The sequence below is a fragment of the Phalacrocorax carbo genome, chromosome 26 (genome assembly GCF_963921805.1).
Source record: "Phalacrocorax carbo chromosome 26, bPhaCar2.1, whole genome shotgun sequence".
NCBI classification, from domain to species: Eukaryota; Metazoa; Chordata; class Aves; order Suliformes; family Phalacrocoracidae; genus Phalacrocorax; species Phalacrocorax carbo.
Genome location: NC_087538.1, coordinates 2,629,202 through 2,700,176, shown reverse-complemented (window position 1 = coordinate 2,700,176; position 70,975 = coordinate 2,629,202).

The window sequence follows — 70,975 nt, the reverse complement described above, 5'->3', positions numbered from 1 at the left end:
AGGGTGTGAGAGAGCTGCTTTCCATAAGGCAGTTTGTTCCACCAGCAGTATTCAGTGACAGCAGGAGTTGTGTGTGTTTCAATGAAAGAGATTGTAGACATTATTTCTCAGAAGCAGCTCCTGCAATGAGGGCACCCATTGAAAGGCTGAAGTATGTTAATGATGGGATTGTGGTGATCATATTCTTTAAAGCGTCCCGGTTGAAAGGAGTGAGACATGAAGGATCAAGAGCTGATCTGTGGCTGAAAAGACATTCTCTCCCACATTTCAGCCTCGACCAAAAGAGGGGACTGACCCATGCCAAGGCAGCGATGCATGGGAATGAAAGTCTGCTTGGAACACTTGGAGGGGGAATAAGGGTCATGTCAAGGGATAAGCAACAGAGAAATTAGGGAGGTGATTTCAGCTCTGCCAAAGAGCAATCCCCCCTGGAATATCTGACCCAATTCAGATCGGGATTCACTTAAGCAAATCTGCAGTGACTCACCGGGAAGTATTGGCGGCATGAATAGAGAGTGGAGGGACAGTGAGGTGGCAAGAATAGATTGTGAAGGTGCAAAGAAGGTTCAGAAGTCTGGAGGAGAAACGCTTTAGATAGTCCAAGTAAAGAAACAAGACACTACTGGTGTTTGGCGCTGTTTTCAGCTTGTGCAGAAGAGAGGCTGCATTTTCAGTTCAATATTGAAGCAGGCGACAAGAGTAGGAAGAATCTTTTGCCTGGCAGCTGAAGGAATCTTTCATGTTCCTGCTCCGCAGGCAGAGGAGGAGATAAAGCCAGGTTATTGCCCGTGCTGGACAGTAATTTCCTCACCTCGTGGCTGTTGCATCAAAAGCAGTCGCTCCCGTGACTCCCTTGTTTGAGATGGGAGTGTGACCTTCTGTGCCTTGAGGAGAAGCACGTCAGGGGCTCTTTGCTCAGAAGATGCTTCTCCCCTTCTACAAACAGGCAGGGCCACCAGGCTCACCTGCTTTCTGTTTTTGTTAACCCTGCAGGCACCACTGTCAGCTTGAAGGAGGAAGGATTCCTGTCTGCGCCGTTACTTTTCAAGAGCCTGAGCACGATCCTCGCAACTGCTGCTACTTGTGGGCTGTTCAGTCGACGCAAGAAAGGTGAATAAAAGCTTACTATCGGCCACTGATTTTTTTTTTTTTTTGAGTATTTGTTCACCTAGAGTTGACCCACGTGTATTTGTTTTGTTGAATTAGCCGTGCAGGAGATTCTCTCCGGTATGGAAGGGGCTGACGGTGCTATTTGTACAGGATGTAACAGGGATGGAGAGGGACCTACTAGTTCCTCCCTGCTGAAAGGCAGCAAAGCGACAGTGGCTCTATTTCTGTGCTGGCATTCTTCAATGGCTTCCTTTGTTTCCTGATGACTGCTTCATGATTTGCCTGATATTCACACCGTGGTATGAAAATACCATGGAGCGCAGTGGAGGCTGCAGCTCCAGAGCACTAACGGTGCGGATCCACCAGCCTGCTGCCCCTAAAGGAGGAGGTGACAGCATGGCCGGTTCCCTGGTGCCAGCCTGAGCCTTGGTGAGCCAGCTCAGCTCGGCTGGCAGGGAAGGTGCTCAGCAGCCAAGTCGGTGGTTTCCTGCTGGGCTAATGACTGAAAGGAGGGTGTGGAAGGTGCCGTGTGTGCAGGGGAGGGACTGGAGCTTTGGTGGGAAGGGAAGGGGAGAAAGATCTGCCCCTTTCAGCATCAGCAAGCTATTTACTCAGCTCGGCTGCTCATGGAGTGGCAATCTTTTTCAGTTTGACTGTAAAGCAGTTTTGATTGCGAGCTCTTCAATGCCAAGAACTGTTCCCAACCATTTTTAGTCCATAGAACATCTTGAAGCTTCCAGATTGTATGGGTAGCCTTTGCCCCAGAAGCTGTTAGTGTCCAAATTTCCTCCTTTGTGGTTTAGTGGCTAAATGTGACCAATTCTTGGGTTTTGGGAAGGGCTGTTTTTCTTTTCAGTGAGACAGTGCTATTCAGGAAACCTCAGCCTAGACCTAAGGAAAGGGTAACGAGGACTATAAAGCAGCTTTGTAACCAAATGTCATCATTTGTACCTTTTCCAGTGAAGGCGATGCTGTGAGTTTACATCTGTTGCAGTTAGCGTTCGCAGACAGGAGGCGCTCGGCTTCAGGACAAGCCATGTACGAGGTAAGACGTGCACGTCCGTGAAAGGATGGAAAGAGTCCTTTTCCCTAAGGGAGTATCAGTGAAGTTGGCAGGGGGAATATTGACCATGACAATTCAGAGATGACTTAAAAAGAAAGAATCTTTTGCTGAGTCTTCCCGGGCACGGCCTTTGTCCATACTTTTTGAAAAGAAGTCGTACAATTTCATACCGCCGTGTCGTGTGTTCCAGCCAGGGCCGTCTGCAAAGAGCCCGTATAAATTCAGTTCCTGAAGAGGCAGCAGCTTTTACAAAGAAAATGATTCTTCATTTAAACACCAAGTGAATGGCCTGTAGGAAGAGAAGACAGGGCTTTGAGTAGCTCTGTTTAACCAAACTGCAGAGTTGAATAAGGTTCTGTCTGTCTCCCTTCCTTAAAACACGGGCGTACAGCTTTATTCTGTTCCGGTCTTCAGGTTTAAATTCTTGTTTTCCCTTTGAGCTCTGTCAGCAGGACTTCACATGACGCTCACCTGCAGGGTCTCTTCGGTGCTGGTCCTGAAACTTCGTAGCTCTAAAGAGAACTCTTTCTACTTTTTGGCTGCGTTACCTACAAACTCTGCTCTTGAAGCCAGCAAAATACGCAAATACAGTAAAGAGTGGTCTGATTTGGTCAAAAAAGTATATGTAAATTTTGAGAAGTGGCTCCAAAGAGGTTGTGTTTAAAATAGAGATGAACTAGCCTTACCTCTCTGTTATCTAACAGATAGAAGACGCGTTTTTAGAACGTATAATTTTATTCAGTGTTACACCTGAAACCCTTGCAAAATCTTTTTGATGGGAAAGTAATCTTAATTCAGAGCATGTCTTTCCTGTTGAGGTGCGGTAGGAGAGGATCTGTGCTCTACAGCCTTGATATTTATTAGTAGTATTTCCTAGAATGGTTAAGAGAAAGCTTGCCTGTTCTCAGAGTAGGTGAGTTAAATGTAACATATCAGGTCATACGAGAATGGATTGTCTCATGCCAGTTCCTTCTAGAGCTGTGAAACTTTAGGAAACTTGGGTAGAATGAGGTACAAGCAATTTTTTTATTTTCTGGTAGGTTTTTGGAGATTTTTAGCTGCTTAGCTTTCGGTTTTGTTTGGTTGGTTTTTAATTGTAGAGCTGCTCTTTGTCCACAATCCACACACCCATGTGTTGTAGGGTAGAGCATTTGACCAAGTGCTGTATTTGGAAAGACAGTATTTCAGCCAATGCTTGCTTAGCAAATGGTGGTCTCAGAGGTTCCACACAATCCTGCTGGAGTTTCTGTAGGTCTCAAAGTAGTTGGCTGACTCTGTAGGAATTCGTGCCCCTAAACGCCTTGCCCACGTGCATGCCATGTCTGCCGTGTTGTTTTGCTGTTGGCTGCACTTGGTGAAGGCAGGGAGGCATATTTCACCCTTTAGTCCCTGAGGAGGTGAGAGGAGGAGCTGGCAGGAGCTGACGTGGTTTGAGAGAAGAGTGTGACTCAGTAAGACGTTCTCATGGCTACTCCCGAGGGATGGGCTTTCACTCTAGCGGTGTGTGCCTATAGATAATGCCTTGCAAGAGAGCTTTGGCTGCTGGAAGGCCGTGACTCCTCTAACTTCATCAGTTCTGTGATCAAGTCATGGAGCAAAGCGCTTTGCATGCCTATGTATGGCATTATTTCAGATCTCTCTTTCTAGATAAATACGTAGGTTTGTGAAGAAACCGGGATGGTGCAAGGAATTCTGCAAAACACATTTAGAACCAGTAATGCGAGGGAAATGCTCAGTTCTGAAAATGTGCAAAGCTTTTACGGCCAAACTTACCCGTTACGGTTTGACACTCAGTTCTCTTGCTTGTCAGCTGTAGTTTCTCTTTGCCATCAGATTAAGCGCCTGGGAGAGATACAGTACAATATGCAGGTTCTATTAGACATAGACATTCTTTCCTACTGAGGTATAATGTCTGCTTTTCTCTCAGAATGACCTTTCTCTCGCCTGTGATTTTTTCCGCAGGGTTTGGCATCCTGTGTTGAAAAGTACAGTTTGGATCTGACGGGTGGAGCCTTTCCCTTGAGAGGGCAGGGCAGCAAGGCCAAACTACTCAGCTGTCAGGCTGTAGAAGTCTTTCCCAACTGCATTGACAGAGAAGGCAGCGTTGATGAAGGTTTGTTCCTGATGCCCGTGTTTGGTTGTTCTAAACTAAATGGCTTTGGCATCCAAGCAGTGAATGCTGTTCCATACCCACAGCCTGAAAGTCTTCAGTATCTGTATAGACTAACTTCTTGGGCTTATTTCAAAGGAAAAACTGGGTGCTTAGGTTCTGTGGGACTTGTTAAAATAAACCCTATTTTTCCCTTCAATGCTTGCTGACATGCTGTAGCGATGTCTGGTGGGGTCACCTCTATAACGCCTGTCAGTCATTTTATTCCTCCAGCTCTCGTCTTTGAACAGTAGGATCATCCCCTCCATTGCTTAGGAATGTTCCCTCAACTTTCTTTTTTCCCCTCTTCCAACCTATGCCTGCACCTGCATCCAGCTGGCGGCCGGTCACGAGTGCTGTTCCCCAGGGCTCGGTCCTGGGGCCAGGTCTGTTTGATACCTTCCCCAAGCACCTGGATGAGCCGGCAGTGTGCCCGCGTGGCCAGGAAGGCCACCAGCATCCTGGCTTGTATGAGAGATAGTGTGGCCAGCAGGAGTAGGGCAGTGATCGTCCCCCCCTACTCGGCGGTGGTGAGGCTGCACCTCGAATCCTGTGTTCAGTTTTGGGCCCCTCACTACGAGAAAGATACTGAGGTGCTGAGTGTGTCCAAAGAAGGGCAGCGAAGCTGGTGAAGGGTCTAGAGCACAAGGTTTAGTTGGGATCTTAGGGAAAATTTCTTCACAGAAAGGGTTGCGAAGCAGTGGAACAGGCTGCCCAGGGAAGTGGTGGCGTCACCATCCCTGGAGGGAGTTAAAAGACGTGCAGACGTGGCGCTGTGGGACAGGGTTTAGTGGTAGGCTTGGCAGTATGAGGTCTACAGTTGGGCTCGATGATCTTAAGGGCCTTTTCCAACCTAAATGATTCTACGAGTCTATGATCTGCCTGTGCACTTTGCCCTCTCTGTGTCTAATAGGTTCCTACACCTACAAGCTCTTAAAGCAATAGCTTCTGGCTTCCCTTGTCCGGATCGACAGTTAAAACTCCTCTGGTGTCTTTCATTACCTTGCAATAATGAGATGTGCATCTCTGGGTTTGCACATCCAGTGATGCTCTGAGCACATCTCTGAGCCGGCTGCAGTGATAACTTTCACAGCCTTTTGTTTGGGTGTGTGAATGCCCTTCCCTCTCTTCTTACTGGCCTTAACTTATGTCTGCTGTTACAAAGACGACACTGGCATGACTTTCTAGGCTATTTGTGTTTATTAGCTTTGTCTTAGTCCTGAAGAGGCAGCTTCCACCTCTTTTGGGGTGCCATCCTCTAACAACAGCGTGTCAAAATCTAATGAAAACCCCTTTGGATTTTCTCCACCTGTGGCATGATTCTGAGGAGAGGGCCTTCTAAAACCTTGTCAAAAACAACCAACAGGCGCACCCACCAAAAAACCCAAACCAAAACCAACAAAAAAAGCCCTTTCGGTCCCCTTTTCATGAAGTCTGAGGCATGGAAAAATGCTTGTCATTTTTCTGATGGCTCCTCATTAGCTTTTATCCAGAAACTATTCAAGTTGTAGGCCCACATGAGCTTCTGTTGGATGTGGGTTGAGGTTAGAAAGGAAGCTGGCTTCTGATTTATGAAACTACTTGACATCTTCAAAGGCAGTTTCAGCGGCTCACACAAGTGAAAGGGCACAGAAGTTCACGATGACACACAGTAAAGCGTGGGAGGCTCCCTGAGCAGCCCTGATGAAGTCAGCAGAGAACAGAGACCCATTTTGCCAAACGACCTGTCTCCTGGTTCCCTGCTCTGTCAGGGTAAAGGATGCACCCCCCACTTTGCTCACATCTGGAGAATGCCTTCTCCCCAGAGACGACAGACCATGCCACTTCTGGAGAGAACCCGAGTGTAACATGGTCAATGTTTGATGTTAAACTCTTTGTTCCAACCTCCTGTTTGTTGGGGTTGGGTTTTGGTGTTTGTTTTGTGTGATAATTGTGTTCTTTCATTCTGACTGTGCTGGAAAGGAGCTATTCGTAACACCCGTAATCGAGTCGAATCTGGAAATTAATAATGCCAGCTGAGTGATCAAGTGTATACGACAAGAATTTGTATGCTTTCTAAAAGCAGCAATGTATGTTTTCCTAGGGTGGTGGGTTGTTTTTTGGTTTTTGTTTTTTTCTAACCATCTTGATGCACTCTTACTGTATGGGAAACTTGATTACCTGACAATTGTGTATTGGATTTGTCTTAGGATGGATACAGGTTGAACTCGCAAAGGGGGGCAGCATGACTGAAACCTATCACAGAGGTGATGCTATGGTGTACATTTTTAAAATTCTTCTTAGTCAAGTGTTGTGTTTCATGAGTGACGTAACAGAATGAAGCCAAACTAGAAAGTGATGTTTTGAAAATGTCAGATAGATTGTATTTTCTCCCAATAAGAAACAATGTCTTGTCTTTTACAGTCATATCTCCTGACACCAGTGTCTCCGTCTTCAGCTGGCAAGTGAACACACGCGGCCAGGGAAAACCATCTACTTATTTGGGTGTATTTGACTTTGACTGCTGGTATCAGGCTCAAAAGCCAGGCTCACTAAGGTAGGTTTTTATGAAGCTGGTTTCAGTATCCCTCCCCATAATTCACTGGAAAGTCGGCGTTTAGCTTCTGCGCTTGTTTTCTTTCAGGCCAGAAGAATCCCTTCAGGACTGCCCCTATTTTGCACTGTGGTCACTGGACGCTGTGACAAGCACGACTGCTCCAAACCTCCTTCTGGATGTTGTGGTGCAGGAGCGCAGCCTAAGCTGGAGAGTTCCTCCTTCTTACCCACAACCTGAGCTGTGTTTTCATCCAAGCACCTATAATTTTGGTAGGTATTACACGGCTTTGAGTAGTGATAAGCTTAAACCGAGCTCAAATGCCATTTATTGGTTCTCCTGTTCACTGTTTGTCACGCAAAAACCCAACCAAACCGAAACACCCCAACCCCGCACCCACCCAACTGTGATGACGTTGTACTGACCAAGTGTGTGCTGTTGTGACACCTGCCTGACAGGCGGCTGGGTCTGGGGGTTGGGTGCTTCTGTAACGCAGCCCGTGAGGTGGTGCTGGTGATCAGATGAAATGACTCTGGGCTGAAGCTCAAAGCGCAGCACCTCGATAGCCCCGGAGGTAAAATTTCTACACTCAGCCATTATTTTTCTAAAAAAGGCTGTAAGTGATGTCATGAGGAAAACGGGTACTCAGTTGTACCTTTCCAGAGGTTGCTGTGACAAAAATGTAAACTGGTGCTACCATCATGGTGAGAGTATGGAATGTTGTCCAACGTTCGTTGTCTCTGCAGATGGCACGTGCCTGCTGAGCTCTGGAGTTGTTCATGTGACGTGCAGCGGCTTCCAGAAGAAGGTGAGCTTTTACTGTATCTTTATGGAGAATGTCAAGGGATGGAGCTTTCCTAAGCTTTCCATGGCGCTGCTTTCGGTGTCAGGGACCATGTAATGCTCCTCCTGCCCATCCACACGCGTAACTGCAATTGTACCCTGCCAGTTTTATCAAATGTAATGTTTGAGGTCCCCTCTTGGGAGTGTAAACCCACCGTTGCCTCCCGTTGAAGCACGATCAGGGACTGAATGTCTAGAAAGGAAGAGAGCGCTGCTCTAGGAGCAGGAAGAGAAAGTCGGGGAAAGGTGTTCCTTCTCTCTCATCAATGAGTGCAACTGCCTGCGTGGTCCTGAGTTCGGGTTTTGATCCCTGATGAGCTGGGAAAAGAGGACAGAATGGAGAAAAGGAAGCATCGTTCCCTCAGAACAACCTTCAGGCAGAGGAGCACTTGGTAGGAAGGGGAGAGCAGTCTTTCCCTGCCCTCATCTTCCTCTCTACTGGATTCCTCTCCAGATCTGTGGGGGTGCGTTGGGGCAAAGAGCCCTTGTGCACAGTGTGGTAGCTAACATGAACGTCTTGGCAGGTTGGCCTGGCCCATAGGCTGTTTCTTTTGCAAGCCTGATGTAGGCTCTTCCATTCAGATTGGGTGATCTGATGTCAGCTCCACGTTGGGAATAATTGGGAAATGCAGAAATTTGTCATACCCTTTGCTGAATTGAGACTAGATCATTCAGAGGCTTGTTAGGGATTTGAGCAGGAATTGCTTGTGAATGTGAGTAAGACAAATCTCAGAATTAGGGGCAAGAAGCTTGGTTTGGGGTTTTGTTTGCCACCGTAAGTCGTACTCGGTGTGTTTCCTTGTCTGAGACTGGTTTTCAGAAAAAGATGGAAATCTGATGTGTGTATTCGAACGTGTAGAAATGGCTTTGAATGTGATGATTTTATTTAGAAGGGAAAGATACTTGTGAATGTGCTTAAAAAGCCAAAGAAAGAAGCAAACAAAAAGCAAAAGCCCTAAAAAGGACAATTTGATGAGGGCTCAGTCTTGGGCCCCTCGGGACAAGAAGGACATAGAGTTGCCGGTGCGTGTCCAAAGAAGGGCAACAAAGCTGGGGAAGGGTCTGGAGAACAGGTCTCATGAGGAGAGGTTGAGGGACCTGGGGTTGTTTGGCCTGGAGGAGAGGAGGCTGAGGGGAGACCTTATCGCTCCCTGCAGCTGCCTGACAGGAGGCTGTTGTGAGGTGGGGGTTGGTCTCTTCTCCCAGGTCACTAGCGATAGAACGAGAGGAAACGGCTTCAAGCTGCATCAGGGGAGGTTTAGGTTGGATATTAGGGAAAATGCCTTCACTGCAAGAGTGGTCAGGCCTTGGAAGAGGCTGCCCAGAGAGGTGGGGGACTCACCATCCCTGGAGGTATTGAAAAGACATGTAGACATGGCATTTGAGGCCTGATTTAGGAGACATGGTAGTGTTGGGTTGACAGTTGCACTCATTGATCCTAGAGGGCTTTTCCAACCTTAAGGATTCTATGATTCTATGTTTCTATGATCATTTCACCTGGAAGAAGTACCACAACACCAGCTGCACTAAGCTACTCCTTAACAGTGCACGTCTGTGCCTGCCTGTGCTTTGCCCTTCTGAAGGATCGCCACGGCATTAGAACACAGTGTTTGAAGCGCCTAAACCTGAAACCTATTAGAACATCAATGTTTCACTTCTTTTCTGTCATTTTGGGAAATGACAACTTAATGTTTGGGGTGTCGTAACTGCTTCATGTCTTCATAGCCTGGAAAGCTGCTTGATCTTGGCTTCACTGCTTCCATGCAAACGTTGCAGAGTTCTGTTTGTTCTGTCCCCTTCGCGCATTCCTGATGGCAAACTTCTCTGCACCCCATGTGCCATGGGTACAAGCAGGGCACGTTGCTGGGAATAGTTAATTGGAACGCAGTAAATTGAGAGGATAATGCAGAGGCATGCAAATAAAGATTAGAATTAGCCTTTGGGAAGTTGATGTGTCAGGGGAAAAATTCCATGTGCTCCTCACAGCAACAAGCAGCCCAGCCTGTGATGCCTGAGTGAGTGTAGGGTTAGAAACAAGCACTTACTGTTGGTGGTTCGGATGTTGACAGCAGGTGGGATTCTCCTTTTCTTTCGCCTGTTACTTTTAGGAGGAGCAGTTAGACGCGGTCTTGTCAGCTGCTGCCCAGACAGGTTCTGTAGGGCTTCTGACTGGCTGCATTAAGCTTTGGACATCTAAAGGTAAGACTTGTTATGTTTTTTTTATGTTGCATGGTTTCTTCGTTTGGAATTCTTGATTCATTTCTTTTTTGTTCTCTCTTTTTAAAGAGCAGCCAAGTTCTGCTGCTAATTTACAGTTTGCCCTTGACTGGACATGGAGCAGGGTGATCTATACACAACACGAATTTGATGACATATGTGAGTACTAGTGCAGCCATGCTGCAAACCTAGAATCAGTCTTTCCAGTTGAGCTCATTCAGTGATCTGCTGGTAGATGGTCTTGCCCGCAGATCTGGAAGTGCACTTTGAAACTCTGCAATGGCTCTGTAGGCTAACGATTTCATACCTGTTCTTGAAAAGGTGTTGCGCTGTTTGACGGCTCCTGCAGCTCCACTGACCCGCAGAGGTTACAGGCTCTGCAGCACCGCCAGTTGCTTTTGAGCAACCTTAGCACAGTCTTGAACTGTTTTCTAACAGAGGCACAAGAGCTCGCCGGAGAAGGTTTGTCACAGTATTTCTAACTCTCTGGTATGTCTTATGAAGATTTGGAACGATGCTGGGGCTGTAATTGTGGAAAGAGGAGCTTCTGTTGGTTTTGCTGATTGGCAGAAAGTCAAATGTAGCGGGGAGAAGGGGCTTAAATGGAGGGGTTGGGGCTGCCACTTACCGCGCGTTGAGTTCAGGGCAAGAGTTTGTTGGGGAGCTGGTGCGAGTGGGTGGGGAGGCTGCGGTCAGCAAGGAGCTGTGCAAGCACCCGGCTTGAAATTACAGCAACGGGATGTGGCACTGTGACAAATACTCCCTTTGATTGTCAGCCAGCAGTGCGTGATTGCATGCAAATATTGGATTGGAAATGACTAAAATCAGAGAGGAAGCCTAAATGAGTAACATGTAAAGTGAGTTGCATGAGTTTCTGTAGCTGTTTCTATTAGAACTTGTTCCTGGCATATTGAGGAGAAAAGAGAAAATCCCTTTGCTAGAGTAAACGTCTCTGCTACGTGAAGAACAGGTGCCTTATCCATGAGTGGATTTAGTAGTTCCAACTTCACTTTTTTTTATTAAACCTTCAGTGAATCTTCTTCTTTGTAAGGGTTGCTTGTGATTGTGGGCTTTTACTTCAGAGAAGGACGTGATACAGAGTGCAAAATGCACAGGCAAAGATTTCTACCGTGTTATTTTTCTACTTTCTCTTTAGTGCAATGAGGGGAGCTTTATAAAAAACAAAAGAAATTGCACACCAACAGTCCTCTTAAGCTTCTTTTCATGTTTTGCAGACTTGACAAATAAGCTGGCGGTGACCAGCCTCGCAGCTTTGTATGCACGAGTGGTCCTCTGGTTCTGTGGGTCCCGCCTCCTGCCCGAGGGCTCAGGTAAGCCTAAACTGTCACGCGGCTGTAGCAGTCAGTGCTTCCTATGAACACGTGCTTCCCCATGGTTTTGTCAAGGCTTCATCAATACCAAGTCGTGCCCGTTCAGTGACAGCAGATGCTGAAGTTCTGCTGCTGAAATTGAGATTTCACTGTTTTTTCAACTGCGTCGTGTAGAATGATGGAAGCAGTTTCTTTCCGGGGTGTTTCTCAGAACCAGCACTAAGCCTCTGAGGGAGGGAGTTGCTCGTGCCCACAGCTTGAAATCTTTGGGATTGTAAACAAGTAACTCCTAAAGCACCAACACGGGAATGCTTGATTTTACAGTAAAAGCCTGACGTGCGTGTTTTGAACTTTTTACGGATTGTTTGAGGAAAAAATACACCTTGGAAATAGTTCATCATTTGGATGGGTTATAAATCCTATTGTCAGCCTTAACTGTCTTACGCATGTTCACATGACATGTTTAAAAACCCATTCCCTTTGAGAACTGGGGGTTTTTTTTTTAGAGTGAACTTCAGCTGACACTACATGTTCTGGATGCTACATCACCTGTAAGCTTGAAATGGCACTTAGGACAAGGAGGAATTGAGTCCTGTGTCGTAGGTCTCTTTTAGCAAAGGCAGAAGGAGGCTGGGCTTCTTTCAAAGTCGGAGGCTTGCCTGTGCTTTTGATGCTTAGCTTGTGTGTTCTTCTGTCTTTTTAGTCAAAAACTGTAGGTTGAAAATGGGATATGACTTCTTTAACTTACTTCTTATTTATTGCCTGTAGGTGATGAGATGCGTTTCTCTAGACCTTTCTACAATTATCCTCTGATTCGGAGCTACTACGCTGGTCATCGACAGCAGCTGGAGCGTTTATCAAGGTAGGATGTGCAGGAAAGCTCTAGAGCAGTTCCACTGCAAATTCAGAAGCGGCAGCAAGTGGCTTTTCCATCAGCAGCTGTATTTGCTACGCTTCATGCATTTGCTGGCAACACTCTTGACTGGAGTGATGCGTGTGTCCTGCTGAACAGAGAGGTTCCTTTCCCGTGTTGAAATGTTGATATATACCTCTGCTTAGTGCCCTTTGTTGGTATCATCATTGTTTTGAGGCGCACGTAATTCATTGGCAATTCTGTGTCATTTGTTACCACTGGAAAAGGTCGTGTGGTGAGGACAGGATCCGTCACGGCCAGGTCAGCAAGGCACGGCCTTTGCAGAACAATTGTTCTGGGCACAGAAGAAAGCGTGTTTTAGGAAAAAAAAAAAACAAAAAAAAACAAAACCAAAAAACAAAGCAAAAATAATCTCTCTCAATGACCAGTGATAGATGGCGATAAGGGGATTGGCCCAAATCTCCCACTCCCAAGCACCGCGGTGTCGTTGAAGGAGATGGGCAGAGTCACATGCAGCTGGCACGGCCAGCGCTCTCCTGGCGACTGGATAAAAGCCCCTTCCTCACGGGAACTCCCTTTCCTGGGCTGGCTCACGAGCATAATGGTGATGCGCCTTGGGTTAGGTGAGAACAGATTTTTCTTTGGCAACTGTTCTGTAACCTAAAGAAAGTCCTCAAGTAGCCGTGGCTGTGGCACCGTGAGCAAGGTGCAGCAGGAGGAGTCCAGGTGGAAGCTGCTCTATGTCAGGCGCTGGCTTTCAAGCTCCTCTTCCTGCGCGTCCTTCTCAGGTAACTCTCGTACAGGCTCACGGGCTCCTTAGAAGCACCACCTCCAGCGTGCTGCTTCTGCTCGTCCTCCTCGGGAAATGAAAGGCTGGCGTCGCAGCCCGCAGGAGCCTGCGATGGGCTTCTGAGGAATGCAGTGTTTCACAGGCCAGCCCTCCGTCACTGTGATGGCACGTGCAGAGGCGCAAACGTGCTGCTTCAGGGGATACCAGAATTCAGCTGCGGGCTCAGCTTTCTGACCGTGACTGTTTTTCAGTAACAGAAGCGAGGTGCTGAGACCAAAGCCTGACATTGCCGTGCTGTGGTCTCACCGCTGTGCGTGGGAACACTCCCGCTGGGGGCGTGAGGTTTGGGGTAGCTTTGCTCACACTGCCCTTGTATTACAAGTAATGCGGCACAAAAGAAAAACTGAAAACTAAAACGTCGCTGCAACTTTCCCCTTAATAAGGGAGCTTTTTGGATTCCTATTTGGAGCTCCTTTAATAATTCACTAGGATCTAATGAGCACCTTTCACCTGACTCCGAAATTTCTTTCCAGTCTACTTCAAGTCATGATCATGCCTTTGTCTGTTTGTTCCTTTCCTGGAGTCGTGGGAGCTTTAGCTGGGTTTGTTCTGGCTGGAGGAAATCTGTGACACCGAGAGGCTGCAATTAGTGTTTTCCTCTGTCAAATCCTCGCTACGTTTTGTTCCAGAGGCAAATGGGACTCTGACTGCCTGATGATCGATGGGATGGTTTCCCAGTTGGGAGACCAAGTTGAGGAGATGTGGCAGAGAGAGGAAGGAGGAACTGGGAAATACCCACCTCCTAGTTTACAGGTGAGTGTTGTGTTCCCTGAAAACAACCACCACCACCACCACAAACCCCAGCCCCAGCCCAGCCCTCCCCCAAAGCCAATGATTTCTCAAAGAGAGGAGTTTTAAAAAGCTTCTACCTTTTCATTCCAGGCACTGCTGGAGCTCTATTTGCTAGAAGGCGTTGAAGAAAGCCACAAACATGCAATCGTATCCCTTGGAGTTATTTCTGTCACACCTCCAGTATACGCACATCAGGGGTCTGAAATGTCTGTCACCTACGCGTTCGATGCATTTTCTAATTTGTGCTTCAAACACACTGCGGATGAACACGTGTAGTTAAGAATTAAGTCGCAGACAGAAGCATTGTTTGATTTCTTTGTACTGTGGATTGTTTAGGAATTTTTAAAATGTTTTGTTGCAAAGTCTTTTCTGATGTGAGAAAACAGGTTTACTAAGCAATGTTAAAGGTAGAAAGCTCCCCTAGATTGTCTCAAAATGTAAACTGTTTTTCATTTTTGAAGCACCCACAGCTGTAGCAAACAGCTGCTTCCTCGAGCGATGCACTAGAATGTGCTGCTTCAGAGCAAAAGGATTTCTGACAGCGGTGTACCAGGACCTGATGTTGCTGAAATCATCCATTTTCCAGCACAGCTAAGAGGGCTTGCTTTTGTGCTGTTACAAGTGCGGGCACACAGAATAATAGAGAGAGAGAAGGGAAAAGTCATTGGGCAGAAACTGAACTTTTAAGCTGCCGAAATACACTGTGTTGCTTTGGTTGTGTGTTGTCTGACCCGAGAGGGGAGCCTAGAGAGCAGGGGCTTTAAAGCTGTTGCACCCCGGAGCTCTCTGATGAGAACAGACCCCCCAAAACAGCTGTCAGAAAGAGAGAGTGACACTGCCGATGAGTGATCCACATACTGGTTTAAATCCAGTTTTAATCATGCAGAGCTAAGCTGTGCTGTAAGGACATCCTAATTTCAGTTGTTTTATATACGCTGGAAAGGAGGGAAGAAACCAGCTGTAGAATTTGTTTGCTTTAATAATCAAGCATTGGCCGTTCTCGTGTTTTGAATGTCCAGCTGGTGGCTCCAGTGACTAAAGAGGGAGCCTGTGTTTCCAACGGAACTGTTTAAATATCGAAAGGCAACCTTTCTGAATGCCTTAGAGAAATCAGAGAGTCTGTCTTTCTGGTTATTTATTCAGAATGCAATTTTGTTGTTAGGGCCTGACTATCTTCAGGTTGCAACAGCATAAAATGGCAAGACTAATACATGAGTATTTTCTGCGTCCTACCACTATGATATTCTTATTTCCTTTTATTATCTATTAATATTCTATTAACAATAGTAATAATGTTATTTCCTGTGATAAATTGTTGGTCTTGCAAATCTATTAGCCTTAATTAGATACTTGATATCAGACAATTTACTTGCTGCTAGACATCACGCATCCCTTTCCGAAGAAAACAGAACCTTCCGTCAACTCCTTCGCAGCTGCCTTTGCCATCCCTTCGGGCCTTGTTAAGCTTATTCGAGGTTTTTGGCTTCTAGACCACAAGGACTATGAAGTAAGCATGTGACAGTTTAGTTGGGCACACATTGCAATACAATGCTATGATCTATCAAATGATGTAAAAACCCTGGTGCTTAGCTGATACCAGGTGATAAAACATGGGAAGCTTCTTTTTTGTAATGCTGCTTCAGCAGCACCTTCAGCAATACGTGATGATCTGCAGTTTGGTTTTAATTACGTTGAGAGGAAATGGATTAAGACAATGAAGAAGTCAGCGTTAATGCTTGACGTGTGACTTGCCAAAGCCGTCTGTTCAGGTTGTTCTCAGCAGAGCAGTCGAGCACTTTCTCAACAGCAGTGGTTTGGGGACTTTAACTATTCAAACTGCCATCCTGGCAGCAAGACTTGAGACAGAAGACCGCAAAAGTGACTTTTCAATCTAATTCATGTTCCCTCTGATGCTGAAGGTTGTTCTTTGCCCGTCACAATGTTAATATAACCTGTTTGCCTGGGAGAATGACTTGTCTTTATGAGAGGTGATGTTTGCCTACGGAGATTTGGTTATCCTGGCCAGGTGTGAATCCCTCCTGTCAAAGGACTCCCTTTGTTCTGTACGGCTCACGGAATATCTTTTTTCTGCAGACACTTCAGCATTTATATTTACCTGTCCGGTACCAAGCCCTTCATTAGTCACCATCTAAGTTTATTCAACAGAGATTCACCCTCACTGAAGACACTTTTGAATCGTTTTGTTGTGCGCGTGTGTGTCTCTATATCTTAAGAAACCTGATCTCTACCTTCTGCAGAGCTCCCTGGCCCTGCTGCTTGAGCCAACTGCAACCAAACCTGTGTCGTGGCAAGACGTGCGAATTCTTCAGTCCCTCATGTGCCAAGGAGAGCATAGGCGAGCCCTCAGATACATGCAGGTGATGAAGCTCTCGGCCTCCAGCTGTAGCGAAGTGCGGCTTTTCCTCACTGTGCTGTTGTCCAATAGGTAAAGAAATATCTGCCACCATTTTGGCACTCAAATACTGTGAGAGGTGGAGAACAAACACTAGAAATCACAATCCCCTACACTTCCTTTGAACTTTGAGCACAATATCTGGGGGGCATCTTTTTGGTGATACCATTAATATGCCTTTACGTCTCACAAAATTAACTACAGGTGCATGGTGGAGGCTTGGGCTCTGCTGCAGGAGCACACCACTCAGTTAAAGGAGGAAGAGCTATTAAAAGACATGTATGACATCTGTCGGGAGATGGGACTAGTGGAAGACTTCCTGAGGCTGCCTTTCACAGACTCTGAACAAGTAAGTGTGGGCAAGAGGAAAATCTGAACCCCCTCTTTGCCAAGAGAAGAGGCAGGGTCATCATATATGTTTTCAAATGTGTTATTTCTCATAGAAGTGTTTGGAGAAATTTTTACGGACTCATGAGATTCTTTTAGTCCGGCACCTGCAGCGTGCCAACTGTACGGCAGCCCCACAGCTGAACCGGGCGATGAACGTTCATCTCATGGTAAGCGTAAAAGTTCTGCCAAGTGTGCAAGGTTCTCTTAGGGGTTACTAACTAGATTTAACAGTGCTCAATAAGAATCCTGCTTTCTTTATCACACCCTTCTTTGAAATACTTGCAATAAGCATCTGCACCTTTCGTTACAGCTGAACCTAAAAGTTGAACAAAAGATTTCACTTCTCCAAAGCGACCCTGTGAAGTTGGAAATTCTGTGTTCCAGGCTGTTGTTGGCTCCACGTCAAATAGTTTGTTTGTGTCTGAGGATTAAATAAGTGTCGTGGTTTAGCCGGCAGCTCAGCCCCACACAGTCGCTCGCTCACTGCCCCACTGTTAGATGGGGGAGAGAATCAGAAGGGTAACGCTCGTGGGGTGGGATAAGAACAGTTTAATAATTAAAATTAAAAGAAACAACAGTAGAAATGCAATGTAAAGGAGAACAACGAGAGGCGCAAAGCCCCGCGGGAGGGGGGAAGGGAGGGGAGAGGGGGAACGAACCGCCGAAACAAACCACACGCGCCGCAGCCGCCCACCGACCCGACGCCGCGCAGCCTCTGCGCTGCCACTGCCCACCCTCAATATACTGGTCATGGTGTCACATGGTATGGAATGAACCTGCCATTGGCCAGTCAGGGTCAGCCGCCCCACCATGGCCCCGCCCCACCCAGCCCCGCCCCCCCGCCACGCGGCAGAGCGCGGGAAGCCGGAAAGGCAGCCGCCCCCCACGGTGAGGAGAATTAACCCCTTCTCATCCAAAACCAGCACAATAAGTATCTTTCCTGTCAGCCACTCTTACCATTCAGATATTCAGGCACGTACGTTATGTAGGAACGTTCGGATGATTGGAGGTTGTTTGGGTCACTGTGGAAGGAAGAGTGTGTTGTATGTCATCTTCTGTATCTCACACGCAGCTCTGGGTGCCAACCCACAGGCAACATTTGCATCATGGGTTGTTCTTTTTATTATTTCCTCAAGCTATAGCGTGAGGTCTGCAATTCCACAGCTTTCGTTTTACCACTTTTTGGACAGAAATTCTTACCTAACTTCTGAGTCTCAAAATAGGCAGGTCAAATTCTGTGTTATGGGAACTTCTGTTGTGGTTCTGTGATCCATCTGCTGCTTTCCAGAACCATAGTTTCCCAGGGAAGCAAACTTGTGGGGTGGTTCTGGAAGGTTGAGGTCCTGCGTTTGAAAGCTTTCATCCCGGGGGAAGGGGTGTGTAGGCAGCTTTCTCTTCCTCATTTTAATCCTCACTTCCTCTTGTCCAACATAACCCGCCGCTGCCCTGGAGATTCAGTCACCTGGGGCAGTGGCGTTTCAGGAAAAACAAGGGAAAGGCACTATTTTGTCAGCCATGTGAAGCTTGTGGGTGCTGACAAGCGTGTCAGAATGAGGTTCTGCAGGGTGCCGGCATGGTTTTAACTTAAAGTTGTAGGTTCTGCTATTATTCTAGTCTTCCTTCCGCTTGGCTAAAAATTCCGGGTGAAGCTGGTGTGCGCTGATGGGCAGAACTGGCTGCCGCTCTGTGCAGGGGGTGTATTTTACTGCACCTGAAGAGGAAACATATTCCCTAATTCGAAATAGCACCGACAGCTCCGTGCTATGAACTTCTTGTAACATTTAACTTCTTGCTTTACGCTTCTCGTTCATCAGAACGACTGTGCTCCTCGCTGGAGACAGAGAGCAGTTGCCAGAAATTCTCTCTCAGCCCAGCACGGCAAGACCCTTCCTAGAGGTCAGAGGCAGCTGGCTGTAGAGAGAGCCAAGCCTTACCATCTGCCTTCGTCCGGACCAAGAGAAGGTAGTTTTTAGGGGGGGAATATAACGCACAACTAACCATCGCTTTGATTGCACAAGGCTGATCGTTTTTCCCTCGTGCTTTACAGCTGCAAGACCAAAGCCAATCTCGACAGTAACAAAACCAGCTAATGCAGGAAATGTGGATCCAAGGGCACCTTTCAGCAGTCGTGTGTTGGCCAAAGTTAGAGAGTTATGGGTAGGAAACGAGCAGAAACCCAGTTGAGAGAGAGTTTTTCTGTTATGATAATGTTTGCTATGCAAAATACATGTGTTTATATTATGGTAAATGTGTTCAGAGAATTTAAGATGGCTAAAACTAAAACCCTGATTACCATCAAGCTATTGGTGTACACATCTTGCTAGACTTGATTGTGTGATCAAATAGTGATCTCTTCCCACTTGCTGACACATTTCTGCTTTGTTTCTGCCTCTTTTACTTAAAAATAGGCAGAACGATAAAGAGCAGGAAAGAGGCCAGTAGCTGTCAGATGAGTTTCCTACAGGTGGTGTGGCCAAATCAACCCCAGTTCTGGTATATTTGGCCGTGAGGGCAATGAAGGTCAATTACTGCCCTTCTCTGCTGTCCTTTTGCCATGAGAAAAGACCAAGACCTTGGGCAGATCGTACTATAAGGACATGCCCGGCGTGCAAATAAGGCCGCAGATAACTAAGTAGTTTAATCCCCCATCAGAACCCCTTCTCATGGAAGATGACTCTCAGGGTTGTCAGCGCACTCCATTTATTTGCTGCAATTCATCCCTTCCCATGTAACCAACCATAAATAGCTTCTGGTGGGGAAGAAGCAAGCTCCAGGCAGAAGCCAACCCATAGCCTCTTGTGAGTTGTTAGGCAATGCTTGTAACGTCTTAGCCTAGGCCAGTCGGAAAATGCAATGAAAGAATAGAATTTCATGTAGTAAGATTGCATTTGTTTCTTATGTTGTTGGTACTTTTGTCTTCTGTGCAAAACTTGCAGGTTTCCATCGCAGGAATGCTGTTCTCACCAAAGCAGTCACGATAATGAGTGCCTTTGAGATGCTCGGAGAGAAATGTTCTGCGGTTCCTTCTGAATTACAGCTGTTCCTCAAATAAAAAGCGTTTTCCAATGCACTGAGCTGTGTGGGTGACCCATACGTGAGGCAGAGGGAAAAATGCAGGTGACGGTGCCTGATGTGCCTGTTGGTTCAGGTCACTCACTCCTGGGCCGTGCATCACCCGGCATGGCTCAAGAGCAGGCTTATCCCACAGCAGCCATCGGTGTGGTGTGCCTTGAGTTGAACTTGGTTTAAACCCAGACTAGACCACGACTTATTAGTGAAAGCCCGATCGCTGGTAGTTTGATACTACAATTGTAATGTTAATACACACAGAGAGAGGGATGCAGGAAGTAGGTGTGTGATTTCTGTGAACACCGACAGCACAAGCGTAGATGACCCTAGGAATCCAGGGCACAGGAAAAGCTTTGCTTCTGATCTAGCCTATTGGTCTCATAGCAGCTTCCTGAAGGACGAGAACGGCACGCTCATCTCCGCAGGATCCAACAGTGATGTGGGCCAGGTAAGCCTTGAGTCAAAGAACCAACTGGAAGCAGCTGTCAGTAATACACAGTTGTGGGTCAGTCAGTTAGTTTATCTCCCATTATTAACATTCATGTAAATGTAACGAACAGGGGATGATTCCTCCAAGCGTGCACACCTGCCATAGTTCCTTTCTGACATTCATACATGGAAGTTAACACACCGCACCTCTCTAATACATAATCATTGACCTGGCTGGGCACCCCCTTCTTCCATGGGTCTCTATCTCCGCCGCTTAAGTTTAAAGGTACAGTGTGATTTTAATTCACTGCGCATGCTCAAGAGGAGTGGGATGGGGGTCAGCCCTTTCATCCCTCAGTTGAGTCGGGGGTCACTATCTCCCGCTGTTGGAATTACCTTTCCCCCAGTGACTCTGCGTGGGCAAATGTGCAGTTTTTCAGGGCCTTCTGGGGCCAGAAGTTCCCTTTGATCACTGCTGACTGAGTTGGGGCCTTCCCTTCACACCCTTCTTTGTAGCAGGATGTTCCCACTGTCAGTCCTTGAAGTTCTACTGATTTGTATTCTTTTAGGAGGTTCCTGTCAATGGGGCAGTCATTGCTAATAGCCTCCTCTCTGGCCCAAGCATTGTTTATTATCTTGTTAAAATTCTCAGGTGTTACCTTCTCCTCCTGACTCACTCGCTCTCACTGCTATTCTCACTTGCATAGCAAAGGCTATTAAAGACCAAGGGAACAAGCTCAGCCAAGACCTGCTGAGCAGACGCCCAAGCTGCCCACTTCTCGGAGGTCTCCTCTTGTGCCCGCAGTGGTTGTGTCTGCTGGCGCTCGCAAGGTTCCTGCCAAGACAATGCTGCCTGTAAAACCTTCAGGCTTTACCTGTTGCTCCTCTGATCTGGAAGACTGACTCAGCAAACAACACAACCATCCAGGACATCAGTATATGCAGCGCCTGGTCCCTCCTGCCTCTCTTTCTGCAAAAAACAGTCACAGGAGAAAGTGCTGGAAAGCAGGCTCACATTCAACCTGTGCAGCAGCAAATCCCCCGCGGGCTAGAGGGGAACTTCTTCCTCGACGTACCCGTTTTCTTTTGGCTAAGTCTGAAAAGCAAGTCTCTTGTGACTGGCCAGACTAAGCCTTTCCTGCTGCCTTAGCACGCCCTGATCTCCAAACACAGTAACAACGGATAATAAAAGCTTGCCTTTTCTCCTTACTGCCGGTTGGGACCATCCACTGCCTGCTTGGAAATCAGGGGTGCACGTGTGCTACTGCTTCGGTTATAAGGTAGGAAGATGCTTGTTTGTATTTCAGAGCCTTGCAAGTATTCATTTAGGGAGTTATCACCATGAGCATGGCTAAGCTGGCTGCTTGGCTTACAGCTGTACGGGGCACAGACAAAAATTGCTCTCAGGCTTGTCCTCTTGCTCAGACATCTAATGAGGCAAAGTCACCGCAGCATGACTGCTTCTAGGGCAGCAGTCTTCTGCCTTGCTTTTTCCTCAGAAACTGGCTGCAGATAGGGGTGGGGTTGTTTTGCCACAGGGTTTGTGAGCCCAGCTTTGCCTCATCCCCCTCCTTCTTCAGCTTGCCTGGCTGTGGCTCCTCCTCCCCCTGCCAGGCTGGAGAGCAACGAGGGTGGTAACATCTGAAATGCGGGCACTTGTTCTCAATTGTACCTGTCTCCTACGGGAGAGCTGAGAGACCTTGCTCACAGAAGACGGGCTAGGGAGAACACAAGGCAATCTACATTAGTCAGGTGGTAAGGGGCCAAAATTTCCACCACAGACCACCTCCTCCTGGGTGAAATGCTATTGCCAATGGCGAAAAGCCTCAGGTTTTTTTAAAGGCAAAACCAACAAGGAGACCAACAAAAAAAAAGCTGGATGATTTTTTTCCCCCTCAGCTGGGCTTGTTTTCCCCAGCCCTGGCCACTCTGCGAGGCGATGCTTGTCACCAATATTAGGGTGCAGGAGAGGGCCCAGAACAGGGATGTTGCAGGCAGCACATTTCTTGAGGCTCCCAGTAATGCAGTCGCTGGGGATTGATCAAGAAATCGGGCAGTCGCCCAGAATTTCTATTTTTGCTCTCTCCCCAATTCCCATGACTCTTTTTTCCCTTTCTCTTTCTCCTCTGCCTGACTCCCCGCCTGTATTTCCTGACTCCTGTCTGTCTGTCCTGCAGCCTGTTGCTATGTTTTCCTTTCCCCACACCTCTCTCCCCCGCTCCCTGGCCTTCTCCTTCCTCTGTCACCGCGTCCTGGCCGCCTGGTTCCCCTCTGTGCTGCCGCCTGTCCCCTCTCTCCCGCCTGTATCCCCCGCTCGGCCGGCCCTGCTGCTCTCGGGGCTTGCGGGGGGGCGGTTCCCGCCCAGGGTCGGGCGGCGGGAAGGCGCGCCCCGGGGCATGCTGGGAGCTGTAGGCCTGGGGCAGGGGCTGGGGCCGGGGCAACATGGCCGCCCGGCAAGCTCACAAGCTGTGAGGCACCCGTGGATTCCCTGAGGTGGAAGGCAGTCGAGTGAGCGGGGCTGCAGCAGAGGGAGGGAGGCAGCGAGGGAGGGAGGGATGGACAGACCGAGAGAGACAGAAGTGCCTGAGCTGTGCCATGTGCGTGGCAGTGCAGAGAGCAGGAACTGCGGTGAGTCCTGGGCCCCTGGGATCATGTCACCCCTCTCCCGCACCCCAGTCCCTCCTGACACCCCTCTTCCCTTTCCCTCTGTGGATTCTGTGGTGGGATATGTAGGTACATATGTATTTATGTGTATGTACGTAATTTATATTATACATAGACATAATACAAATCTTATAACATGAAATACTTGTTTATACATACTTTAATATTTATAAGTATAGAATAGTAGTATTTTACAGAAAAAATACACTGTTCTGTATGTAAGCTATGCCCGGCCCAGCTCAGCCACCCACAGGGTGGGCAGGGGCTGCATTAACAACCCCACACTCCCTCCCGCTGAGCAAATGCCCGCAGGCAGAGAGAGGTGCTGCAAAGGCAACACCCAACTCTTTTAATGAATTTTAATTAGTATTTTCTCCCCCGGAGTGCCCCAGGTCCTCTGCACAAGCTTCTAACAGGGTCACTTGGTCCTGCAGTCTGTGTCTTCCCAGTCAGTGTGAAAACTGTCAGCGTGGCACGGAAGCAGAGTGGAAAAGGTGCCTGCAGAGGTCCAGGGCGTGAGGTCGCGGGGGCCCTTAGGGAGCACAAGAACCTGAGGAGCAGGGAACGCTCCTGGGACAGTTCAATTTCTGGGCAGTGCTGAATCACAGTCAGACCTTCCAGGTGTAGGTACATGGATATAGAGGGAGGGGAATTGTAGGAGAGGAGAAGAAATGTGCTTAGCTGGGGAGCAGCTTCCCTGCCAAAGGGCTATAGGCAGCCCTGTCCTTGAGCGCGTGCCACGCCGGCCTTTCTTCTGCTTTAACTTCCAAACAGCATATGCCTGGGCAGCTGTTCTTTTTCTCCTTCCTTTTGGATTTAAGTTTCAGCGGCTACAACCGCCGCAGTTGAAGCTAAAACCAGCTTGAGTGTCTGGACTGCAAGTGCATACAATGGCCACATCCTGTAGTAGGCACTACTCCTGGCCTGCTGGTGAAAGACTCGAAATCCTGGTCCGTCTGAGGACTCTGTTGTTGCTGGTAGCGAGTAGTGACAGGGAGGCCGTTCTGTTTCAGTGGCTTTCTAGAGAAGGCAACAAGACGTAATACCAACACAGTTGGGTCTTGTGACTGTGGAAGCAGGCTAGAAGACCTGGCCCAACTCTTTGCTGAAGCTTCTGGTAGCTGATTCTTCCTTTCCTTTACTTGCAGCCAAATGAGGTAGAGCAGGGTAAGACTGTCTTGACCACGATAGGTCTAAAGACCTCGCAGGGCAGCCAGAAGGAAGCTGTTGAATGAGGCCTTCGTTGTGGCACTACTCTGTCAGTAGTCAAATGCTAGAGAGGAGAAGGCAGCTCACAAGCAGGGGATGGTGCTGGGCCGGTGGGTCATGGGCAGCCGTAGTCGTTGGCTATGTCCATGTTGGCCTCCCTCTGCACAAAAACCTGCAGCTGGCCCAGTGACCCCTGCAGGGCCGCCCACTCCCGCTCCTCCTGGGCCCCACCCAGGGGCCCCCCAAAAAAGCAAAAATCCTGTAGTGGGAGGGAAGACTTAGTTTTAGTTAGAAGGAATTAAAGTCAATGAAAGGCAAAGCAAACGCATCCCCTTCTCGTTTGCTCTGCGTGTACCTGCTTTGGGCTGTGGGTAGGCGTAGGGAGGGTGGAAGCCTTGCCTCTCTCTTGACAAGCCCCTCTCTCCCCCTGGAAAAGCACTGCAGCCTCAGGTGCTTCTGGTGTTGGAGGCACCATTAGCTTTCTTCTGAAAGCCAACTCAGCTCTTGGTCTTAAGTGTGGGGTTTGTGTTTTGGCTTTTGTTTTGTTTTTGAAGACAGATATTTCTGTATGCTTTTCAAAGCAGAACGTGGGTCATGGTGTGGTAGGAATAAATCACTGGAAAGCTTGCCAATTATTGTTGAGCCGTAAAGCAGCAAAACCAAATTTAATTAAGGGTTTTTGTAAAAAGGATGCACAAAAGCTTCCCTTTGAATATTTCTTCATTGTCTTGCTCTCATGTTAGCTGTCAAGTTAGACTCTTGCCTGCAGGCCATATAATAACTGCTTCCTGAGAAAATACAAGAAGTAATTAATAGTTCATGAACGGTTGTGCCTCAGTACTGGTCGATGCTAGACTGTATAATGCCAGACTCCAAGAGGGAGCTTCCCTAGTTTCTTGATTGCTTCTGAAAAACCACAAAATGAGAGTGGCTGTGCCTGCCGTGAGAGAACATAGGCCTGTTTTGCCATGTGCCAGAAAGGGTGGCATATGGAGCATGAAGCTTCCAAATACTTGATCGGGCTTCCTTTTTAACAGAACTAGGTACAAAAAGTACCTAGGGAAGGGAAGCTGAATCTTCTGGTAAGACTTGCAATGGAACGAAGGTGTCTTTCTCAGCTCTGGGTGTTCCTCTCCAAAGGCACATTTTCAAGAGCTTTTGAGTCAGTAATGCGGTCATGTTGTATGTGCTTTCCTAAACATATAGAGCAGGAACGATTCACTGGCGTGAGGAATCAGCTTCTGCATGTAGATGGTTTTTCCTCAGCATCTGATACAACTGCGCCTTTGAATTCTTCGACTACGTTAGGGCCTAAAGCACAAGAGCATTTTGCAAGGAAGAGTTTTAATCTCCCTTCTGAGCAATTTAGTGACGTCTTGCGGAGAGCTGTTCCGCTGACATTGTGAAATTTGGTTCTACGCTTTTGAACAACTGAAGACATAATAGGCAGTGAGTCGCGTGTCTCTCTGAGAATGTTTTCCTAGTGTAAGCTTAACTGGGGCTTGGGGCATAATATCATTCAATCGGCTGGAAAAGGAACAAGGTGAGAGTTACCCTTTCTCCTTGTGGAACAACTGCCCTTGAGTCTGCATCCTCAATAAACACTGCTGAGTGTATTTCAGTACATCTGAAATCGAGAGTGTATTTTAGTACATCTGAAATCGAGAGTGTATTTTAGTACATCTGAAATCGAGAGGTTTTAAGGCAATGTTGCAAAGCCCTTCAAAATTCAAGGGACACCTGGAATAATAAATGGGAAATGTTCTTTTTTTCCAGGTCATAGACATTAAATATGTTCATCAATCTTTCTCTGTGAACTTGCATGCATATTTTTATATATTTCAATACTACTGGAAATTTTTCCATTTTCAACTCTTTTTAATGGCAGTTCACAGTTATTTTGTATAAAACCAAGATGTTTCTGTTGACCCCACCTATTGAATATTTGCGTGATGTAATTATCACAGAATCACAGAATCACAGCTTGGAAGGGACCTCAGGGATCACCTAGTCCAGCCTTTCTAGGAAGAGCGTTACACAAGCCTCTGGTTGACTATTCATGCCATTTAACGTCACTCGTTGAAAGTGTGTGCGTGAGGTCTGAATTCAACCTTCGTACACAGGTGGTGAATAGAAGTTTCCCCAGTGACTGATTCAGAGCACGGAATTAAGCTCTCACTCTGCACTGCGCTTTGGAGGAGGAGCGGGTTTGTGCCCCTTCTCTGAGTGGAAGGTGCGCTGAGGGATATTTCGCCCTTAGGGAACCTGAAGTTAAGCCAAAGAATGTCGAGCGAGTCCAAAACACTGCTTAAGCCTTTGGAACATCCCGGCTATAGTCACTGAGGCAAATGAGTACTTTAGTTGAGAAACACTTATGCTGGGTAAAATGAGAGGGTGAGAGGCTTTTGCTGCTTCAAATAATCATGGAAATGTAATTTTAAATGTGGTTCTTAAGATGAGCTAAGTCTGCATTTCTTTTCTTAACAGGACCAAAATTTTGAGCCTGTTCCCAGAGTGAAAAAGAGCACAGGAATTCCATGGAGTTTCATGGTGGAGGTGAAAGATCCCAGCACAAAGGGTGCTGTGCTGACAAGCAGTGGGAAATACGCAATGCCAACTCTTGCTGCGTGAGTATGGAATGAATTGGACCGATCAAGAAGTGAACAAGAGAAACCATGCGCAGAAGCGTGAGTGGCAATGCAACCGAACTGGCCAGCGTCTGTAGTTACAGGGGAGGAAGCATTGTCATTGCGGCTTAACCTGAAAATCTGTGATGCTTTCTAATGCTACAGTAGGGTGGTCCTCCTGTTCGTGCCCCTGGAAGTTGGTGAAACTTGTGCTGTGCTAAGAAGCTGTATTTCTGCAAAAGATTTCAGTGGTGTTTGCAGTGGAGTTGTTCTCTTGGAAAGGCTGTTTTGGTTCTGTTTGATGTTGCAAAGGCTCCTTGCAAAATTTAACAGATTGCCACTGGACTGAGATTTCCTCCCTCTGACTTTTATGAAATCCCATGTGTGGAACACACAGAAGTTTTCCCGTGGCTGTAAATTAAGAAAATACTACTGTGTGCTGAGAGGAGTGGCTGTTTTAAAATGCACTTGGTAGCACTTCTGTTGTGCTGCCATGGATCCCCTTTTGTAGAAGGTGTAACATAGACTTCTTCCATTTCTAAAATGTAATTACTCAGCGACTAACTTGATTGGAGACTAACTTGGTGCTGAGCCTGCCATTTACATTTACCGTCTGGTGAAGGAGAGGTGGGATTAATTTCACCTCATTTCTAGCTGTCAAAAAATTATTTTTCTAGTTTGAGCTGGTTTCTTGGTTGATCGAACGAATGCAGAAGGAAAATTCTTCCCCCCTCCCTCTTCTAGGGTTGTGGCTGTAGACAAGTAGTTTAAACCAAAGGCTTACGTTGCAGAAGGCTAATGTGGAGTGAGAGAATTCCATCTGTTCTCTTCCTTTGATAAAATCCAAAGCTTGGAAAAGTTTTCTTTGAGCCATCTTTAAACTTTTCTCTCCCACCAGGCCCTCTCCCCCTCCAGGGAAGCTCCTGTGCGAGGAAAGAAGGAAAAGCCTCCCTTTTTGCCAGAGGAGCCATCGCCCTCTTCTTCCTCCTCATCCTGCTCTGGTGATCCTAGTCCAGATGAGTTGTTGTGTCTCATTTGTGAAGATGCAATGTCCGATGCCGCTGTTAGTGCCTGCTGTGGAAACAGTTCCTGTGACGGATGTAAGTGCAGCTCCCACGGTTGTTACTTCAAAACATCACACCTGATCTTCTGAAAGCAGAAAGAGGAGATCAGGGAATTACTTTGTCACCAGTTCTATTTAAGACTGAAGCAGAGCCTGAACAGGAAAGGACTCTTCTCACTTAAAGGGAAAAAAGGCAGGAAGCTTTTTTCCCTTTTTACTTATGTAGTTAAATCCTCTTGACAGGCGGAAGGAGGAGTTTGAGAAGAGAGCCTAACTGCGCAGGTGATTACAGTATTAGATATCGAACGCGTTTGGTTTGTCCGCAGCCCTTTCCCTCACACAAAATTATAGAGCCATCTCTGGTGCCTTCCTGTGGTCTGCAGCCAACGGGGAGCTGGGCATTTAATCCACACTCCTCTCCACGGGAGAGGTGGTTAAAAACTTCAGAGCTGTGCCGGTTGTAGCTGGGATAGAGTTAATGTCCTTCAGCGTCGCTGGCAGAGTGCTGAGGGCACACTGATGTTTCAGCTGCTGTTAAGTAGCGGCTCCGTGTCGCTAAGTAGCGCCTCTGCTAGTCAGGGGCCTCTCCAGCTTCCCGAGCTCTGCCCGACAGGTATGAGTGGCCGCGCCAGGGACCCCTCTGCCCGCCCAGCTCCATCAGGGGTGATGCCCAGGTGCGAGGGCAGAAGGAGGCCCCGAGCTGTGCGTCAGTCGGCCAGAGTGAGTCGGCCAGCGTCAGTCGGCCAGCATCGCCTGCCCGCACTCAGCTGGCTGGTGTCAGTCAGCGTCAGCGTCTGTTGTCGGGAGTCAGTCAGGACTTAATCCTGTCGGCACCGCTGACCCCCCGTCTGGGGTGTGGGGCTGAGCGCGGTGGTTCAAGTGCCGCCTTAGGCCCGTCAGTCAGGGTGGCTGTGTCAGCCTTGGCTGGCAGCTGTCACCTGCGTTTGGGCACACGGTGCCGTGTCCTGCTCTGCTGAGGGCGGCTCCTCATTCCCTGCCTGCTTCAGCTCGTTTTCCTGCTTCCAAATGCCTGGGGTTTGCTGGTTTAAGGCAGTGAAACGAACTTAATCAGGCTTCCCTTAACTTTGTGTCTTCTGCCTAGTGAGCCGTCGGACAGAGCTTTGGAGGAAGAATGGTGACAAGCCCCTGCTGGTGGGGTGGTGTTTTACTGGTGTGGAGGAGAGGATACTTCAGTTGGTGGGAGCGAGTCCCCAAACCCCGGGGCCTGTCGCGTGGGCTGCCAATGTTTCCGCAGCTCCCCTCGTCGGGCGGCTGTTTGCAAGGGGTGTGTTTGAGCACTGGGGGTTCAGCAGCCGCCGGGCCCTGGCCCTGGGCAGCCTGCTCTGGGGGACCCTGCCTGCGCAGGGGCTGGACCAGCTGCCCCCAGGGATTCCGGAAGGCCTTTCTCTCCCTTGTGACTCCGTGATTCTGGAACTGGTGCTGCGAGGGGCCAGCGCTGTGGGAGCGCTGGGAACGTTGTCTTCCCTGGGCTCTGCCTCTGTCGGGACGGCTGCGTGTGCGCTCTGCCCTGAGACACTCGGCGCCTGCGCCCGCCTGTCCAGGTACGCCAAGCAGTGTGCAACAGAGCACACTTTCAGGAGTGACCTGAGGAGCTTTTGCTAGCTTGGCCGCGTTGGAGAGGGACTGCAGCTCCTGCATGCAGGAATAGTCGTGTTGGAGAATAACCCTAGGAGGCAGCTGGGTAAAGGGGCTCTAGTGTCAAACGCTGATGTGCCTCGGGTTTGGGTCTTTTCATGTAAAGGGAAATGAAATCTGTGGTCTGCATCAGATACGGGATCGGGGCTGTTGGGGGCTGTATTTCTGGGGAAAATGTCACTGAGCCAGTCATTAATAGTAATTCAAAAAGCTCTATAATTGTGATCTTTCCCTGCTGTTGAACAAAGCGGATGCTGTTTTTCTCAACAGAGCATAGTTTTTCTTCCATTTCTTCTTCTTTGGCTTCTTCCCACTCTTTGTCCTCTTTCCTTAGACAATGTGACCCGAGCAGTGTCAGGCAATGGTGTCCCTTCTCTGACCACCAAGTAACGCTTCCCTGAGATCACTTTAGCTTCCACATCTGGCTGAGTGAAAGAGTGACACCCGTCAGCCTCAGCCTCCCTCCGTGCGAGAGTGAGCCTCTACGTGCACGAGGGAGTCCAGAGCTGACTGAGAGTGCCTTGGGTGCTGCCCTTTCTAAAAGCGAAGGGGTTTCTTGCAGCTCTCCTTGCAAAGTGAGTGTGTGGTTTGACACGTGCATGAGCTAGCAGGATGGCTTACGGCCACAGAATGGAGATGGGCAAATCCCCTCTCCTTCTCCCCGGTGCAGTGTCCTGCCTCCTTCCTTGTGCCGGCTTTTATGCTTGCTGGCTCTCTCTGCAACCCCGTTTCACTCTCTAAGCTGGTGGAAAACTCTCTGCTCTTGTGGGTGCGTTCCCTGTCTGCTTGGGGAGTTAATGTGGCTCCTAAGGAGCTCTAAAACGTGTGCAGGTCAGGGCAAGCGAAGGCACAGGGATACAGGAGCAGAAGGAAGGAGCAGATGGAGAGATGGGGGCAGCAGCAAGGCCTCTCTTTTGGTGGCACTGAAGTGAACCTGGTTTGTGACATCACGTCTGCAGCTGCGACTGACCGTATCTGTAGCTTTTCCTTCAGTAAGCCCGTAACATTGTTGGCCTTTGAATCTGACTTTCATGTACTACATGTCAGTCAACGGTGACATCCCAGAACACTGACTTGGCTGGATGTGATTCTGCTCAAACATGTAATTTCTCAACTTGTTCTTTCTTATTTATTTTCTGGAGCTTTTTAATGCAAAACTCACTCTCTGACTCGTGCCGCCTTGCTTGACTTGACTCCAGTGTCTTGGGCTTTTTCCCGTGTTGTTTATCCTGTCAGTACCCCTGCGTGCCTTTTTGTTGGTGATCTCGTAGGCATCAGAAAAGCAAAGGATTCTGCTTTTGCTCTGCTGTGAGATCCAAACCTGTCCTGAGTGCCCTTTTGTTAAGGAAAAGAGCCGCAGGAGGTGGACGGGAGATTATTCACGGCAAAGGGATGAAAGTTCTGTCAATCTGAAAAATGTCGATGGCTGTCAGGAGCCTCTTTTTGCATTTTCTTCTCTATTCACAGTGAAGAATGCGAGACCTCGCGGCTCAGGTAACGAGCAGCCTGCTGCAGTTTCCCGAGGTGACCATTCAGGCTCTTGGGGAAGATGAGCTCACCCGAGGGTCTGTGCTGCGTGGGCGGTTTTCCAGAGGTGAGCCTTTTCCTTGAAATTGGGTCTTGCTGTGAAGTTGTTACTGCCTGGAGGTGACCTGAGGCACGGGGTCACAGCATCAGCTGTGTCAGGTTGGTGCTGCTCAGGTGCGTCAGGTTTTGAGAGAACAGAAAGGATGAACTATGACAAAATGATGAAAAATGTTAACATTAAAACATTAGTAGAGTTAAACTTTGAAAGGACAACAGCCTGCGCCAGTCTTGAGCTATTAAAATAACACGGGCAAGTCAGTGAGCCCTCCTCAACTTCTAATGGAATGAAAGGCAGTTTTCAAAAAAGTCCTGGTGTGGTTTTGGGCTGTATTTATTGGTACCATCATAACATCCCGTGCAGAACTAGTTCTCCCACAGTGTTAGAGAGGCAGCCTCCCCTGCTTTTTCTTTCCTAGCCTGACTGAAAACAGAAGGAAGAGGAAAGCCCTGTTAGGCGCTGCAGCCAGGTTTGCAGAGCATTTAATGGGACGCAGAGGAGTGTCCCGGGAGAGCTGCTGAGAGCGGCTGAGCAGATGAGGTAGCTGACTTTGTCGGTGATCTGAAGGTAGAGCCGGGGGCCTGGCTGGGTGTCCGGGCTTCTGCTGAGACCATGTAGAATCTCTCTGTGTGACTGTAAGTGCAGTAGTTGAGTTAATACTCCCTTTGTGTTGGAAGTAGTTCAGTGAAACTAAATGTGCTAACTTCTCTCTGTGATCAGCGCGTGTAAAAGTTGAAATTGGCTCCCGCAGTGCCCATTTTGAGGTAATTCCTTGTTGAAGTCCAAATCCCTGCCCAAAGTAGGCGTGTGTCGAGCAAAGTTAGTCAACTAGAAAAGAATTGGCTGAGATTTTGCCATATTTGAAGTATGCTTTAGGAGTTGTATTCTCATATGTATTTAGATGATTTCTAGCAAAACCAAGCTGAATATGGTATAAAGACTAGAGACCAATCTATTGTAATCTTTATCCCAAACAAGCAGAATTCTTCAGTGCAGGAATGACAAGTCCAAATGCAAAATAATAAGGTGGTTCATTTTACGATGCATTGGTTGAGGATTCAGTGGGTGATTTTCAATAATCGACCCGAATTCGGTAAGCCTCTCTTGCTCTGTGAGCTACTTCTGTTGAAGCAAAGGGGCAGTGATTGTGATTTTCCCGTTGTTTTCAACCCTCTCCTGGGAGTTTGCTTTAGCCAGCCTTTTCTCTTCTTCCAGGGAGAGATGGGCTGGCCTGGCTGGCGTGTGGCCCTCAGCTGGAGGTCGTGAGCGCTGTGACGGGAGAGCGGCTCTCTGCACACCGTTTCAGTGGAGCCCGTGAGCAGCCTCCCACCATCCGCGTGGTGAAGGAGGTTTCCTGGCAGACGGGAACGGGGCTGCTGGTTGGCTTGAGAGAAGCAGAGGGAAGTGTTCTCTGCCTGTACGACCTTGGAACATCGAGCGTGGTTACAGCAGTAGTTCTGCCAGGAAGGGTAGGTGCTTTTTAATGGGGGAAACGTTGTCAGGTGCTGCATAACGCTGTTTCAGGAGCAGCTTTGGAGCGTCTCTTTGCTAGGACGTCCATTTCCTCTATTGTGTCATCATCCTGTCACTGCAGAGTGTCCAGTCGAGAGCACCTTGATGTGAAATCGTGGGGTTAACGGTACCGTTATCCTTTGAGTTTGCTGAGAGAGTCAAACAAGTTTTCTGGTTTTACAGTAGAGCACGTAGTTACCTCATTCTCCACTTTGACAAAAAGGCCTGGAAAACTACCTTTTTTTTTAGCCAGAGTGACAAAGAACTCGTCCTCACCCTGCCTTTCAAGTGTTGGTAACATACATGTCCTGAATGGTTCATTATGTCAGAAATACTGTCTTTAAAACATCTCAGACTTCCATGGCTGTGCTGTAGCTGACTTCGGCGCATTCCCAGGAGTCTTGGACTAGCAAGCAGGTGACTTTAGAGCAAAGCACATTTTTCTGTTGACTGAGGATGGGAAAAAACAGGCTTCACTGCGTTACCTGGCAGGTGGTTACAGACTGACTTTCAGCCTGAAGCCCTTGAACCTCTGCTTATTGCATATGGTGCTTGTGCCGGTGGGATACTCTGGTGTAATGTTGCTAATTTTCCCTGCCTTCTCTAACCCATAAACTCAAATGACGTCCTTTCCCCTCGGCTCCTTATCTGAGTGTAGACAAGAGTCACCTTAAGGTAATGGAACATCAAGGTTCCCTCTGTCTTTACCACCTTAGAATCTGCGACAGATAAATACTTCCGTATTACTCAGCTTTCCAGAGCGTGGTTTGGTTTGACTTGCTAGAATCCAGGCGGGGTTTGTTTGTCTGTAGCGCTACAGTGTGACTGCTGGCAGTGAGCGTTTGTGTGGTGGTGATTTCTAACGAGCTGAGCTGGGTTGGTGCTCCGCTGTGTGGGTTTGCCGATCATCCTGATAAATCTCAGCGTTTGAGATGGAAAGGCAAGCTGTGTGCTGACATAGACGTGCAGTCATTCAGACTTGTAAAAGCAAATCTGAATTGACAACATTAACGGTATTAAATTGGTTTATAAGGGTTGCATGTTTCAGAGCTCTGGAATGGTATTTTCCCCACTCTTGCTGGTTTGTGTGAGGCAGAAGGGCAGCATGCAGAGTCAGGGAGCTGAGACAGGATTTCTGCGTTCCTTCCCAGAAGGAGCTGGCAGCAGTGTAGGAGAGTGTGCAAAGCCCAGCAACAGCCTAAGCATCTGTGTGTTATCTCAACAGGTTTTTTTCCATGCTAATTTCAAAGCACAGCACTATACCAGCTAGAGTGAAGAACATTAACTCTATCCCAGCTGAAACCATGACAGAAACAATATAAAGTTGTCTCAAATACTGCGGGCACTTCTAGGAGTAGAATTCTTGTGGCCCAGGGGAAAGGTAAATTCTGTAGCAGATTGCCAGGCAGCGCAGTCACAGCAAGTGCTTGACACGGGAGAGGAGAGAACTTTGGGGCTTCGAGGTTTGGTCAATTTTTCCCCACCTCTGGGGAGAAAAACCAATATATTAAAAAAAAGGACTCCTTGTGGTGCTCACTGCTCTGTTCCGTTGTCGTGTAACAGGTTGCTGTTGATGTAAAGCTCCCTGGTGTCACTGTGTGACATTATGCAAGGAGGCTGAAGGGCAGCCCGTGTTCTTTTGTTGTGGAGCCTTAGTGCAGGAGCCCTCACGTGCTGGTGTCTCTGCTGGAGCAGTCAGGGCTGTCCCGGGAGGGGCTGCAGGTGCGGAAAGGTCTGTCTCCATCAGGGCCTTGTACTAAAGCTGCTGGCAGGCGGCTCCGCGTGTTACAGAGCAGCGTGCGCGTCTCCTCAGCCGGAGCTGGCTTTTGGCGAACCAGCTGCTGGGCTTTTTGCCGCTGTTTCGGCACTGAAAACTTTTCTGCTTTCCCTGGTTGCTCTGTTGATTCTAAATGAGGACTGGTGTAGCTTTCCCTAAGCTGGTATCTCCCTTCCGCTCTCTGTAACAATACTCCCTTGCCGTGGCAGCGGTGTGTCTCCCCTGCAACTTGGCCGCTGCCGCGTCTGACTGAGAGCCGAGATTTGCCCTAGTACCTGTTTGGCAAAGAAGGCGTGGGCTGTATCCCAGTGCTGACGGGCTGGGGGCCGTGGGAGAGCGAGAGTGAGTTTGGCCTTTCTTACTCCAGTCCCTTAAATACGGTCAAGTTTCTTGCATTTAACGCATTTTCTGTATTGTCTTTGAGTTAATGGTTTCTAAGTAGAAAATGGAACTTGGTAAGCTGTGATAATAGACTGCACCATTGCAGTTGGAGTGAGCTCAGCGAAATCCCTGCAGGAAACCCCGTAAACGGAAGGCAGTAACGGATTTTTGTACAGGACATTTTTGGGGGTTGGTTGGTTTGTTTGTTTTGTCTGGATATAATTGGGATCAATGCTGTGTTTTTAAGTCTGAGAACCCTGTATTTACTTTCTTGCTTCTGATGGGCTGATTCTGGCTTCACTTTTGAGTGATTTCTATCAAAGCTCGTCAAAGAGCTTAAATACTAACTTGTCGTTTTCCTGTAGGTAACTGCTGTAGAGCCCATAACTAACCCCGGAGGAGCCAGCGCGAGGCCTTGGCACCTGCACCGGGCTCTGCAAGGGTTTTGTGGCGTGGCAGCGGTGGCGACAGATGTTGGTCATCTGCTTGTGGTGGACCTTGGTTTGGATGATCTCTCTTGCAGTCAGAGGGAGAATGAACCATCGGGTGAGCTTGCGGTTTCTAAACTTGAACGGAAAAGTAAGAAAACTTGTGTCTTTTAAATCAACAACACGCATCCCACTTTGAAGCTACTGCTGTGCAGACGTTTATGGCTGCTGATGACAGGTGGCGGTTTGACATCGTCTGGCCCTGAAAGGATTAAAAATGGGAGTGGCTTCATACTCCTCCTAAGGTTACAAATACCCCCTCCCACCAGGGTCCCTCTGTCACGGTGATTCTCACCAGTGAGGGGTAGGAATCTGACCATCTGAGTCGGTGCAGCTGCCTGACAGGAAGGTGTGTCGGACGTGCCCTGTTTCCTGGGAATGTTCTTCTGCTTCTGTTCATTGACTTGGGGCAAAGTTGAGGCTTGTTTTTTAAAGTAAATATGCCTTACCAAAATCCCTGCATTTGACCAAACGGAACCTGTACTTGGTGTACTCGGATTGCATACGCTGTTTTTGCTCTTACAAGAGTGGCCTCGGGAGCTGGTGTCACTTCAAGTAGCTTCACCATGAGGCCCAAACTGCTGATGTGCAGAGCCCAGGAAGAATTTGTCTATGGAGGTTACGCTTTCACCTGGTTTTGAAATAGGAGCGAGGATACCTGTCCAGTCAGAGAGTTCCTATGTGCTCTGAATGCGTACAAAATGGGAAGAGCAGACAAAGTATTGCATCAATGGGTATTTTGCCGGGGACGGTAGCATTAGTTTATACATGTTGTCACGTCAGTGTTTCAAATGCAACCTGAATGGCATAACGCATTCCTTTATTGTGTGGTTTTGTGCGTGTAGCTCTAGTAGTTGTCACCAGAATTGCTGCTGGAGTTCCACTAAGAAGAGAAATGGTGACCGGGGAAGGGAGACATCTCTGCCTTCAGTTACAGTGTCCTTCAGGAACAGCAATATCGACCCTGTGCTACATCAGCAGAAGCAACCAGCTCGCCGTGGGTTTTTCCGACGGCTCCCTGTCACTGTGGAATATGAAAACTCTGCAGTGGGAGTAAGTCGGCCTTTGCACTTGGTCACGCCTGGAGGTGCAGGGCTCTCAAGGCTCTGCTTGAGGAGGAAGTCTGTTAATTTAAAGAGCCCTTTTTCAGGGAGGGAAATGTGGAGTGTAATCTTGGCCTGTTTAGGAATCCCCTTCTGAAGTAACCATTGAGCCATACCTGGATTCAGTGGGCCGCCTTCTGCCCAGCGGGCTGGGATTGTTCTCCTTATTGTGCCCGTGGGCTGAGGAACTGCGGAAAGCTCCCTTCTCTGGGTTCTGTCAAGCAGTTAGGGTGTGAGAGAGCTGCTTTCCATAAGGCAGTTTGTTCCACCAGCAGTATTCAGTGACAGCAGGAGTTGTGTGTGTTTCAATGAAAGAGATTGTAGACATTATTTCTCAGAACCAGCTCCTGCAATGAGGGCACCCATTGAAAGGCTGAAGTATGTTAATGATGGGATTGTGGTGATCATATTCTTCAAAGCGTCCCGGTTGAAAGGAGTGAGACATGAAGGATCAAGAGCTGATCTGTGGCTGAAAAGACATTCTCTCCCACATTTCAGCCTCGACCAAAAGAGGGGACTGACCCATGCCAAGGCAGCGATGCATGGGAATGAAAGTCTGCTTGGAACACTTGGAGGGGGAATAAGGGTCATGTCAAGGGATAAGCAACAGAGAAATGAGGGAGATGATTTCAGCTCTGCCAAAGAGCAATCCCCCCTGGAATATCTGACCCAATTCAGATCGGGATTCACTTAAGCAAATCTGCAGTGACTCACCGGGAACTATTGGCGGCATGAATAGAGAGTGGAGGGATAGTGAGGTGGCAAGAATAGATTGTGAAGGTGCAAAGAAGGTTGAGAAGTCTGGAGGAGAAAGGCTTTAGATAGTCCAAGTAAAGAAACAAGACACTACTGGTGTTTGGCGCTGTTTTCAGCTTGTGCAGAAGAGAGGCTGCATTTTCAGTTCAATATTGAAGCAGGCGACAAGAGTAGGAAGAATCTTTTGCCTGGCAGCTGAAGGAATCTTTCATGTTCCTGCTCCGCAGGCAGAGGAGGAGATAAAGCCAGGTTATTGCCCGTGATGGACAGTAATTTCCTCACCTCGTGGCTGTTGCATCAAAAGCAGTCGCTCCCGTGACGCCCTTGTTTGAGACGGGAGTGTGACCTTCTGTGCCTTGAGGAGAAGCACGTCAGGGGCTCTTTGCTCAGAAGATGCTTCTCCCCTTCTACAAACAGGCAGGGCCACCAGGCTCACCTGCTTTCTGTTTTTGTTAACCCTGCAGGCACCACTGTCAGCTTGAAGGAGGAAGGATTCCTGTCTGCGCCGTTACTTTTCAAGAGCCTGAGCACGATCCTCGCAACTGCTGCTACTTGTGGGCTGTTCAGTCGACGCAAGAAAGGTGAATAAAAGCTTACTATCGGCCACTGATTTTTTTTTTTTTTGAGTATTTGTTCACCTAGAGTTGACCCACGTGTATTTGTTTTGTTGAATTAGCCGTGCAGGAGATTCTCTCCGGTATGGAAGGGGCTGACTGTGCGATTTGTACAGGATGTAACAGGGATGGAGAGGGACCTACTAGTTCCTCCCTGCTGAAAGGCAGCAAAGCGACAGTGGCTCTATTTCTGTGCTGGCATTATTCAATGGCTTCCTTTGTTTCCTGATGACTGCTTCATGATTTGCCTGATATTCACACCGTGGTATGAAAATACCATGGAGCGCAGTGGAGGCTGCAGCTCCAGAGCACTAACGGTGCGGATCCACCAGCCTGCTGCCCCTAAAGGAGGAGGTGACAGCATGGCTGGTTCCCTGGTGCCAGCCTGAGCCTTGGTGAGCCAGCTCAGCTCGGCTGGCAGGGAAGGTGCTCAGCAGCCAAGTCGGTGGTTTCCTGCTGGGCTAATGACTGAAAGGAGGGTGTGGAAGGTGCCGTGTGTGCAGGGGAGGGACTGGAGCTTTGGTGGGAAGGGAAGGGGAGAAAGATCTGCCCCTCTCGGCATCAGCAAGCTATTTACTCAGCTCGGCTGCTCATGGAGTGGCAATCTTTTTCAGTTTGACTGTAAAGCAGTTTTGATTGCGAGCTCTTCAATGCCAAGAACTGTTCCCAACCATTTTTAGTCCATAGAACATCTTGAAGCTTCCAGATTGTATGGGTAGCCTTTGCCCCAGAAGCTGTTAGTGTCCAAATTTCCTCCTTTGTGGTTTAGCGGCTAAATGTGACCAATTCGTAGGTTTTGGGAAGGGCTGTTTTTCTTTTCAGCAAGACAGTGCTATTCAGGAAACCTCAGCCTAGACCTAAGGAAAGGGTAACGAGGACTATAAAGCAGCTTTGTAACCAAATGTCACCATTTGTACCTTTTCCAGTGAAGGCGATGCCGTGAGTTTACATCTGTTGCAGTTAGCGTTCGCAGACAGGAGGCGCTCGGCTTCAGGACAAGCCATGTACGAGGTAAGACGTGCACATCCGTGAAAGGATGGAAAGAGTCCTTTTCCCTAAGGGAGTATCAGTGAAGTTGGCAGGGGGAATATTGACCATGACAATTCAGAGATGACTTAAAAAGAAAGAATCTTTTGCTGAGTCTTCCTGGGCACGGCCTTTGTCCATACTTTTTGAAAAGAAGTCGTACAATTTCATACCGCCGTGTCGTGTGTTCCAGCCAGGGCCGTCTGCAAAGAGCCCGTATAAATTCAGTTCCTGAAGAGGCAGCAGCTTTTACAAAGAAAATGATTCTTCATTTAAACACCAAGTGAATGGCCTGTAGGAAGAGAAGACAGGGCTTTGAGTAGCTCTGTTTAACCAAACTGCAGAGTTGAATAAGGTTCTGTCTGTCTCCCTTCCTTAAAACACGGGCGTACAGCTTTATTCTGTTCCGGTCTTCAGGTTTAAATTCTTGTTTTCCCTTTGAGCTCTGTCAGCAGGACTTCACATGACGCTCACCTGCAGGGTCTCTTCGGTGCTGGTCCTGAAACTTCGTAGCTCTAAAGAGAACTCTTTCTACTTTTTGGCTGCGTTACCTACGAACTCTGCTCTTGAAGCCAGCAAAATACGCAAATACAGTAAAGAGTGGTCTGATTTGGTCAAAAAAGTATATGTAAATTTTTAGAAGTGGCTCCAAAGAGGTTGTGTTTAAAATAGAGGTGAACTAGCCTTACCTCTCTGTTATCTAACAGATAGAAGACATATTTTTAGAACGTATAATTTTATTCAGTGTTACGCCTGAAACCCTTGCAAAATCTTTTTGATGGGAAAGTAATCTTAATTCAGAGCATGTCTTTCCTGTTGAGGTGCGGTAGGAGAGGATCTGTGCTCTACAGCCTTGATATTTATTAGTAGTATTTCCTAGAATGGTTAAGAGAAAGCTTGCCTGTTCTCAGAGTAGGTGAGTTAAATGTAACATATCAGGTCATACGAGAATGGATTGTCTCATGCCAGTTCCTTCTAGAGCTCTGAAACTTTAGGAAACTTGGGTAGAATGAGGTACAAGCAATTTTTTTATTCTCTGGTAGGTTTTTGGAGATTTTTAGCTGCTTAGCTTTCGGTTTTGTTTGGTTGGTTTTTAATTGTAGAGCTGCTCTTTGTCCACAATCCACACACCCATGTGTTGTAGGGTAGAGCATTTGACCAAGTGCTGTATTTGGAAAGACAGTATTTCAGCCAATGCTTGCTTAGCAATTGGTGGTCTCAGAGGTTCCACACAATCCTGCTGGAGTTTCTGTAGGTCTCAAAGTAGTTGGCTGACTCTGTAGGAATTCGTGCCCCTAAACGCCTTGCCCACGTGCATGCCATGTCTGCCGTGTTGTTTTGCTGTTGGCTGCACTTGGTGAAGGCAGGGAGGCATATTTCACCCTTTAGTCCCTGAGGAGGTGAGAGGAGGAGCTGGCAGGAGCTGACGTGGTTTGAGAGAAGAGTGTGACTCAGTAAGACGTTCTCATGGCTACTCCCGAGGGATGGGCTTTCACTCTAGCGGTGTGTGCCTATAGATAATGCCTCGCAAGAGAGCTTTGGCTGCTGGAAGGCCGTGACTCCTCTAACTTCATCAGTTCTGTGATCAAGTCATGGAGCAAAGCGCTTTGCATGCCTATGTATGGCATTATTTCAGATCTCTCTTTCTAGATAAATACGTAGGTTTGTGAAGAAACCGGGATGGTGCAAGGAATTCTGCAAAACACATTTAGAACCAGTAATGCGAGGGAAATGCTCAGTTCTGAAAATGTGCAAAGCTTTTACGGCCAAACTTACCCGTTACGGTTTGACACTCAGTTCTCTTGCTTGTCAGCTGTAGTTTCTCTTTGCCATCAGATTAAGCGCCTGGGAGAGATACAGTACAATATGCAGGTTCTATTAGACATAGACATTCTTTCCTACTGAGGTATAATGTCTGCTTTTCTCTCAGAATGACCTTTCTCTCGCCTGTGATTTTTTCCGCAGGGTTTGGCATCCTGTGTTGAAAAGTACAGTTTGGATCTGACGGGTGGAGCCTTTCCCTTGAGAGGGCAGGGCAGCAAGGCCAAGTTACTCAGCTGTCAGGCTGTAGAAATCTTTCCCAACTGCATTGACAGAGAAGGCAGCGTTGATGAAGGTTTGTTCCTGATGCCCGTGTTTGGTTGTTCTAAACTAAATGGCTTTGGCATCCAAGCAGTGAATGCTGTTCCATACCCACAGCCTGAAAGTCTTCAGTATCTGTATAGACTAACTTCTTGGGCTTATTTCAAAGGAAAAACTGGGTGCTTAGGTTCTGTGGGACTTGTTAAAATAAACCCTATTTTTCCCTTCAATGCTTGCTGACATGCTGTAGCGATGTATGGTGGGGTCACCTCTATAACACCTGTCAGTCATTTCATTCCTCCAGCTCTCGTCTTTGAACAGTAGGATCATCCCCCCCATTGCTTAGGAATGTTCCCTCAACTTTCTTTTTTCCCCTCTTCCAACCTATGCCTGCACCTGCATCCAGCTGGCGGCCGGTCACGAGTGCTGTTCCCCAGGGCTCGGTCCTGGGGCCAGATCTGTTTGATACCTTCCCCAAGCACCTGGATGAGCCGGCAGTGTGCCCGCGTGGCCAGGAAGGCCACCAGCATCCTGGCTTGTATGAGAGATAGTGTGGCCAGCAGGAGTAGGGCAGTGATCGTCCCCCCCTACTGGGCGGTGGTGAGGCTGCACCTCGAATCCTGTGTTCAGTTTTGGGCCCCTCACTACGAGAAAGATACTGAGGTGCTGAGTGTGTCCAAAGAAGGGCAGCGAAGCTGGTGAAGGGTCTAGAGCACAAGGTTTAGTTGGGATCTTAGGAAAAATTTCTTCACAGAAAGGGTTGCGAAGCAGTGGAACAGGCTGCCCAGGGAAGTGGTGGCGTCACCATCCCTGGAGGGAGTTAAAAGACGTGCAGACGTGGCGCTGTGGGACAGGGTTTAGTGGTGGGCTTGGCAGTATGAGGTTTACAGTTGGGCTCGATGATCTTAAGGGCCTTTTCCAACCTAAATGATTCTACGAGTCTATGATCTGCCTGTGCACTTTGCCCTCTCTGTGTCTAATAGGTTCCTACACCTACAAGCTCTTAAAGCAATAGCTTCTGGCTTCCCTTGTCCGGATCGACAGTTAAAACTCCTCTGGTGTCTTTCATTCCCTTGCAATAATGAGATGTGCATCTCTGGGTTTGCACATCCAGTGATGCTCTGAGCACATCTCTGAGCCGGCTGCAGTGATAACTTTCACAGCCTTTTGTTTGGGTGTGTGAATGCCCTTCCCTCTCTTCTTACTGGCCTTAACTTATGTCTGCTGTTACAAAGACGACACTGGCATGACTTTCTAGGCTATTTGTGTTTATTAGCTTTGTCTTAGTCCTGAAGAGGCAGCTTCCACCTCTTTTGGGGTGCCATCCTCTAACAACAGCGTGTCAAAATCTAATGAAAACCCCTTTGGATTTTCTCCACCTGTGGCATGATTCTGAGGAGAGGGCCTTCTAAAACCTTGTCAAAAACAACCAACAGGCGCACCCACCAAAAAAACCAAACCCAAACCAACAAAAAAGGCCCTTTCGGTCCCCTTTTCATGAAGTCTGAGGCATGGAAAAATGCTTGTCATTTTTCTGATGGCTCCTCATTAGCTTTTATCCAGAAACTATTCAAGTTGTAGGCCCACATGAGCTTCTGTTGGATGTGGGTTGAGGTTAGAAAGGAAGCTGGCTTCTGATTTATGAAACTAATTGACATCTTCAAAGGCAGTTTCAGCGGCTCACACAAGTGAAAGGGCACAGAAGCTCACGATGACACACAGTAAAGCGTGGGAGGCTCCCTGAGCAGCCCTGATGAACTCAGCAGAGAACAGAGACCCATTTTGCCAAACGACCTGTCTCCTGGTTCCCTGCTCTGTCAGGGTAAAGGATGCACCCCCCACTTTGCTCACATCTGGAGAATGCCTTCTCCCCAGAGACGACAGACCATGCCACTTCTTGAGAGAACCCGAGTGTAACATTGTCAATGTTTGATGTTAAACTCTTTGTTCCAACCTCCTGTTTGTTGGGGTTGGGTTTTGGTGTTTGTTTTGTGTGATAATTGTGTTCTTTCATTCTGACTGTGCTGGAAAGGAGCTATTCATAACACTCGTAATCGAGTCGAATCTGGAAATTAATAATGCCAGCTGAGTGATCAAGTGTATACGACAAGAATTTGTATGCTTTCTAAAAGCAGCAATGTATGTTTTCCTAGGGTGGTGGGTTGTTTTTTGGTTTTTGTTTTTTTCTAACCATCTTGATGCACTCTTACTGTATGGGAAACTTGATTACCTGACAATTGTGTATTGGGTTTGTCTTAGGACGGATACAGGTTGAACTCGCAACGGGGGTCAGCATGACTGAAACCTATCACAGAGGTGATGCTATGGTGTACATTTTTAAAATTCTTCTTAGTCAAGTGTTGTGTTTCATGAGTGACGTAACAGAATGAAGCCAAACTAGAAAGTGATGTTTTGAAAATGTCAGATAGATTGTATTTTCTCTCAATAAGAAACAATGTCTTGTCTTTTCCAGTCATATCTCCTGACACCAGTGTCTCCGTCTTCAGCTGGCAAGTGAACACACGTGGCCAGGGAAAACCATCTACTTATTTGGGTGTATTTGACTTTGACTGCTGGTATGAGGCTCAAAAGCCAGGCTCACTAAGGTAGTTTTTTATGAAGCTGGTTTCAGTATCCCTCCCCATAATTCACTGGAAAGTCGGCGTTTAGCTTCTGCACTTGTTTTCTTTCAGGCCAGAAGAATCCCTTCAGGACTGCCCCTATTTTGCACTGTGGTCACTGGACGCTGTGACAAGCACGACTGCTCCAAACCTCCTTCTGGATGTTGTGGTGCAGGAGCGCAGCCTAAGCTGGAGAGTTCCTCCTTCTTACCCACAACCTGAGCTGTGTTTTCATCCAAGCACCTATAATTTTGGTAGGTATTACACGGCTTTGAGTAGTGATAAGCTTAAACCGAGCTCAAATGCCATTTAGTGGTTCTCCTGTTCACTGTTTGTCACGCAAAAACCCAACCAAACCGAAACACCCCAACCCCCCACCCACCCAACTGTGATGACGTTGTACTGACCAAGTGTGTGCTGTTGTGACACCTGCCTGACAGGCGGCTGGGTCTGGGGGTTGGGTGCTTCTGTAACGCAGCCCGTGAGGTGGTGCTGGTGATCAGATGAAATGACTCTGGGCTGAAGCTCAAAGCGCAGCACCTCGATAGCCCCGGAGGTAAAATTTCTACACTCAGCCATTATTTTTCTAAAAAAGGCTGTAAGTGATGTCATGAGGAAAACGGGTACTCAGTTGTACCTTTCCAGAGGTTGCTGTGACAAAAATGTAAACTGGTGCTACCATCACGGTGAGAGTATGGAATGTTGTCCAACGTTCGTTGTCTCTGCAGATGGCACGTGCCTGCTGAGCTCTGGAGTTGTTCATGTGACGTGCAGCGGCTTCCAGAAGGAGGTGAGCTTTTACTGTATCTTTATGGAGAATGTCAAGGGATGGAGCTTTCCTAAGCTTTCCATGGCGCTGCTTTCGGTGTCAGGGACCATTTAATGCTCCTCCTGCCCATCCACACGCGTAACTGCAATTGTACCCTGCCAGTTTTATCAAATGTAATGTTTGAGGTCCCCTCTTGGGAGTGTAAACCCACCGTTGCCTCCCGTTGAAGCACGATCAGGGCCTGAATGTCTAGAAAGGAAGAGAGCGCTGCTCTAGGAGCAGGAAGAGAAAGTCGGGGAAAGCTGTTCCTTCTCTCTCATCAATGAGTGCAACTGCCTGCGTGGTCCTGAGTTCGGGTTTTGATCCCTGATGAGCTGGGAAAAGAGGACAGAATGGAGAAAAGGAAGCATCGTTCCCTCAGAACAACCTTCAGGCAGAGGAGCACTTGGTAGGAAGGGGAGAGCAGTCTTTCCCTGCCCTCATCTTCCTCTCTACTGGATTTCTCACCAGATCTGTGGGCGTGCGTTGGGGCAAAGAGCCCTTGTGCACAGTGTGGTAGCTAACATGAACGTCTTGGCAGGTTGGCCTGGCCCATAGGCTGTTTCTTTTGCAAGCCTGATGTAGGCTCTTCCATTCAGATTGGGTGATCTGATGTCAGCTCCACGTTGGAAATAATTGGGAAATGCAGAAATTTGTCATACCCTTTGCTGAATTGAGACTAGATCATTCAGAGGCTTGTTAGGGATTTGAGCAGGAATTGCTTGTGAATGTGAGTAAGACAAATCTCAGAATTAGGGGCAAGAAGCTTGGTTTGGGGTTTTGTTTGCCACCGTAAGTCGTACTCGGTGTGTTTCCTTGTCTGAGACTGGTTTTCAGAAAAAGATGGAAATCTGATGTGTGTATTCGAACGTGTAGAAATGGCTTTGAATGTGATGATTTTATTTAGAAGGGAAAGATACTTGTGAATGTGCTTAAAAAGCCAAAGAAAGAAGCAAACAAAAAGCAAAAGCCCTAAAAAGGACAATTTGATGAGGGCTCAGTCTTGGGCCCCTCGGGACAAGAAGGACATAGAGTTGCCGGTGCGTGTCCAAAGAAGGGCAACAAAGCTGGGGATGGGTCTGGAGAACAGGTCTCATGAGGAGAGGTTGAGGGACCTGGGGTTGTTTGGCCTGGAGGAGAGGAGGCTGAGGGGAGACCTTATCGCTCCCTGCAGCTGCCTGACAGGAGGCTGTTGTGAGGTGGGGGTTGGTCTCTTCTCCCAGGTCACTAGCGATAGAACGAGAGGAAACGGCTTCAAGCTGCATCAGGGGAGGTTTAGGTTGGATATTAGGGAAAATGCCTTCACTGCAAGAGTGGTCAGGCCTTGGAAGAGGCTGCCCAGAGAGGTGGGGGACTCACCATCCCTGGAGGTATTGAAAAGACATGTAGACATGGCACTTGAGGCCTGATTTAGGAGACATGGTAGTGTTGGGTTGACAGTTGCACTCATTGATCCTGGAGGGCTTTTCCAACCTTAAGGTTTCTATGTTTCTATGTTTCTATGTTCATTTCACCTGGAAGAAGTACCAGAACACCAGCTGCACTAAGCTACTCCTTAACAGTGCACGTCTGTGCCTGCCTGTGCTTTGCCCTTCTGAAGGATCGCCACGGCATTAGAACACAGTGTTTGAAGCGCCTAAACCTGAAACCTATTAGAACATCAATGTTTCACTTCTTTTCTGTCATTTTGGGAAATGACAACTTAATGTTTGGGGTGTCGTAACTGCTTCATGTCTTCATAGCCTGGAAAGCTGCTTGATCTTGGCTTCACTGCTTCCATGCAAACGTTGCAGAGTTCTGTTTGTTCTGTCCCCTTCGCGCATTCCTGATGGCAAACTTCTCTGCACCCCATGTGCCATGGGTATAAGCAGGGCACGTTGCTGGGAATAGTTAATTGGAACGCAGTAAATTGAGAGGATAATGCAGAGGCATGCAAATAAAGATTAGAATTAGCCTTTGGGAAGTTGATGTGTCAGGGGAAAAATTCCATGTGCTCCTCACAGCAACAAGCAGCCCAGCCTGTGATGCCTGAGTGAGTGTAGGGTTAGAAACAAGCACTTACTGTTGGTGGTTGGGATGTTGACAGCAGGTGGGATTCTCCTTTGATTTCGCCTGTTACTTTTAGGAGGAGCAGTTAGACGCGGTCTTGTCAGCTGCTGCCCAGACAGGTTCTGTAGGGCTTCTGACTGGCTGCATTAAGCTTTGGACATCTAAAGGTAAGACTTGTTATGTTTTTTTTATGTTGCATGGTTTCTTCGTTTGGAATTCTTGATTCATTTCTTTTTTGTTCTCTCTTTTTAAAGAGCAGCCAAGTTCTGCTGCTAATTTACAGTTTGCCCTTGACTGGACATGGAGCAGAGTGATCTATACACAACACGAATTTGATGACATATGTGAGTACTAGTGCAGCCATGCTGCAAACCTAGAATCAGTCTTTCCAGTTGAGCTCATTCAGTGATCTGCTGGTAGATGGTCTTGCCCGCAGATCTGGAAGTGCACTTTGAAACTCTGCAATGGCTCTGTAGGCTAACGATTTCATACCTGTTCTTGAAAAGGTGTTGCGCTGTTTGACGGCTCCTGCAGCTCCACTGACCCGCAGAGGTTACAGGCTCTGCAGCACCGCCAGTTGCTTTTGAGCAACCTTAGCACAGTCTTGAACTGTTTTCTAACAGAGGCACAAGAGCTCGCCGGAGAAGGTTTGTCACAGTATTTCTAACTCTCTGGTATGTCTTATGAAGATTTGGAACGATGCTGGGGCTGTAATTGTGGAAAGAGGAGCTTCTGTTGGTTTTGCTGATTGGCAGAAAGTCAGATGTAGCGGGGAGAAGGGGCTTAAATGGGAGGGGTTGGGGCTGCCACTTACCGCGCGTTGAGTTCAGGGCAAGAGTTTGTTGGGGAGCTGGTGCGAGTGGGTGGGGAGGCTGCGGTCAGCAAGGAGCTGTGCAAGCACCCGGCTTGAAATTACAGCAACGGGATGTGGCACTGTGACAAATACTCCCTTTGATTGTCAGCTAGCAGTGCGTGATTGCATGCAAATATTGGATTGGCAATTACTAAAATCAGAGAGGAAGCCTAAATGAGTAACATGTGAAGTGAGTTGCATGAGTTTCTGTAGCTGTTTCTATTAGAACTTGTTCCTGGCATATTGAGGAGAAAAGAGAAAATCCCTTTGCTAGAGTAAACGTCTCTGCTACGTGAAGAACAGGTGCCTTATCCATGAGTGGATTTAGTAGTTCCAACTTCACTTTTTTATTAAACCTTTAGTGAATCTTCTTCTTTGTAAGGGTTGCTTGTGATTGTGGGCTTTTACTTCAGAGAAGGACGTGATACGGAGTGAAAAATGCACAGGCAAAGATTTCTACCGTGTTATTTTTCTACTTTCTCTTTAGTGCAATGAGGGGAGCTTTATAAAAAAACAAAAGAAATTGCACACCAACAGTCCTCTTAAGCTTCTTTTCATGTTTTGCAGACTTGACAAATAAGCTGGCGGTGACCAGCCTCGCAGCTTTGTATGCACGAGTGGTCCTCTGGTTCTGTGGGTCCCGCCTCCTGCCCGAGGGCTCAGGTAAGCCTAAACTGTCACGCGTCTGTAGCAGTCAGTGCTTCCTATGAACACGTGCTTCCCCATGGTTTTGTCAAGGCTTCATCAATACCAAGTCGTGCCCGTTCAGTGACAGCAGATGCTGAAGTTCTGCTGCTGAAATTGAGATTTCACTGTTTTTTCAACTACGTCGTGTAGAATGATGGAAGCAGTTTCTTTCCGGGGTGTTTCTCAGAACCAGCACTAAGCCTCTGAGGGAGGGAGTTGCTCGTGCCCACAGCTTGAAATCTTTGGGATTGTAAACAAGTAACTCCTAAAGCACCAACACGGGAATGCTTGATTTTACAGTAAAAGCCTGACGTGCGTGTTTTGAACTTTTTAGGGATTGTTTGAGGAAAAAATACACCTTGGAAATAGTTCATCATTTGGATGGGTTATAAATCCTATTGTCAGCCTTAACTGTCTTACGCATGTTCACGTGACATGTTTAAAAACCCATTCCCTTTGAGAACTGGGGTTTTTTTTTAGAGTGAACTTCAGCTGACACTACATGTTCTGGATGCTACATCACCTGTAAGCTTGAAATGGCACTTAGGACAAGGAGGAATTGACTCCTGTGTCGTAGGTCTCTTTTAGCAAAGGCAGAAGGAGGCTGGGCTTCTTTCAAAGTCGGAGGCTGGCCTGTGCTTTTGATGCTTAGCTTGTGTGTTCTTCTGTCTTTTTAGTCAAAAACTGTAGGTTGAAAATGGGATATGACTGCTTTAACTTACTTCTTATTTATTGCCTGTAGGTGATGAGATGCGTTTCTCTAGACCTTTCTACAATTATCCTCTGATTCGGAGCTACTACGCTGGTCATCGACAGCAACTGGAGCGTTTATCAAGGTAGGACGTGCAGGAAAGCTCTAGAGCAGTTCCACTGCAAATTCAGAAGTGGCAGGAATGGCTTTTCCATCAGCAGCTGTATTTGCTACGCTTCATGCATTTGCTGGCAACACTCTTGCCTGGAGTGATGCATGTGTCCTGCTGAACAGAGAGGTTCCTTTCCCGTGTTGAAATGTTGATATATACCTCTGCTTAGTGCCCTTTGTTGGTATCATCATTGTTTTGACGTGCACGTAATTCATTGGCAATTCTGTGTCATTTGTTACCACTGGAAAAGGTCGTGTGGTGAGGACAGGATCCGTCACGGCCAGGTCAGCAAGGCACGGCCTTTGCAGAGCAATTGTTCTGGGCACAGAAGAAAGCGTGTTTTAGAAAAAAAAAAAACAACAAAAACCAAAGCAAAAATAATCTCTCTCAATGACCAGTGATAGATGGCGATAAGGGGATTGGCCCAAATCTCCCACTCCCAAGCACCGCAGTGTCGTTGAAGGAGATGGGCAGAGTCACATGCAGCTGGCACGGCCAGCGCTCTCCTGGCTACTGGATAAAAGCCCCTTCCTCACGGGAGCTCCCTTTCCTGGGCTGGCTCACGAGCATAATGGTGATGCGCCTTGGGTTAGGTGAGAACAGATTTTTCTTTGGCAACTGTTCTGTAACCTAAAGAAAGTCCTCAAGTAGCCGTGGCTGTGGCACCGTGAGCAAGGTGCAGCAGGAGGAGTCCAGGTGGAAGCTGCTCTATGTCAGGCGCTGGCTTTCAAGCTCCTCTTCCTGCGCGTCCTTCTCAGGTAACTCTCGTACAGGCTCACGGGCTCCTTAGAAGCACCACCTCCAGCATGCTGCTTCTGCTCGTCCTCCTCGGGAAATGAAAGGCTGGCGTCGCAGCCCGCAGGAGCCTGCGATGGGCTTCTGAGGAATGCAGTGTTTCACAGGCCAGCCCTCCGTCACTGTGATGGCACGTGCAGAGGCGCAAACGTGCTGCTTCAGGGGATACCAGAATTCAGCTGCGGGCTCAGCTTTCTGACCGTGACTGTTTTTCAGTAACAGAAGCGAGGTGCTGAGACCAAAGCCTGACATTGCCGTGCTGTGGTCTCACCGCTGTGCGTGGGAACACTCCCGCTGGGGGCGTGAGGTTTGGGGTAGCTTTGCTCACACTGCCCTTGTATTACAAGTAATGCGGCACAAAAGAAAAACTGAAAACTAAAAGGTCGCTGCAACTTTCCCCTTAATAAGGGAGCTTTTTGGATTCCTATTTGGAGCTCCTTTAATAATTCACTAGGATCTAATGAGCACCTTTCACCTGACTCCGAAATTTCTTTCCAGTCTACTTCAAGTCATGATCATGCCTTTGTCTGTTTGTTCCTTTCCTGGAGTCGTGGGAGCTTTAGCTGGTTTTGTTCTGGCTGGAGGAAATCTGTGACACCGAGAGGCTGGAATTAGTGTTTTCCTCTGTCAAATCCTCGCTACGTTTTGTTCCAGAGGCAAATGGGACTCTGACTGCCTGATGATCGATGGGATGGTTTCCCAGTTGGGAGACCAAGTTGAGGAGATGTGGCGGAGAGAGGAAGGAGGAACTGGGAAATACCCACCTCCTAGTTTACAGGTGAGTGTTGTGTTCCCTGAAAACAACCACCACCACCACCACAAACCCCAGCCCCAGCCCAGCCCTCCCCCAAAGCCAATGATTTCTCAAAGAGAGGAGTTTTAAAAAGCTTCTACCTTTTCATTCCAGGCACTGCTGGAGCTCTATTTGCTAGAAGGCGTTGAAGAAAGCCACAAACATGCAATCGTATCCCTTGGAGTTATTTCTGTCACACCTCCAGTATACGCGCATCAGGGGTCTGAAATGTCTGTCACCTACGCGTTCGATGCATTTTCTAATTTGTGCTTCAAACACACTGCGGATGAACACGTGTAGTTGAGAATTAAGTCGCAGACAGAAGCATTGTTTGATTTCTTTGTACTGTGGATTGTTTAGGAATTTTTAAAATGTTTTGTTGCAAAGTCTTTTCTGATGTGAGAAAACAGGTTTACTAAGCAATGTTAAAGGTAGAAAGCTCCCCTAGATTGTCTCAAAATGTAAACTGTTTTTCATTTTTGAAGCACCCACAGCTGTAGCAAACAGCTGCTTCCTCGAGCGATGCACTAGAATGTGCTGCTTCAGAGCAAAAGGATTTCTGACAGTGGTGTACCAGGACCTGATGTTGCTGAAATCATCCATTTTCCAGCACAGCTAAGAGGGCTTGCTTTTGTGCTGTTACAAGTGCGGGCACACAGAATAATAGAGAGAGAGAAGGGAAAAGTCGTTGGGCAGAAACTGAACTTTTAAGCTGCCGAAATACACTGTGTTGCTTTGGCTGTGTGTTGCCTGACCCGAGAGGGGAGCCTAGAGAGCAGGGGCTTTAAAGCTGTTGCACCCCGGAGCTCTCTGATGAGAACAGACCCCCCAAAACAGCTGTCAGAAAGAGAGAGTGACACTGCCGATGAGTGATCCACATACTGGTTTAAATCCAGTTTTAATCATGCAGAGCTAAGCTGTGCTGTAAGGACACCCTAATTTCACTTGTTTTATATACGCTGGAAAGGAGGGAAGAAACCAGCTGTAGAATTTGTTTGCTTTAATAATCAAGCATTGGCCGTTCTCGTGTTTTGAATGTCCAGCTGGTGGCTCCAGTGACTAAAGAGGGAGCCTGTGTTTCCAACGGAACTGTTTAAATATCGAAAGGCAACCTTTCTGAATGCCTTAGAGAAATCAAAGAGTCTGTCTTTCTGGTTATTTATTCAGAATGCAATTTTGTTGTTAGGGCCTGACTATCTTCAGGTTGCAACAGCATGAAATGGCAAGACTAATACATGAGTATTTTCTGCGTCCTACCACTATGATATTCTTATTTCCTTTTATTATCTATTAATATTCTATTAACAATAGTAATAATGTTATTTCATGTGATAAATTGTTGGTCTTGCAAATCTATTAGCCTTAATTAGATACTTGATATCAGACAATTTACTTGCTGCTAGACATCACGCATCCCTTTCCGAACAAAACAGAACCTTCCGTCGACTCCTTCGCAGCTGCCTTTGCCATCCCTTCGGGCCTTGTTAAGCTTATTCGAGGTTTTTGGCTTCTAGACCACAAGGACTATGATGTAAGCATGTGACAGTTTAGTTGGGCACACATTGCAATACAATGCTATGATCTATCAAATGATGTAAAAACCCTGGTGCTTAGCTGATACCAGGTGATAAAACATGGGAAGCTTCTTTTTTGTAATGCTGCTTCAGCAGCACCTTCAGCAATACGTGATGATCTGCAGTTTGGTTTTAATTACGTTGAGAGGAAATGGATTAAGACAATGAAGAAGTCAGCGTTAATGCTTGACGTGTGACTTGCCAAAGCCGTCTGTTCAGGTTGTTCTCAGCAGAGCAGTCGAGCGCTTTCTCAACAGCAGTGGTTTGGGGACTTTAACTATTCAAACTGCCATCCTGGCAGCAAGACTTGAGACAGAAGACCGCAAAAGTGACTCTTCAATCTAATTCATGTTCTCTCTGATGCTGAAGGTTGTTCTTTGCCCGTCACAATGTTAATATAACCTGTTTGCCTGGGAGAATGACTTGTCTTTATGAGAGGTGATGTTTGCCTACGGAGATTTGGTTATCCTGGCCAGGTGTGAATCCCTCCTGTCAAAGGACTCCCTTTGTTCTGTACGGCTCACGGAATATCTTTTTTCTGCAGACACTTCAGCATTTATATTTACCTGTCCGGTACCAAGCCCTTCATTAGTCACCATCTAAGTTTATTCAACAGAGATTCACCCTTACTGAAGACACTTTTGAATCGTTTTGTTGTGCGCGTGTGTGTCTCTATATCTTAAGAAACCTGATCTCTACCTTCTGCAGAGCTCCCTGGCCCTGCTGCTTGAACCAACTGCAACCAAACCTGTGTCGTGGCAAGACGTGCGAATTCTTCAGTCCCTCATGTGCCAAGGAGAGCATAGGCGAGCCCTCAGATACACGCAGGTGATGAAGCTCTCGGCCTCCAGCTGTAGCGAAGTGCGGCTTTTCCTCACTGTGCTGTTGTCCAATAGGTAAAGAAATATCTGCCACCATTTTGGCACTCAAATACTGTGAGAGGTGGAGAACAAACACTAGAAATCACAATCCCCTACACTTCCTTTGAACTTTGAGCACAATATCTGGGGGGCATCTTTTTGGTGATACCATTAATATGCCTTTACGTCTCACAAAATTAACTACAGGTGCATGGCGGAGGCTTGGGCTCTGCTGCAGGAGCACACCACTCAGTTAAAGGAGGAAGAGCTATTAAAAGACATGTATGACATCTGTCGGGAGATGGGACTAGTGGGAGACTTCCTGAGGCTGCCTTTCACAGACTCTGAACAAGTAAGTGTGGGCAAGAGGAAAACCTGAACCCCGTCTTTGCCAAGAGAAGAGGCAGGGTCATCATATATGTTTTCAAATGTGTTATTTCTCATAGAAGTGTTTGGAGAAATTTTTACGGACTCATGAGATTCTTTTAGTCCGGCATCTGCAGCGTGCCAACTGTACGGCAGCCCCACAGCTGAACCAGGCGATGAACGTTCATCTCATGGTAAGCGTAAAAGTTCTGCCAAGTGTGCAAGGTTCTCTTAGGGGTTACTAACTAGATTTAACAGTGCTCAATAAGAATCCTGCTTTCTTTATCACACCCTTCTTTGAAATACTTGCAATAAGCATCTGCACCTTTCGTTACAGCTGAACCTAAAAGTTGAACAAAAAATTTCACTTCTCCAAAGCGACCCTGTGAAGTTGGAAATTCTGTGTTCCAGGCTGTTGTTGACTCCACGTCAAATAGTTTGTTTGTGTCTGAGGATTAAATAAGTGTCGTGGTTTAGCCGGCAGCTCAGCCCCACACAGTCGCTCGCTCACTGCCCCACTGTTAGATGGGGGAGAGAATCAGAAGGGTAAAGCTCGTGGGGTGGGATAAGAACAGTTTAATAATTAAAATTAAAAGAAACAACAGTAGAAATGCAATGTAAAGGAGAACAACGAGAGGCGCAAAGCCCCGGGGGAGAGGGGAAGTGAGGGGAGAGGGGGAACGAACCGCCGAAACAAACCACACGCGCCGCAGCCGCCCACCGACCCGACGCCGCGCCGCCTCTGCGCTGCCACTGCCCGCCCTCAATGTACTGGTCATGGTGTCACATGGTATGGAATGAACGTGCCATTGGCCAGTCGGGGTCAGCCGCCCCACCATGGCCCCGCCCCTCCCAGCCCCACCCCCCCGCCACGCGGCAGAGCGCGGGAAGCCGGAAAGGCAGCCGCCCCCCACAGTGAGGAGAATTAACCCCTTCTCATCCAAAACCAGCACAATAAGTATCTTTCCTGTCAGCCACTCTTACCATTCAGATATTCAGGGACATACGTTATGTAGGGTTCGGATGATTGGAAGTTGTTTGGGTCACTGTGGAAGGAAGAGTGTGTTGTATGTCATCTTCTGTATCTCACACGCAGCTCTGGGTGCCAACCCACAGGCAACATTTGCATCATGGGTTGTTCTTTTTATTATTTCCTCAAGCTATAGCGTGAGGTCTGCAATTCCACAGCTTTCGTTTTACCACTTTTTGGACAGAAATTCTTACCTAACTTCTGAGTCTCAAAATAGGCAGGTCAAATTCTGTGTTATGGGAACTTCTGTTGTGGTTCTGTGATCCATCTGCTGCTTTCCAGAACCATAGTTTCCCAGGGAAGCAAACTTGTGGGGTGGTTCTGGAAGGTTGAGGTCCTGCGTTTGAAAGCTTCCATCCCGGGGGAAGGGGTGTGTAGGCAGCTTTCTCTTCCTCATTTTAATCCTCACTTCCTCTTGTCCAACGTAACCCACCGCTGCCCTGGAGATTCAGTCACCTGGGGCAGCGGCGTTTCAGGAAAAACAAGGGAAAGGCACTATTTTGTCAGCCATGTGAAGCTTGTGGGTGCTGACAAGCGTGTCAGAATGAGGTTCTGCAGGGTGCCGGCATGGTTTTAACTTAAAGTTGTAGGTTCTGCTATTATTCTAGTCTTCCTTCCGCTTGGCTAAAAATTCCGGGTGAAGCTGGTGTGCGCTGATGGGCAGAACTGGCTGCCGCTCTGTGCAGGGGGTGTATTTTACTGCACCTGTAGAGGAAACATATTCCCTAATTCGAAATAGCACCGACAGCTCCGTGCTATGAACTTCTTGTAACATTTAACTTCTTGCTTTACGCTTCTCGTTCATCAGAACGACTGTGCTCCTCGCTGGAGACAGAGAGCAGTTGCCAGAAATTCTCTCTCAGCCCAGCACGGCAAGACCCTTCCTAGAGGTCAGAGGCAGCTGGCTGTAGAGAGAGCCAAGCCTTACCATCTGCCTTCGTCCGGACCAAGAGAAGGTAATTTTTAGGGGGGGAATATAACGCACAACTAACCATCGCTTTGATTGCACAAGGCTGATCGTTTTTCCCTCGTGCTTTACAGCTGCAAGACCAAAGCCAATCTCGACAGTAACAAAACCAGCTAATGCAGGAAATGTGGATCCAAGGGCACCTTTCAGCAGTCGTGTGTTGGCCAAAGTTAGAGAGTTATGGGTAGGAAACGAGCAGAAACCCAGTTGAGAGAGAGTTTTTCTGTTATGATAATGTTTGCTATGCAAAATACATGTGTTTATATTATGGTAAATGTGTTCAGAGAATTTAAGATGGCTAAAACTAAAACCCTGATTACCATCAAGCTATTGGTGTACACATCTTGCTAGACTTGATTGTGTGATCAAATAGTGATCTCTTCCCACTTGCTGACACATTTCTGCTTTGTTTCTGCCTCTTTTACTTAAAAATAGGCAGAACGATAAAGAGCAGGAAAGAGGCCTGTAGCTGTCAGATGAGTTTCCTACAGGTGCTGTGGCCAAATCAACCCCAGTTCTGGTATATTTGGCCTTGAGGGCAATGAAGGTCAGTTACTGCCCTTCTCTGCTGTCCTTTTGCCATGAGAAAAGACCAAGACCTTGGGCAGATCGTACTATAAGGGCATGCCCGGCGTGCAAATAAGGCCGCAGATAACTAAGTAGTTTAATCCCCCATCAGAACCCCTTCTCATGGAAGATGACTCTCAGGGTTGTCAGCGCACTCCATTTATTTGCTGCAATTCATCCCTTCCCATGTAACCAACCATAAATAGCTTCTGGTGGGGAAGAAGCAAGCTCCAGGCAGAAGCCAGCCCATAGCCTCTTGTGAGTTGTTAGGCAATGCTTGTAACCTCTTAGCCTAGGCCAGTCGGAAAATGCTATGAAATAATAGAATTTCTCGTAGTAAGATTGCATTTGTTTCTTATGTTGTTGGTACTTTTGTCTTCTGTGCAAAACTTGCAGGTTTCCATCGCAGGAATGCTGTTCTCACCAAAGCAGTCACGATAACGAGTGCCTTTGAGATGCTCGGAGAGAAATGTTCTGCGGTTCCTTCTGAATTACAGCTGTTCCTCAAATAAAAAGCGTTTTCCAATGCACTGAGCTGTGTGGGTGACCCATACGTGAGGCAGAGGGAAAAATGCAGGTGACGGTGCCTGATGTGCCTGTTGGTTCAGGTCACTCACTCCTGGGCCGTGCATCACCCGGCGTGGTTCAAGAGCAGGCTCACCCCACAGCAGCCATCGGTGTGGTGTGCCTTGCTCTTGAACTTGGTTTAAACCCAGACTAGACCATGAGTTATTAGCGAAAGCCTGATTGCTGGTAGTGTGACGCTGCAATTGTAATGTTAATGGACAGAGAGAGAAGGATGCAGGAGGGAGGTGTGTGACAGGCTCAGGGAAGAGCCCATGAGCGACGATCGGGTATGGTGCAAACAGAGGCTGGGTGCCCGTTGTGCGCCAAGAGCTCTTCAAAGCCCCCCGCACTCGGGAGAACCACAAGCTGTGCCAGGTGGGATTAGCAGAAAGTGATGCTACATGGAGTAAATGGGTGGCACTGATCACCCAGCGGGCTTGAATAGGAAACCCCAGTGGCCCAGGAGTCTTGGAAGTGACCATGGACTGGGCAGAGGGCAAAGACTTTGGAATATCACCAGAGGAGGGGGTGCCACGTGCTGAAGAGGCCCCACTGTATAACAAACTGTTGGAAGATGAAAAGCAATAGGCCCTGTTCATTGTAAGCGCCATGTGCTTACAGTGGTGGATGCAACGACCGGCTGGCTGGAAACATATCCCATCCCCCCCGCCCCTGCCCAGACACCATCCTGGGTCTGGGAAAACAAGTCCTGAGGCGACATGGCACCCCAGAGAGATCTGAGTCAGGCAACGGACTCATTTCCGAAACAACCTCATAGACACCTGGGCCAAAGAGCGCGGCACTGAGTGGGTGTATCACACCCCCTGTCACGCACCAGCCTCTGGGGAAATGGAGCGGTACGATGGACTGTTAAAAACTACCCTGAGAGCAAGGGGGGGTGGGACATTCAGGCCCTGGGGTGCACATTTGGCAAAAGCCACGTGGTTAGTCAACAGGAGGGGATCTGCCAGGCGAGCTGGCCCTGCCCAGTCAGAAATCCTACATACTGTGGAAGGGGATGGAGCCCCTGTAGCGCACGCAAAAAGTACGCTGGGCAACACAGTCTGGGTCCTCCCTGCCTCCGGCAAAGGCAAAGCCATTCGTGGGATTGCTTTTGCTCGAGGGCCTGGGTGCACTTGGTGGGTGATGCGGGAGGACGGAGAAGTCCGATGTGTGCCTCAAGGGGGTTTGATTTTGGGCGAAAACAGGCAATGAACTGAATGGGGCAATGCGAACTGCTATATAATATTGTGTGTCACCTCTGTGTTGTATCCACGATAGCAGAGTACGAGCCTCCCAAGCCATGGAGGATAAACTGCGACACAAGCAGAGTGCAGCAGCGACGGAGCGATGACTGACTCGGCGGGCAGCAGCCCAGGTGTGGGACCTGGGCACGGCGTGAGCGGTGTGGAATAGGGGGAGGGGGCTGTGCTGGTTTTGGCTGAGAAGGGGTTAATTCTCCTCAGCGCGGGGGGCGGCTGCCTTTCCGGCTTCCCGCGCTCTGCCGCGGGGGTGGGGCGGGGCGGGGAGGGGCGGGGCCGCGGTGGGGGCGGCTGACCCCGACTGGCCGGTGGCAGGGTCACTCCATACCACGTGACACCACGACCAGGATATTAAGGGGGGCCGGGGGTGGGGGGGGCAGTGGCGGCTCGGGAGCGGCGCGGCGGCGGGTCGGCGGTGGGTGAGCGGCTGCGGCGCGGGCGGTTTGTTCCGGCGGTTCGTTCCCCCTCTCCCGCCCCCCCCCCCTTCCCACCCCTTTCCCCCCACCCCACGGAGCTTTGCGCCTCTCGTTGTTCTCCTTTCCATTGCATTTCTGTTGTTGTTTCTTTTAATTTCATTTATGAAACTGTTCTTATCCCAACCCACGAGTGTTACCCTTCTGATTCCCTCCCCCATCTACCGGTGGGGAGGGGGTGAGCGACTGTGTGGGGCTGAGCTGCCGGCCAAACCACCACAGGCCCTAGAAGTGAAGTTTTGGAATTTAAAACGGAGGCTTTTAGCTTTAAAAGTGGGGTTTGTACCCTGAAAGTGAGGGTTTCGTACCTAAAGATGAGGCTTTTAGCCTTATACGAGGGGTTTGGATTCTAAAAGGCACGGTTTTGAAAGAAAAAAATGCTGGTTAGAGCATGAAAGGACCGGAGTCGATGCTAAAACTGAGGGTTTGGGAGCTAAAGAGGAGGCACTGAGCGTTACAGGTGGGGTTTGGATGCTGGAAGTGCGGCTTTGGGTGTTAAAACTGAGGCTTTGACTTTTAAAAGAGGGATTTGAACCCTGAAAGGGAGGGTTTGGCTGTTACAAATGAGGCTTTGAGCGTTAAAAGAGGGGTTTGGACCCTAAAAGTGAGGTTTGCAGTCCTAGCTATAAGGCTTTGATGTTAAAAGAGGAGTTTGGGTGCTTTAAAGTGAGTCTTTGGGCCCTGGAAATGAGGCTTTGAGCGTTAAAAGAAAGGTTTGGACAACGAAAGGGAGGGTTTGGAATTTTAAAATGAGGGTTAGTCCATGGAAAGGATGGGTTTGGGACCTCTGAATGAGGCTTTGTGCCTGAAAAGTGGGGTTTGGACGCTTGAAGTGAAGGTTTGGACCTAAAAACTGAGGCTTTGAGAGTTAAAAGAAGGATTTGAACCCTGAAAGTGAGGGTTTGGCTGTTAAGAATGAGCCTTTGAGCTTTAAAAGAGGGGTTTGGACAATAAAATGGAGGCTTTTGAACTTAAAAGTGAGGGGTTGTCCCTAAAAAGGAGGGGTTTGTGTCCTAAAAGTGAGGGTTTGGGACCAAAAAATGATGCTTTGAGCCCTAAACAATGATTTAGACCCTAAACGTGAGGCTTTGCAAGATATAAATGAGGTTTTGACAGTAAAAAAGACAGGTTTGGACCCTAACAGTGAGGGTTTGGGACACCTAAATGACTCTTTTAGATTTAAAAGAGGGGTTTGCACTCTAAAACTCATGGTTTGCAACAAAAACTCTATAGTTTGAGCAATAATATAGTCGATTTGATGCTAAAAGTGAGGGTTGGTTTGGCACCTAAAAATGAAGCACTGAGCGCTAAAAGAGGGGGTTTGATGCTGAAATGGAGGCTTTAGCTGTGTTAAGAGGGCTTTGGGTCCTAAAAGTGAGGGTTTGACCTTTAAAACAGGGGTTTGGACCCTAAAAGTGAGGTTTATGGTCCTAACTCTAAGGATGTGAGCATTAAAAGAGGGGTTTGGACAATAAAAGGGAGGCGTAGGCTGTTAAAAATGAGGGTTTGTCCCTAAAAAGGAGGGATTTGGACCCTAAAAGTGAAGGTTTGGGATCTAAAAATGAGGCTTTGTGTGGAAAAGATAGGTTTGGAGCTTAAAAGTGAGGGTTTGGGACTCCTAAATGAGGCTTTGTGCCTTAAAAGTGGGGTTTGGACCCACAAGACAGGGTTTGGCTGTTAAAAAAGGATGCTTTGTGCCTTAAATGAGGGGTTTCGACCTTGAAAGTGAGGGTTTGGGACTGAAAATATGAGGCTTTGAGTGTTGAAAGACGGGCTTGGGACATAAAACCCTCCCTTCTAGCATCAAATCCTGTCTATTAATGCTCAAATCATGATTTTTTCCTTCCAAACGGTACGTTTGAGAGTCAAACCCCCTTGTTTAAGGCTCAAAGCCTCATTTTTATGGGCCAGACCCTCACATTCAGGTTTCAAACCCCCCTTTTAACACTCAAAGCCTCATTTCTAGGTGCCAAAGTTTCACTTTTAGCACCCAAACCTGAGCTCACTTTTAGGAGCCAAGACCTCATTTTTTATGTCCAAAGCCCTATTTCCACCAGCAAAGCCTCATTTTTAGATCCCAAACCCTCACGTTCAGGGTCCAAACCCCTCTTTTTATGCTCAAAGCCTCATTTTTACCCCCCAAAGCCTCACTTTCAGTGTCTAAACCTGTTTTAAACCTTGCAGCCTCCGCTTATGGGGTCCCGCAGCCTCCGCTTATGGGGTCCCGCCGCCCCTCATTTTTTGAGTTCCAAACCCCTCTTTTAAGGCTCAAAGCCTCCTCTTAAGGTCCCAGACCCTCACTCTCAGGGTGCAAACCTGTCATTTTTACTCTCAAAGCCTCTTTTATATCTTGCAAAGCCTCACGTTTAGCTGCCAAACACGTCTTTTAAGGCTCAAAGCCTCAGTTTTCTTTTCTAAACCGCCACTTTCAGGGTCCAAACTGCTCTATTAAGCATTAAAACCTCACTTTTAGGTATCAAAACCTCATTTGTAATGTCCAAAGCCCTATTTGCAACTGCAAACCCTCATTTGTAGATCCCAAACCCTCACTTTCGGGGTCGAAACGCCTCTTTTAAGGGTCGAAGCCTTATTTCAGGTCCCAAAGCCTCATTTTTTTGGTTCCAAACCCCTGTTTTAAGGCTCAAAGCTTCATTTTTAACTCCCAAACCCTCACATTGACGGTCCAAACCTGTCTTTTGGGTTCAAAGCCTCAGTTTTAGGTCCCAAAGCCTCACTTCCAGGGTCCAAACCCCTCTTAGTACTCCGTGGCCTCCTTTTTAGGACCCAAAGCATCCCATTTAGCATCAAATCCACTCTATTAATGCTCAAACTGTCATTTTTCCGTTCTAAACGGTGCGTTTCAGTCCAAACCACTTGATTCATCCTCAAAGCCTCATTTTTTAAAGCCAAGAGGGGCCCAAACCCCTTTTTTAATGCTCAGTGCCTCCTTTAAAGCCCCAAGCCCTCACATTTAGGTACTAAAACCTCATTTTTATTATCCAAGCCTCATTTTTACATCCCAAACCTTTACTGTTGGCATCGAATACGGTCTTTTAATGCTCAAACCGTCATTTTCTCTTTCCACACTGAGTTTTAGAGCCCAAAGCCACCTTTTAATGCACAAAGCCTCATTTAGTGGTCCCAAACCCTCACTGTTAGGGTCCAAACCTGACGTGAGGCTCTTCGCTCTTGCTGCAAAAGCTATTTCAAATCACAGCTTTGAATAAGAAACACTATACTAGGTTTGTTCCAAGTACATTCATCATCCACTCGTTTCTTTCAATATCTGATCATTTCTATTCAAGCCAAGTAAGAACAGGGTCTCTCCCAATGTCAGGCAACACTGGACCTGTCCAGCAAGCGTCAGTCATACTAGAGTGACAGTAAAAAGCTGAGTATTGTAAAACTCCTGCTTCGGCCCTGTTGGTGAGAGAACTTTTGAAGGGAAATATTTCTGACCTTCAGGTCAGTCAAAAGCCACAGTCAGTCAGCTATTGCATTCCCTCTGGCTGTGGTTCCACGAATGGATCACACTCAGGTGGAATAAATCTGCTTGAGATGCTTGCAAGCACAAATGCTTACAAACCAAATCATCTCTCTTAGTCTGGCACTGCTTAGCTCATGCAAGGACGTAAGTTTACTTGGTTTAGGTGTAAGGACGTCAGCGGCAAGTCCTCTGGAACCGGGGCTGGGAGTTGTATTTTAGCTTTACGTATCTGGAAATCACAACTCCTCCTCCTTTGTCTTGTTCACTAAGTAGCATCTACGTGAAGGGCATGAACAAACGTAGGCGAGTGCACAGAAACGTTCACCGTCCTTTAACTCTGCCGCATTCCCGATTTTTAACATTATTGTATTTGTGTGTATATACCATATATTGGGTATATTGGTTAATTTCCTATTTGATAAAAATAGTCCATTTGCTTTCCCCTGCCGTTTAATTTTAATGGTGTTTACTGACTGTGACAGAAATGTGCTTTGTTCGCTCAACACACTTTCCCCTGTGCTTTAATATCCTACTTTTTACTAAAGCATATTTTCACATTTTCTTGCCGTGTCAATGTTCCAAACACCCATTTTGCACAAAGTATTTCACCAAGTAATTACATTCGGCTGCTCCTTGGCTACTGGCTCTAAAAAAAAATTAAATTTTTGAGGTTAATGGGTTTTCTTTATTACAGCTCAAAATACTTCATTGTCACGCTTTACTAAATTGCCAGTCTTCCATGTCTCTGTTGGGGGGAAATACACACACACACACCCCCAGCAGTGGGTTGTTGATTGATTTTTGTTCACATCTGCACAAACACATTTCTTATCCCATGAAGTAGTTCTCTTTATTCCAGAGGACAACGCCCGTGCCATTATTCCTCAAAAGGAAACAAAACCATCTGCTTCTCATAATTTGCACTTGTATTTCCGGATTTCCTGATTATTTAAAAACCTACATGCTTTGGTATGTGCCACAAGACTTGGATCAACATGCTGTCTCCAGGTTATGCCATGCACGGGCGGTGAGTCTTTTATACAAGCACCAGATCAAATTCACCCCCTGCTGATCAAGGATTTGACAAAATGTGTTTTCGTTAGCGATAACGAACAGCTGACCTGACACATCCATCAGTTAACTCACAAAGTGTAAGATCAGCTCAATGAGTGTGACATTTGGAGCTAGCTTAAAAAGAAGGCTGGCAGTCACCTAACGGCTCAGAAATCTTTCAGTAATTTTATGGACTTGTTCTTTGCCGCTAAATACTGTAGCTTCATTCTGAAAAGCTACTCTCAACGTTGCCTAAAGGCTGATGCTTTCCTACAGCACTGTCAGGCTAGCTTAACCCCTGAGCTTAAGGAGCAAAGGGATAGGAAACCAAGTCACGCCATCAAGTAGCGCTAATAGTCATGCTGTAACCAAAGTGATGAACTTAATCAACCAGGGATGTTGTTATATTCTGGGGACATGGAGGGTACGAATCAGCGTATCTGTCGATCTGTGTTTTAGTCCCTCGGCAATCATTAATGTGACCGAAACAACAGACAACGTGCTGCTGTCAGAAAAGGATGACAACATGTGGTTTCGTGTAGCGGGCTGAGAAAACCGGCCAGGACGGCCAAGGTTAAGGGCCAAGTAGGTAAGAGGTAATTCCGGCAGGGGGAGATCTGGCCCCGGGGAGTTTTAAGGTTGCTGGGAGGTGTGAAGGTCTGCATCTGGGATCAAGTCAGCTCAGCCCTTTACGGTTTTGAACTGCTTTTCATGTGGAGGAAAACTAAAAGCTTCTAACACTGGGAAGCCCTTTACAGCAGGAAATCAAAGGGCTATTGAGACGCTCCTGCCTGAAGGACTTCAAGGTTTGCAGCTTTCCCTTGGGCGGGAGGTTTTGAGGTTTCCCCGTTATTAACCTCTGGTGCGGCACACTGCCGTGGGGCTGGGGAGCACAGAGCCGATTAAGCGCAGACTTGCTGATGCCACGTTGTCACCGCGGTGGCCACCGTAAGAGAGCCCCGGCTGTAGTGCTGTGCAGCAGAAGCTACATCCCTGGGCTGTGTCTCAGCCGCTTTCTTACTATACAAATATCTGTGTACGTAGAGTAGTCAAGCCTGCGCAACACAGCTGCATTTCTTTGAGGACTGCTATGCCACAAGCCACATCTTAGCCCCAAAGTTTTCCTTCCCCCTCAAGCGCGGAGCGTGCACTGCCCTTCATGCAGGGATGCTCTCACTGCCAATGTGTTTGTTCTCCTTTTCCCCTTTATAACCGTTCCCTTCCCGGAGCTTTCTATTTGCTGACGCCCTTAATATCCAGAGCTGTCAGGGATGAGAACCAAAGCCCTGCCGGCAGCTCAGGGAGGGTGAGCGGCTGCCCTTTTCCAAGCAAGCGGCTGAAATACAGCACGGTCAGCGGCGCTCTCAGTGTCCAGGCCTGTCACTGTCACGCTCCCACAGCACCTCCGTCTGCCCAGACCCCGCCGGGGGCTCAGCCACCGAGAGCAGCTGTCCTGGGAAGAGACTGGGGGGGCCTCGCAGGCCCTGGGGGCGTTGGCATGGCCCAGGCCCCTCTCTCCCTTCGTCCCCTCTCCAAAGCCCTGCCTGGGAGGGAGGCTGCTCATCTCTCGCGGGAAGTGCAACCTGTTGATAGTCTTAAAAGAGGTTAAATGCAGCCTCTGTGGGGTCTGGTACCCCCATGCAGCCCCCTCAGGGCAGCCTCACAGAACTTGCTTCCTCAGCAGGCACAAAGCGATACCTGAATCAATACTGAGCTGCAGCAAGGTGATGAAGCAGGAAAAAATTCCATGCAAGTTTTCATACTCTGGGCAAGTTTGATGCGAGACATGGTCACGCGAGGCTCTCCATAGGATCGGGTTAGGAGCGCACAATAAATACCGCCAGCTGTCCCCTGCAGCACTGGGGCTTGTTAGCTGACTTGTGAGCCAGGCTGAGCGTTGCAGTAAGGAGCCGTTCCTCCGGCCCCAGGGACCGTTACGCGCTCACCTGAGGCTGCAGTGAAGCATGGGTTCAGAGCTCAGTGTCAGCGTGCCTGGGCAGAAGCCCAAGCTGCCACCCCTCTGCACCCAAGGGGTAAGTGCCGTCAGTGGGGGCAGGCGCTGGGGTGCATTTCCCACAGCTCATGGCACTCTCTGTTGATACCAACACGGTGCATTAGAATGGCTAAGCCGCGCTTTATTAGCTCGCCCGCCCAAAGGGCTGGGATTCAGGCCGATCGATAGTGGTGTTGCTCAGCGGGGTGCGAGCTGGTTACAGCACAGCCTCACCCTGTGGGGTTTGTTTCCCACCAAACAGCGGGAACAGATGAGGAACAGAGGGCTCTGCAAGGGGCGAGTTGTTCGATCTGAAGTGAAACACGAAGGCACGAGCGAGCTGGAGCGACGCACTGAGTCCCTCCCGCCAGAGCTGAGTACGGGGAGGTGCTGGCGGAGGGGAGATAATTTGGCAGCCTGGAGAGCAAAGCGGGCACTTGGAGGAAGCGGAGAGAGAAAGAAACAAGAACGACTGGCAAGAGCCTGTGGAGGGTGTGAGAAGCAAAGATTCAAAATCAGACCTTGAAATAATGCTGACTCAGCACAGCTGCTGCACGCTATTGCCAATGGTGAAAAGCCTCAGGGATTTTTAGAAGCAAAACCAACAAGCAAACCAACAAAAAACCAGCTGGATGATTTTTTTCCCCCTCAGCTCGGTTACTTTTCCCCAGCCCTGGCCACTCTGCAAGGCGATGCTCGTCACCCATATCAGGGTGCAGGATTGGGCCCAGGGCAGGGCTTTTGCAGGCAGCACATTTCTTGTTCCCAGAAACGCTGAGTTTATTTCAGTAAAACTGAAATCGAGGGGTTCTAAGGCAGTGTTGCAAAGCCCTTCAGAATTCAAGGGACACCTGGAATTATAAACGTGAAACGTTCTTTTCTCCAGGTCATAGACGTTAAATAAGTCCATCAATCGCTCTCTGAGAGCTTGCTTGCATCTTTTTCTATATTTCAATATTGCTGGAAATTTTTTCAGTTTTCAAGTCCTTTAATGACGGTTCACGGTTTTTAGTATTTCGTATAAAACCAAGATGTTGCTGCTGACCCCACCTATTGAATAGCTGCGTGTTTTAATTGCCCAAGCCTCTGGCTGAGTATTCATGCCATTGAACGTTACTCACTGAAGGTGTGTGCGTGAGGCGTGAATCCAACCTTCGTACCCAGGTGGCGAATAGGAGTTTCCCCAGGGACGGATCCAGAGCAGGGAATTAAGCTCTCACTCTGCACTGCGCTTTGGAGGAGGAGTGGGTTTGTGCCCCTTCTCCGAGTGGATGGTGAGCTGAGGGGTATTTCGCCCTTAGGGAACCTGAAGTTAAGCCAAAGAATGTCGAGTGAGTTCAAAACCCTGCCCAAGCCTTTGGAACATCCCGGCTCTATTCACTGAGGCAAAGGAGTACTTTAGTTGAGCAACACTTATGCTGGGTAAAATGAGAGGGTGAGAGGCTTTTGCTGCTTCAAATACTCATGGAAATGTCATTTTAAACGTGGTTCTTCAGACGAGATAAGTCTGCACCTCTTTTCTTAGCAGGACAAAACTTCTGAGCCTGTTCCCAGAGATAGAAAGAGCAGAGGAATTCCGTGGAGTTCCATGGTGGAGGGGAAAGATCCCAACCCAAAGGGTGCCGTGCTGACAAGCAGTGGGAAATACGCGATGCCAGCTCTTCCTGCGTAAGTATGGAATGAATTGGACTGACCGAGCAGTGAACAAGAGAAACCACGCGCAGAAGTGTGAGTGGCAATGCAACCGCACTGGCCAGCGCCTGTAGTGACGGGGGAGGAAGCACTGTCATTGCGTCTTAATCTTAAAATCTGTGATACTGTCTCATGTTGCAGTGGGGTGGTCCCCGTGTTCATGCCCCTGGAAGCTGGTTAAACCTGTGCTGTGCTAAGAACGTGTATATCTGCAAAGCATTTTGGTGGTGTTTGTAGCGGAGTCGTTCTCTTGGAGAGGTCGTTTTGGTTCTGTTTGATGTGGCAAAGGCTCCTTGCAAAACGTAAGAAATTGCCGCTGGGCTGAGATGTCCCCCCCCTCTGACTTCTATGAACTCCCGTGTGTGGAAGAGACGGAACTTTTCCTGTTGCTGTAAATTAAGAAAACACTCCTGTGTGCTGAGAGGAGCGGCTGTTTTAAACTGCGCTTGGTAGCACTTCTGTTTTGCTGCCATGGATCTCCTTCTGGAGAAGCTGTAACACAGGCTCCTTCCCTTTCTAAAATGTAATCACTCAGAGACGAACTTGATCAGAGACTAACTTGGTGCTGCGCCTGCAAGTTACATTTGCCGCCTGGCAAAGGAGAGTTGGGATTCATTTCACCTGATTTCTAGCTGTCCAAAAGTTATTTTTCTGGTCTGAGCTAATTTCTTGCTTGATCAAAGGAAAGGGAGAGTTCTGCAGCAGGAAAATTGTTCCCCCCTCCCTCTTCTGGTGTTGTGGCTCTAGAAGAGTAGTTTAATCTGAAGGCCTATGTTTTAGAAGGCGAATGTGGAGTGAGAAGAATTCCACCTGTTCTCTTCCTTTGATAAAATCCAAAGCTTGGAAAAGTTTTCTTTGAGCCATCTTTAAACTTTTCTCTCCCACCAGGCCCTCTCCCCCTCCAGGGAAGCTCCTGTGTGAGGAAAGAAGGAAAAGCCTCCCTTTTTGCCAGAGGAGCCATCGCCCTCTTCTTCCTCCTCATCCTGCTCTGGTGATCCTAGTCCAGATGAGTTGTTGTGTCTCATTTGTGAAGATGCAATGTCCGATGCCGCTGTTAGTGCCTGCTGTGGAAACAGTTCCTGTGACGGATGTAAGTGCAGCTCCCATGGTTGTTACTTCAAAACATCACACCTGATCTTCTGAAAGCAGAAAGAGGAGATCAGGGAATTACTTTGTCACCAGCTCTATTTAAGACTTAAGCAGAGCCTGAACAGGAAAGGACTCTTCTCACTTAAAGGGAAAAAAGGCAGGAAGCTTTTTTCCCTTTTTACTTATGTAGTTAAATCCTCTTGACAGGTGGAAGGAGGAGTTTGAGAAGAGAGCCTAACTGCGCAGGTGATCACAGTATTAGATATCGAACGCGTTTGGTTTGTCCGCAGCCCTTTCCCTCACACAAAATTATAGAGCCATCTCTGGTGCCTTCCTGTGGTCTGCAGCCAACGGGGAGCTGGGCATTTAATCCACACTCCTCTCCACGGGAGAGGTGGTTAAAAACTTCAGAGCTGTGCCGGTTGTAGCTGGGATAGAGTTAATGTCCTTCAGCGTCGCTGGCAGAGTGCTGAGGGCACACTGATGTTTCAGCTGCTGTTAAGTAGCGGCTCCGTGTCGCTAAGTAGCGCCTCTGCTAGTCAGGGGCCTCTCCAGCTTCCCGAGCTCTGCCCGACAGGTATGAGTGGCCGCGCCAGGGACCCCTCTGCCCGCCCAGCTCCATCAGGGGTGATGCCCAGGTGCGAGGGCAGAAGGAGGCCCCGAGCCGTGCGTCAGTCGGCCAGAGTGAGTCGGCCAGCGTCAGTCGGCCAGCATCGCCTGCCCGCACTCAGCTGGCTGGCGTCAGTCAGCGTCAGCGTCTGTTGTCGGGAGTCAGTCAGGACTTAATCCTGTCGGCACCGCTGACCCCCCGTCTGGGGTGTGGGGCTGAGCGCGGTGGTTCAAGTGCCGCCTTAGGCCCGTCAGTCAGGGTGGCTGTGTCAGCCTTGGCTGGCAGCTGTCACCTGCGTTTGGGCACACGGTGCCGTGTCCTGCTCTGCTGAGGGCGGCTCCTCATTCCCTGCCTGCTTCAGCTCGTTTTCCTGCTTCCACGTGCCTGGGCTTTGCTGGTTTAAGGCAGTGAAACGAACTTAATCAGGCTTCCCTTAACTTTGTGTCTTCTGCCTAGTGAGCCGTCGGACAGAGCTTTGGAGGAAGAATGGTGACAAGCGCTGGTGTGGTGGTGTTTTACTGGTGTGGAGGAGAGGATACTTCAGTTGGTGGGAGCGAGTCCCCAAACCCCGGGGCCTGTCGCGTGGGCTGCCAACGTTTCCGCAGCTCCCCTCGTCGGGCGGCTGTTTGCAAGGGGTGTGTTTGAGCACTGGGGGTTCAGCAGCCGCCGGGCCCTGGCCCTGGGCAGCCTGCTCTGGGGGACCCTGCCTGCGCAGGGGCTGGACCAGCTGCCCCCAGGGATTCCGGAAGGCCTTTCTCTCCCTTGTGACTCCGTGACTCTGGAACTGGTGCTGCGAGGGGCCAGCGCTGTGGGAGCGCTGGGAACGTTGTCTTCCCTGGGCTCTGCCTCTGTCGGGACGGCTGCGTGTGCGCTCTGCCCTGAGACACTCGGCGCCTGCGCCCGCCTGTCCAGGTACGCCAAGCAGTGTGCAACAGAGCACACTTTCAGGAGTGACCTGAGGAGCTTTTGCTAGCTTGGCCGCGTTGGAGAGGGACTGCAGCTCCTGCATGCAGGAATAGTCGTGTTGGAGAATAACCCTGGGAGGCAGCTGGGTAAAGGGGCTCTAGTGTCAAACGCTGATGTGCCTCGGGTTTCGGTCTTTTCATGTAAAGGGAAATGAAATCTGTGGTCTGCATCAGATACGGGATCGGGGCTGTTGGGGGCTGTATTTCTGGGGAAAATGTCACTGAGCCAGTCATTAATAGTAATTCAAAAAGCTCTATAATTGTGATCTTTCCCTGCTGTTCAACAAAGCGGATGCTGTTTTTCTCAACAGAGCATAGTTTTTCTTCCATTTCTTCTTCTTTGGCTTCTTCCCACTCTTTGTCCTCTTTCCTTAGACAATGTGACCCGAGCAGTGTCAGGCAATGCTGTCCCTTCTCTGACCACCAAGTAACGCTTCCCTGAGATCACTTTAGCTTCCACATCTGGCTGAGTGAAAGAATGACGCCCGTCAGCCTCAGCCTCCCTCCGTGCGAGAGTGAGCCTCTACGTGCACGAGGGAGTCCAGAGCTGACTGAGAGTGCCTTGGGTGCTGCCCTTTCTAAAAGCGAAGGGGTTTCTTGCAGCTCTCCTTGCAAAGTGAGTGTGTGGTTTCACACGTGCATGAGCTAGCAGGACGGCTTACGGCCACAGAATGGAGATGGGCAAATCCCCTCTCCTTCTCCCCGGTGCAGTGTCCTGCCTCCTTCCTTGTGCCAGCTTTTATGCTTGCTGGCTCTCTCTGCAACCCCGTTTCACTCTCTAAGCTGGTGGAAAACTCTCTGCTCTTGTGGGTGCGTTCCCTGTCTGCCTGGGCAGTTAATGTGGCTCCTAAGGAGCTCTAAAACGTGTGCAGGTCAGGGCAAGGGAAGGCACAGGGATACAGGAGCAGAAGGAAGGAGCAGATGGAGAGATGGGGGCAGCAGCAAGGCCTCTCTTTTGGTGGCACTGAAGTGAACCTGGTTTGTGACATCACGTCTGCAGCTGCGACTGACCGTATCTTTAGCTTTTCCTTCAGTAAGCCCGTAACATTGTTGGCCTTTGAATCTGACTTTCATGTACTACATGTCAGTCAACGGTGACATCCCAGAACACTGACTTGGCTGGATGTGATTCTGCTCAAACATGTAATTTCTCAACTTGTTCTTTCTTATTTATTTTCTGGAGCTTTTTAATGCAAAACTCACTCTCTGACTCGTGCCGCCTTGCTTGACTTGACTCCAGTGTCTTGGGCTTTTTCCCCGTGTTGTTTATCCTGTCAGTACCCCTGCGTCCCTTTTTGTTGGTGATCTCGTAGGCATCAGAAAAGCAAAGGATTCTGCTTTTGCTCTGCTGTGAGATCCAAACCTGTCCTGAGTGCCCTTTTGTTAAGGAAAAGAGCCGCAGGAGGTGGACGGGAGATTATTCACGGCAAAGGGATGAAAGTTCTGTCAATCTGAAAAATGTCGATGGCTGTCAGGAGCCTCTTTTTGCATTTCCTTCTCTATTCACAGTGAAGAATGCGAGACCTCGCGGCTCAGGTAACGAGCAGCCTGCTGCAGTTTCCCGAGGTGACCATTCAGGCTCTTGGGGAAGATGAGCTCACCCGAGGGTCTGTGCTGCGCGGGCGGTTTTCCAGAGGTGAGCCTTTTCCTTGAAATTGGGTCTTGCTGTGAAGTTGTTACTGCCTGGAGGTGACCTGAGGCACGGGGTCACAGCATCAGCTGTGTCAGGTTGGTGCTGCTCAGGTGCGTCAGGTTTTGAGAGAACAGAAAGGATGAACTATGACAAAATGATGAAAAATGTTAACATTAAAACATTAGTAGAGTTAAACTTTGAAAGGACAACAGCCTGCGCCAGTCTTGAGCTATTAAAATAACACGGGCAAGTCAGTGAGCCCTCCTCAACTTCTAATGGAATGAAAGGCAGTTTTCAAAAAAGTCCTGGTGTGGTTTTGGGCTGTATTTATTGGTACCATCATAACATCCCGTGCAGAACTAGTTTTTCCACAGTGTTAGAGAGGCAGCCTCCCCTGCTTTTTCTTTCCTAGCCTGACTAAAAACAGAAGGAAGAGGAAAGCCCTGTTAGGCGCTGCAGCCAGGTTTGCAGATATTTAATGGGACGCAGAGGAGTGTCCCGGGAGAGCTGCTGAGAGCGGCTGAGCAGATGAGGTAGCTGACTTTGTCGGTGATCTGAAGGTAGAGCCGGGGGCCTGGCTGGGTGTCCGGGCTTCTGCTGAGACCATGTAGAATCTCTCTGTGTGACTGTAAGTGCAGTAGTTGAGTTAATACTCCCTTTGTGTTGGAAGTAGTTCAGTGAAACTAAATGTGCTAACTTCTCTCTGTGATCA